The following is a 71,679-nucleotide window of genomic DNA, read 5'->3' on the forward strand; positions in this document are numbered from 1 at the left end:
TATAAGCAGAATCCATTGTGAGAAGGCAAGGGCTTTGCTGTCATCTGCTCTGGATTCAAATCCCACCACTGCCCATGTGTGCTGAGGGACCTCAGTCTGTTTCCTGTGGTTTGTATGCACTGAGGTACCGTGCAATCATGGTAGCTCCTGCTAAATGGAGCTAGCCTGGGCTGCAGTTTTTACCTGGGAGAGATAGCCTCAAGAATCATCTGGGTCCAGATTGCTGAGTCTGGTCCCAGAGCACTAGGCATTTTAACAAGATCCCCTGCTGGCCCACATACTAGTGATCTCAGAGTCTCTTTTTCAAAACCCCTGGGAGAGACCCTGTAGGGAGGGTTTTAAACAAAGGCATCTTAGAGAGAGAGCTGGCAGAAGAGGGAGTGCTGGGGCCAGGCCTCCAAGACAGCAGGATTTCCTCCTCCTTACCTCCACGATTACATGTTTTGTTCTTGTGTCTGTTCCAAGGATGGGTCCTGGGCCATGGCCCCCACCCCCAGCCCCATGCCACCCTTTATGCTTCTTAAACTCAGTGGAACAGTCATGAATTCTTGAAGCCTTTCAGTTTCAAAAAAAAGAAAGAAAGAAAGAAAGAAAGAGAGAAAGAAAGAGAGAAAAGAAAGAAAGAAAGAAAGAAAGAAAGAAAGAAAGAAAGAAAGAAAGAAAGAAAGAAAGGAAAAAGAAAAGAAATCCAGGCCTCCACCGGAGCGGGCTCTGCATCCCCCTGCAGTATCAGTGGCCAGGTCAGGCCCCTGCTGTGGTCTTCTGGCTGGCGCCTTTGAAAGGACACACTGTTCCTAGCCTCTGCATCCAGAGTTCTGGGCACACATGAATTATGCATGCAGGGCTTGGCTGGGCATGAGCACATCCTGACTGTCCCTGGAACCGAGGCATATCCCAGACCAAGTGGCCAGGACCCAGAGCTGGTGGTGGCCTTTGGCTTCTTGCCTTCATCAGCTCTGAGTGGCTAGGTGAGCCACTGATCTGTCGTTGGCCTTAGACTGGAGTGATCAACCCTCACCTGATCCCCAGGAACAAGCTAGAGGAAAAGCCACCACCAGGCTGCCAGCAGCTCCCAAGACACCAGCCAGTGCCATCTTCTCTGTGACTCTCATTAACCCCATGTCTGCAAGTCCCAGAGGCAGGAGTGATACCAGGCCTGAGACACAGGGTAGTAGACACAGTGGGCTGTGTTACAGAAGGACAATGTAGAGACGCAAGGATTCACTTGCTGTTTAGGAGTAAAAAGGGCCATCTCGTGTGAGGGAAAGATGGCCTCACTCCTTCTTGATTATACACTGAAGCACAATGATAAACAGACCAGGAAAGAGCTCACCAGGGCCTTGCGTTCTTGCCAGCCCCTGGGAGAATCCAGGAGCCCTCACGACCCATGGCATGTCACTTCTTCCAACAGGTAAGTCTGTCTCAGAGACAGAGAAATGCTATGGGACAAATAAAATATATTGATAAGACAGACACAAGCCAGTATGGTCCTGGAGGGCCTCCAATTAGAAGTAGGTGGGGGGGGGTTTCAATATTTAATTTTTTACTTTTAAATCTTTAATTATGTATATATGTATGTCAGAGTGTGTGAGTAGGGGAAATGCACGTGAGTGCAGGTGTCTAAGGAAGTTAAAAGAGAGCACTGGATTCCCTAGAGCTGGGGTCACAAGTGGTTGTGAGCCACCCAAATGTCGGTGTTGGGAATGGAACATGGGTCCTCTGCAAGAGCAGTAGGCATTCTTATCTACTGGGCTGTCTCTTTTGCCATAAGAGGTGGTTTTTGAAATAAAATCGGAACCACTCAGAGAAAGGTCCAGAGCAGAAGGATCCACAAAGACTGTCCCTGAAAGAGGCCCACCAGCTGGTAGCCTCCTGGGAGAGAAACAAGGTCCTTGGGTGGCCCTCAACAAGATGTGGACTGAGAATCGGGTGAGGGAGAGAGGAGACTGATGTCGGTTCCTGCACAATTCTCCCCCCAAACTATTTCTGGAGACTCAGCAAATGCACTGTAGGAGGCACGGAGGTCCTTGTGCTCACAGATAAGAACTAGGGCAATCTGGACTGTTAGAGAGGGTGCTGTCCTTCAAAGAAAGGGATGTATAACCTATTATCCACCCAGAAGGCTGGGAGTAGACATGGTTAATTGCGCTATCTTTGTGGTGGGAGACTGTACTAGATCCCCCCTGCTGTTTCCTAGCCCCGGTTCTTTTTCTCGGTCAATCTACAGAACCCATCTTTATGGAGGGCATCACATGTACTTTACAAAGCGTTTCAGTGCAGTCACATCTGATCTTTATTTAGCTCACTTTGTTCCTCAAGGAGATTTATGTATGTGTTAATGTGCACACGGGACTGAGTTCATTATCACCAGGAAAGTTTTCATCAAACTGTACTATATTTAAATAGGCCTAAAATCAACTACCGGGGGTCAGACTTCCAAAGTTTGAGCCCACACCAGCTACTGAGTCATGTTGAGCCGAACTACCTTCTTGCCTCCTGCGGATTATTTCTCTGCTGTCTGTGGTAGTCTCAGAGACCCCTGCAAGACACCTCTTCCTCTGAGCAGGCACAACCCCTTACCCAGCCACAGAAGAGGGGTGTGGCTGGCCCCTAAACCCCTCTGCCCTTGTGAAATATAAATACACAGAGGACCTCGATAGTGCCATCTTCTGATTCAGACAGAACCAGAGAGAAGGCAGAAACCAGAGCCCTGTGCTGGCCATATTGGCAACCTGGGAGACATTACTGAGGAAACAGTTGACAGAGCTAGAAGTGACCTCCAAGGTTCATTTGACATGCCTGTGAGCATTCCTGACAGAGCATTTAGAGAGGACAGTGACCTTAGGGAAGAGAGTGATCCTCTAACGTGTCACTCTGCCCAGGAAGGGGTTAAGGTAGAGGCCAGAAGCCAACGTTTAAGGAGAAATGCAGAAAGAACTTCGGAGTGGGTGCCACCTTAAACGCTGAGTCTCTTTAGTAGTGGCAGGACGGTCTTCATCACAAATGGCTCCAGCACAGTTGGATATTGTTTTAGAAAAGAGAACAAAAAACCCAACCTTTAATTCAAAGCTCATATAAAAATAAAAATAGGTGACAGTTCGAAGCATAAAGAGGAGGAAAGGTGAAATGTGTATCCTTTTAGATAGAATTCTAAAGATTCACTAGATTTTATTAAAGCTAAAAAAAAAAAAGTCACAGACTGAGAAAATATTTGTGTGTGTCTGATATGAAACTTGTTTCCTGAATATGTAAAGAACACTAGCAACTCAATAACAAAGTGGGAAGTGATCCAAGCTTTCAAAAGTGAGTGAAAGATTTACACAGACCATTTGCAGAGGAAAAGAGACCCATGGCCCCTGAGCCCATGAACTCACACTCAGTATCATCTGTTGTCAGGGAAATACATACCTGAGACCTTAAGGAAATGCCACTTCACACCCAGTCGGGTGGCTAAGTAAAGAGCAATGAAAGTATCAAGTGTTGGCAAAAAGTGTGTGAACTAAGACTCTCGTCTTCTCCTGAGGATATAGAATGTGCAGGACAAACACAATGACACCAGTGTTCATAGGAACTTGATTCACAACAGCCAAAGGCTTGCCAGAACTCCAGTGCTCATCAACAGGACAGTGGCTGGGTAGGCTGTGGCTACCCATCATCCGTCAGAAGTCACTCTGCAGTAAAATGGGACTGTTGGTACACACAGCGTGAAAAGAAGAAAAAATTCTATCTGTGTTGATAGCTTGCCAACTGGAATAGGTAACAGCGGTCCATTTGAGTGACCCGAACTACACCTGCAGACCGACCTTCTGTGGACAACTGTGGAGTACTCGAGTGTCCTTTTCCTTCTTTATGGTGTGAGGAACTAGTGCTTACCACTGAGACTTGATGAGCACTGGAAATGAACTCCGAATTGACCGGCCACCCCTGCCTCTTCTTCCAGAGGTGAACGGCCCACAGCCCAGGGACAAGGAGGGCAGATGAGCCTTGTCCAAGGACATGGGGCTGGACTTAAGTACGGACCACGCGGTGCTCAGGGAGCCACGGGTTTGCAAAGCAGAAATGAAAACCACTGGCTTGACTCCACCCAGTCCCTCTCATCCTCCTGGGCACAGTCAGGAGAAGTCTGGGTTTCTAGTGGGCAAGGTCAGGCCTGCAGGCTGAGGAGCCACCAAAGGCCCTGATCTATGGGACGCACTGTAGAGGTAACGTTGCTCCGGGGCCACAGCCGTGGGAATGGGTGAAGGACATGTTCATACGACACCTCAGGTGTGCATGAGTCTAGCAGCTGGTTTCATAAGCATCAAAGAACAGAAACACCACAGATGTCCTCCAACAGATGTGTGGTTAAACTAACTGTGGTACATCAAGCAAATAAAACACTACCTAGCAATAAAAAGGAACAAACTGTTGCCAGCACAACATCCTGGATGAGTCTCCTGGTAACCAGAGGGTTATTCGTCATGCTTCCATTTGTAGAACTTTCCTGAAATGATATAATTACAGACATGGAGAACAGATTACTGGGGAGGTCAAAAGCAATCACTGAAGCCTTGTTCATTTTAGGAAAAAAATCTGGGTAGCCTGTAAATACCAGAAGATCGATGGTGGCATCAATCACCATCAATACAGATGCAGTGCTGAGTGAAATGGGGAGGTCTGGAAGAATACATTTCAGATGGATTCTATGTCCCCATAAAGGTTAAAGCAGGTAAACAATGTGTGGGGGGGGGCAAGAAGAAAACAATGATTGTGACCATTTAGATGGCAAGAGGCTAGGGCAGTGGGACAGATAAGAAAGAGCTTTGGAGAGATGCCCTCAAGGTTAAAGGACATTATTTACTCTCTTTAATTATGAGCCTGAGTCTTTAATGGACAGGCCATCTCCCCAGCTCCATTTATCTTTCTTGTTAGACCGCAGAGGGTTATCATTGCTTAAATTGTACCCCACACATTCACACATATGTGCACATGCACAAACAAACTCATACATACACACACACATGCACATGCACGCATGAATTCATATACACACACACACACACACACACACACACACACACACACACCTCTGCAGGTATAAGACTTCATGGTGAAAGTGCACTTTCAGATGCAGTGCTGAGTGAAATGGGGAGGTCAGGAAGAATACATTTCAGATGGATTCTATGTCCCCATAAAGGCTAAAGCAGGTGAAATTGCAGAGAAGCAATGTGAAGGTTCTGGGTAGGCTGAGGAACTACCAGGCCACAGACCAGTGGTTCTCAACCTCTGGGTCAAGACCCCTTGGAGATCAAGTGACCCTTTCACAAAGGTCACATATCAGATATCCTGAATATAAAATATAAAATACTTACCTTACAATTCATAACAGTAGCAAAATTACCGCTATGAAGTAGCAACAAAAATAATTTCATAATTGGGTTGGAGGTCACCATAACATGAGGAAGTGTATTAAAGGACCACAGCATTAGCAAGGTTGGGAACCACTGCCATAGAGGGATGAGACCCAGTAGGGTAGCTCTGGCACTAAGACTGGAGGCAGGTACTTGGATTGTGTCTTAGTTAGGGTTTCTGTTGTGATGAAACACCACGATCAAAAAGCAAGTTGGGGAGGAAAGGGTTTGTTTGGCTTACACTTCAACATTGCTGTTCATCACTGAAGGAAGTCAGGACAGGAACTCAAACAGGGCAGGATTCCAGAGGCAGGAGCTGATGCAGAGGCCATGGAGGGATGCTGCTTCCTGGCTTTCTTCCCCATGGCTTGCTCAGCCTGCTTCCTTATAGAACTCAGGACCACCAGCCCAGGAATAGCACCACCCACAGTGAGCTGGGCCCTCCCCCTCCCACATTGATCACTAGTTGAGAAAATGCCCTGTAACTGGATCTCATGGAGGCATTTCCACAAGAAGCTCCTTCCTCTCTGGAGGCTCCAGTCTGTGTCAAGTTGACACACAAACCCAGCCAGTACAGATTGGAAGGGTGCAGAAGTGACAGGCGCCAGAGGTGGGGAATGAAGAGGAGCTGAGCCTAAGAAGCAAAAGAGGACACAAAGCAGAAGAGGAGGGTGGGAGGTGAGAAGGGAGAAAAAGAAAGGAGAGAGGAGAGAGAGATGTTGGCGGGGTGGACACACTCCCACAGAACCCACTGGGCATCTCTGTGGCTCCCTGCTTTGCAGCTACGACACCTGTGTGGCTTGGGCTACCTTTCTGAGGTAAGACATTTTAGGAGAGCCACAGGCTCTGTCTGCAGGTTGTGTATGTCATCCTGGAAGGACATTCACTCCACGGTCTCCGCTAAGGGACAATGGTCGTGCTACAGCTCACCCTGTGGTGACACATGCCACGGTCTTATTTAATTCCTAGGTTCTGTTTACTCCCGTTATACAAATGAGAATACCCAGGCTCAAACAAACACTGATTTACCCAAGCCACACAATACAGAAAAGCCATACTTCCCGCTTTGTTCTGCCCAATTCAAGAGCCAAGCACTCCGGGAGTCTGGGCACAGGGTTGCCACTGAAAGCCCGGGTCTATCTACTCCTGGTCACCCCATCACTCGGCCAAGCCCAGGAAGACTGGAGTCAAGTGCCCTAGGAAGGGCGCCAACGACGCTGGATTTGGGCTGGAGGCTGGCTCACCAACCCCGCTGGCCCACCGCAGGCCTCAGTTTCCCCATTTGGCCAAGGCAGAGAGCGGATGGCGAGAAATCAGGGGTCCTGCTCGGCCCGCCCCCGGGGGTGGGGCTGGGAGTGGTCACGTGGAGGGGCGCCGCGCCCGGGGTCTCCCGCCCACTCGGCGTCGGGAGCCGGAGCCCGGAGCCGCCAGCTAGGACGCCGCGAGGGCTGGAAAGGCGCCGCCACGCCGGGGCTGCTGAGGTCACGGTCACCGGGGCCTGAGGGCACCTGCTCGCTCCTCCGCCCGCTCCCTGAAAGCTGTGCGGGTGGCTGGACCCGCAGCGGCGACGCCGACGACAGCAGCAGCAGCAGCAGCAGCAGCAGCAGCAGCGAGGACTGGAGCGCGGGCAGCCACAGCAGCAGCCACGCCAGCAGCGACACCATGGATCTGTCTTTTATGGCCGCTCAGGTAACCCGGAATCTTCCCCATGCTCCCAGGGTCTCCAAGTTTGCAGGACCCCAGCCTCGCTGTCCTCCTCGGTGCGGCTCTAGCGTCCCTGGCCAGGTTCTTTGTCCCGAGCCCGGCAGTCCCACCTGGTGCACGTACCCGGGGCCCGTAGCTTGACTGTCCCGGGTGAAGTGGCCCGTGTCCCTCGCACACCGAAGATGGAGTGGAGTTGTCTCCACTGAGCACCCCACTTCTGAGCAAGACAGCTCTGAGGAGCCTGGACAGCAGGAGTCGCCCCTCCCTGCCCAACCCCCACTCGCTGTTGGCGGTGGTGCCCCCCGGGCTGGCAGAGGACAAGCTGGAAAGGAGCTGCCCTCCCCACTCTGGTTTTGCTTGGTGCTGGCACTTTGTCACTTGTTGGTGTCCTCGGGGCATCCCCCTTTCTCTCCACTGTGGGTGGGACTTTAGCCCCTACCGCTCAGGGAGGCAGCGGTAGGGCTTTGTGACAGAGATGGATGGTTTAATCCGTTTTTGCTTTGTGCCGGATTGGAGCAGGAGACCACTACCCTTCTCTCCACACAAAACAGGCTCCTCCTGGCAGACATACGGATGACCTCTTGGCGCTCTGCCTGGTCTCCGCGGCAGGAGAATGCCTCGGAGTTGTGATCTTAGGTGTGGATTCTCTTGAGCCAGAACAAAGACACACGCCCTTTTCTGGGGGTTGTGCGTAGCCCTTGAGAAGACCCGGAGCTGACCATAGTGAGGCTACGTCTGGCTGGACACAAGTCCCAGCCTACAAGTCAGACATTCCACCTTCTATGGTTGTGTTGGGAGCGCAGGGGCAGGGAAGCCAACCCTGTTGTCTCCTGGGTGTGTGCCCAGGGCCCCAATCCCTGCTGCTTGTCTTCGGGAGTGACGTTTGAAGGGACACTTTGCTTTCTCCAAACTTCACCCGTGTGGTGGAAGTCTGTTTAAAATGTAACTTCAAAAGCCAGACTGGATGTAGAGGGTTGTTCCCAAATGGGAGCATCAAATGGCACAAAGTCCCCAGGCTGGCTCTGGGTGATCAGGACCCAGAGTGGAGAATGGTTCAGTTAAGCAAATGAACCCTAACTCTAACAATTCCTACAACCTGCCCTTCTTTGCTGATGACCCACCTCGTATTTTACCCGTATGTAAATAAGGTCATGTGGAAAACAGTCACTTCCACTGAAGATGGAGGTGTGTTTAGCTGAGCTGTAACTGAAGTGAGGAGAGAAACTCACATCCTCTCGGCATCCCACAGAAGCTGGTGTTTCCATGGTTACAAGATAAATTGATCGTTACTAACTAACCTTTGGGGCTGGCTAGAGCATCCACGGTTGCTATGGTGACTCGACAGTACCAACAGGGCTTTTCTGCACCTGTGGGCAGAGCCTGAGGGAGTCAGTTTGTTGTGGTGGTGGTGTGTCAGTGGGGTTTTGTTGGTTTTGTTTTATAATTCACATTTCTCTTGGTCAGTTTGTTTGTGCCAACAGATGGCATTGATTACATGCTCAGCACCCTGCTAGCTGAAGGGAACAGAAATGTGAATAGGCACACCAATGGAAGACACGCTAAGGTTTGTTGAGGACCTACTGTGTGTGAACGCTTGCAAGTCCTATTAGCCTGGAGTTCTATAGGTCAGCATGCCAGATGTCAGGAATAATTTACCTAAGGGCATGCAGTTCATGTGGGAGGGAGCTGGTTTTTTTGAACCTAGACTCCTAGACCCCTAGGCTCTGCAGAGATTCTGGGTTTTCCCCCCCATGTGACTTCACCCTAGGGACACATTCCAAGATGGCTTATCTGTCCCCTCCCTCTGGAGGTGCTGGCACTATGGTGTCTCCTGCACAGCATGGCCTTGGTTGTGCTCAGTATTGCTTCCTACCATAGATCTGTCTCACTGTCTCCATAGGATGAGAATCGCTACTTTAAAAAAAAAAAAATCTGAAGGACCTAGCAGTGTGTGGGGAGTGAGCACTCAGCCTCTGTACACCTCTGTATGTATCTATCTGTGCGTGTGTGTGTGTGTGTGTGTGTGTGTGTGTGTGTGTGTGTGTGTGCATGCGCATGTGTGCGTGCAGTCCCTGCTTCCTGTCTCCAGTTTTGTCTGGCAGTGAGCACCTGCAGAGATATGATGGCACTCCATTTACTTCTTCAGCACCCTTGTCATGGACCCTGTTAAGCACTAGGACAGGAGAGCTGAGAGACAGAGTTGGATGGGACCTAGATCCTTTCTCTGGGTGCTTACAGGTCAGACCAGGACCCAGCAAGAGATCAAGTACTAGTCCCAGCATGGAACTAGCACACAGTAGTTCTTCAACAAGATTGGATGAGGGTGAGATGAGATGTGTACTCATGAAAAGACACTCAGATGAACAGAGAGCGAATGCAAGATGTACACCATCACCAGGACTTGGAGAAGGAGGCAGTGGACATGTTAGGATGACGGGCAGATGGTCCCGAACAAGCCTGGGAATGAGCCTTCTCGAGAAAGCAGTGTGGAGGTAGTGGGGCCTGTGACATATTCAGAGCCCTTCAGAGAGCTAGAGGTCAGGAGACACAGTGGGTTTGAGAGCAAGAGGTCAGAACCAGGGTACAGAAGGTGTTGACTGGCAGATGAGAAGTCGGAGCTGAATCAGAGCACTGGGAGCCATTGTGTTCTTCAGCACAGAAATGGCATATATGCCTGGGGAAAGAAACCCTCTTCCCCCTGGGGAATGGAAGCTGGAGGAATGGGCGGAGTCAGGAGTGTATTCACTGATGAAGGGAATGAGACCAGATCCTACTCCAGATCTGGGCTTCCTGCCTTCAAGTGTAGCCAATACTCAACAGGATTCCTTTCAGTATCTTAACATGATTCAGAGCATGTAAGCCTTTGGAAGAGTTTGGGACTGCAAAAAATAAGTGTGGAGATGACACTCCATCAGCTGTGCAGCGTGGACATGTTACCCTGATGTAGGGGTGTGCCCTTCATGCTCCATAGGAGGCCGAGAGAGAATATAGGAGAGGCTCAGCCTCAAAGGTTTAAGATAGAGCCCCTGGACCGCAGCCTGGGTCACCTGACCACCTTGGGAATATCCCACACAGTCCCTTACAATCCCTGGATCCTGGAAGCTTTGGAGATTGTGAACGTGTGGGACATCCATTTCTCTGTAGCCAATGATGACCAGATGGGCAGGGCCACCAGGACTCCAGGACTGGGTGAGAGGGAGGGTCACAGGTCTCTAGGATTGAGCCCAGATTCTTGCACTCAAAGATGGCTACCACCCATTCTTTCTCCTCGGGAGCCCCATTCTGCGTTCCTTACTGTCAAACCTGGGCCGCCATAGTGACTTTCAAGACCCAGAACATGTTGGTGACACTTAGGAACTTCTGAGACTGAGTCCTGAGAAACAACCTGGGACCAGTGTACATCTGCTGTAGGGGAAGCCAGTGTCATGCAGAAGGCCTGATATTGCTGGGACCTTTGCATTAGAGGAAGGGTTCTGCTGAGTGCAGAGCTGGCGCTCATTCCCGTAGGGTTTGTGACCACGAACACACCTTCCCGTACACTTTGGATCAAGCATGTAGAAGGTGTCAGCCATGCTTCTATCTTGGACTGTCTCTAAAGTGACTAGTGTCTGTCCGGTATTAGTCAATTTTTCCTGACCTTAGGGTCCTCCTGGGGGCTTTAGAAGTTCCATTACCCTTGCCTCCAGTTCCACCCCAGTACCCCGATCACAGTAGTACTTCCAGTGTCCTTCAAGGCAGAGGCCTGGAATACACACTCAGCCAGCAGCGTCCCCTCCCTGCCCTTGCTTGAAGCATGTCCTCGGCTCTGTGGCCAGTCTTAGGTCATAAAAAGGCATGGGGCCATGGAAATTACCAAACACAATACTGATGTCACAGCTTAAAATGTTTAAGCCAAGAACTTGCTCCAAATCTGAGAGCCCCCTTCCTGTAGATTCTGCCTGTCGCAGGGGCTGATGGGTAATTCGGTTCTTCCCATTGTTCAGACTGGGAGGAAACAGATAGCCTGGGGGCACAGCTACCTCGTCCACGAACAGGGGAGTGGAGCCCCCAGAAGTGGAAGTGCAATGAGCCCTTCTAGAATCAGCCTCAGGGAATCCCCCATTTTCTCAGATATACAAGACCTTAGGTTTTTATGCCCGTGGTTTAAGCAAGTCCTTAAATGAGCAGAAAGCCAGTTCAAACTGGAATTTCTTCTCCTACACCTCTGAAGCCAGAGGTCCACACACAGGTGTCCCGATCACGGAAGGCCTGGAAAGAGGTGACTACATGGCACCTCCCCATTTGTGCTGGGTCCTCCTATGGGCCCCAGCCTGGTGGGCTGAGGGCCACCCTAGAACCTTGCCGTAATCCCGTCTGCACAGAGACAGGGGTTCTCTTTGCAACTGAGAAAGCTGCTGGGGTTAGGACTTCAGTATCCTTGAGGGGACACAGCCCAACTGACAGCCAGATCTGGAGACCCCCACCTTAGCGAGTCCGGTGGGCAGACTCCTCTCCTAATCTCAGGTTCTTCAGCTTTGAAATGTTGACACAACACTGCTCATTTTGCTCACTTGGCGGGGGTTTTCCGTGTGTCAAGCCCACAGGGGACTGGAGGGTAAGACAAGGGGTGGCCCCAGACCCCCGGGAGCCCACCAGGAGCACCTTTGATAGGGCTCGACTGGAAGGCTGTGTAGCCGTCGTACACACACAGGGGTGAGGGATGGAGGAACCAGCACGCCATGGTCAGCGTCGTCTTCAACACGGTGGGTCCTGTCCAGTGGGGACTGCTATGCGCCCCGGCAGCGGGGTAGAGGGACGGGTGACGGAGGATTAAAAGATAGCGCTGGGGAGCCTGGGGCCAGTTGGGTGGCCTCGTGGGGTGGAACAGAGTGGTTGAGGGGTTGTGGTATCCTGAAGAGTAGGGGCCTCGTCTGCGGGTGTGACAGACACTGGTCCCCAGGCATACACATAGTCTCAGTCTCTCTCTCTCTCTCTCTCTCTTCTCTCTCTCTCTCTCTCTCTCTCTCTCTCTCTCTCGTGTGTGTGTGTGTGTGTGTGTGTGTGTGTGTGTGTGTGTGTGTGTGTGTAAATGTGGAGGGGCCAGCTGTCGTCAATGGTGGCTGCTTTCCCCAATTGCTTTCTACTTTAGCTTTTAATACAAGGTCTTTCACTGAACCTAGGGTTCACCAGTTCACTAAGGGGACTGGTGTCTAGTGAGCCTCGGGGATCCTTTTGTCTCTAACCCTCCCCAGCACTGGACTGCTAGTGTCTGCCACTGTGCCTGGCTTTTTATGTGGGTTCTGAGTCTCAAACTCAGGTCCTTGTGCTTGCTGTGTGAGCCCTTCACCTCCTGCACCAACTCCCCAGCCTCCAGATTAGATTTTTAAATGCTAATGAATTAGAAATCTGTACCATACTGACCAGCCGCAGCACGGGCTGCTTAGTTACTGTTGATTCTTCGGGTTGCTAAGAAATCAGGAGTTGTCTAAACGGCTCAGTTTTGTGGGACAAATTCAAGGACTCTGCTCGGTAGTTTGTATCTGCTGCAGTGGCCTCCGTGCAACATCTAGGCTCCAGCTCATGGCTTCTTCACAGGTATTTCTGTCGCCTCCCCACATGGCCACTCTCTATATGATGCTCCCTTTACAGGATTTGCTTTTAGCAGCTTGGGCCTCCCAGCACAGAGTCCTCAGTCTGCCCACTCCCTGTGGAGCACTGGTTCCCCTAACATGAGAGTTCAGGGGTCCCAGGTGGAGGCTTCAGGCTCCTAGGACCTAGCCTCAGATGTCCTACCGTGTCTGCAACACTGCATCCTCCTGGTTGAGAAAGCTCTGAGGCAGTCTAGATGCAGAGGAGTGGACCAGACCACCATTAGCCATGTGGGTTGATCTGCATATCCAGGAGGGTGGGAAGGCATGGACCATGGCATCCTTGGAGATTGGTGACTGCATTGAGTCACATAGGACAGGAGTGTGGGCTGGGTTTGTCCCGGAGCTCCAGTGGGTTTTCAAAGCCTTGTATCTCACCAATCGTAGGCGAGAGGATAATTACTCTGATCTAGGTGGTGATTATGTTAGGTGAGACATGTGCATAATTGACCATTTCAGACCTGACAACTTGTATGACTTGACCTCATGGCAGAGGAGACTGAGAAGGCCTTCTGTGTCTGGGGAGATGAGATTACCCCTCATCTTCCTTCAGCCCACCCCTCAGAACTTGGCAGGTGGGAAGGCACCTGGAACAGAGTACTAACCCTGGCCTGTTTCTGGGAGACACGACAAGGTCTAACCACTGCTGGCATATTTCCTGCCTGCCCATTTTGCCTTCTTTCACCTCCAGGGCCTTGGAAGACTCGCAGTAAATTTGCTTTTTATTTTATTTTTTTTCACAAAGAGGGAGAACCACAGAAGACTTTAGTCATATGAGTCACATGACTCTATTTTCTCTTTAAAACAGAGGTCTTTTTTTGTATTGTACAAAGGAGCCTATGGGATCATTCCAACGGATCTGTAAGAAATTAGCAGACATTTCTTGTCCAGAGAAACACCACTGCTCAAAAAAATAGGCCCCTGGAGAGCCAGGCAATCTTCTATTTAGTCCATTGACGGCCGGGTGGAGGGGTGTCTCTGCAGGTGTCAGAAACGAACTGAGAATAAAAACTCGGTTTGGATTGACTTCATCAACCTGGATCGTACCCGAGGGAGTCCGATGCCAGGCGGTTCGTTGTCAGCATATCTTTTTAAAGAGTTATTTATTTATTATGTATACAGTGTTCTGCCTGCACACCAGAAGAGGACAACAGATCTCATTACAGATGGTTGCGAGCCATCGTGTGGTTCCTGGGAATTGAACTCAGGACCTCTGGAAGAACAGCCTGTGCTCTTAACCTCTGTGCCATCTCTCCAGCCCAGCACATTTTTCTTTATAAATTGTTTATTTACTCTACCTTTTTGACAGTGCTGGGGATGAACCCTAGGACCACATGTGTGCTTAGCAAGCGCTCTACTGTTGAGCTGGGCTCTGGTCCCCGTTGTCAGCATATTTAAAACACCATTGGGGGAACAGTTTCCGGGCAACAATCATTCCACTTCCAAGTGCCCAATAAATCTTAAGGTGCAGCTACACAGAAACTCCTTGGCAGAGTACATGTGAACCTGAGGGTGGGCCCTATAGCTACTCTAGTGTGGTCTCTGACTAGGATAGCATAGAAGTCAGCAGGCCATAAAAATACATGTGATGTTACCCTGCAGATGGATTCTAGTAACTGCGAGCTAAAGCTGAAGGTCTAGGGAAGGAGAATCTGGGTTATACATTCTGGGGGATTTGGAAGGAGAGTCTGGGTTACACATTCTGGGGGATTTGGGTGTGGTCTGCCTCCACAGATAGCAAAAAGGTCACCACCAGGTCATTAACTATATCCACTTCCAGCCTTCTGGGTGGAACCAGTCAACTCCTCCTTTGAGGAGAGGCCCTGAGTCTTCAACATACCTGATACCCTAGTGCTCTGTTGGCACAAGGACTTCTGTGCCAACCACAGCCCACATTTTCTTAAAGCAAGAATTATCATGAAAGTACGAATTATCTATTATCTCAGATGGTTCTAGCCAGAGGGCCTGTCTTCTTCAAATTCTCACTGGAAAGACCTAGTAAGTACGTGGACGTTCTCCTCAGGCCTCAGAGGAGGCTGTGGTGCCGTTTCTTCGGGAATGTAATGAACAGTTAACAAAGGCATCAACATCGCAGACACTTTCCTAGATCAAATTTCTAGGTAGAATTTTAAAACCTAGGACTTCCCGGAGCCCAGAGAACAGGTACGGGGGTGCGTATCTCCAGGTAAATGCTGCTCATGTAACAGTTTCCATGTGCTCTGCCTTGCTTCGGGGCCAAACTCCAACTCCTGTCACAAGAGTGGGAGACCCATAGATGCACCTTCCCTGCCCATTCTGTCTCCCTGGGGTGTGTGTGTATGTCATAAACCATACTGCATTATTGTGTGTATGTTATACACCATACTACATTATTGTGTGTATGTCATAAACCATACTACATTATTGTGTGTATGTCATACACCATACTACATTATTGTGTGTACGTTATACACCATACTACATTATTGTGTGTATGTTATACACCATACTACATTATTGTGTGTATGTCATACACCATACTACATTAGTGTGTGTATGTCATAAACCATACTACATTAGTGTGTGTATGTCATAAACCATACTGCATTATTGTGTGTATGTTATACACCATGCTACATTGTTGTGTGTATGTCATACACCATACTACATTGTTGTGTGTATGTCATAAACCATACTACATTATTGTGTGTATGTTATACACCATACTACATTAGTGTGTGTATGTTGGTTCTCTTCCATTTATTAAGTACTAAGGGGGAATCTCGTGTGTCTCCCCCATGCATTAGTGACCACTGCTGTCTCTCTCTCATTTGTGTAGTCTCCTTTCTTTGGGGCATCATTTCCTTTCTGCCTGGAAGGGCTTTGACATGTCTAGTGCTGCTGAATTGCTGGATGGATCCTTTCAGCTTTTGTAGGTCTGGACAGTCTAAGTTGGTGGTTCGGTTAAAAATACGGCTTCCGCTTCTCGCTTCTGTTGTTTCCAGAGAAAATCCTATGCTATCTCTGTTTTGTTCCTCTAAGTATAGTGTCTCCTTTCCCCTCTGGCTGCTTTTAAGATTTTATCCTTCTCTCTGATTTTGAGCAGTGTGGTGAAGCTTGACCTTTGTGCAGTTCTATTCATGTTTCTAGTGTTTGGCATTTCCAGATGTGTGTGCGGGAAGCTGGAGAGGTGGTTCAGCAGTTAAGAGTGTGTGTTGCTCTTCCAGGGGACCCCAGTTTGGTGCCTAGCACCCACATCTGGCCACTCATAACTCCCCATAACTCCAGATCTGATGCTTCCTTCTGGCCTCTGTGGGTATTGCAATCATATGTGCATATACCACATGTGTGTGCATATACCAGCCCACATACATGTACACATCATCAAAAATAAAATAAGTCTGAAAAAAAATGCACATGTGGGTTAATAGTTTCATCACATTTGGAAACTTTTCTGGCATTAATTCTTTGTGGATTTTTTTTTTCTGTACCTTCTTCTTGCCTTTCAGACTCTTTCTGCCTGCATTAGGTGGCCTCAAACTGTCTCACAGCCCGTTGTTCTTGTTCTCTGTTCTTTTTCTCGATGTTTCATTTGAGTAGCTGTCATGGACGCCTCTTCAGGATCACCGCCATTTTCTTCCGCCATTTTTACATGAGTGGCAAGCCCATCCAGAGTATTACTATTCTGGAGGTTGTGGGTGTTGTCTCTAAACACTTGTGTCTTTTGAAAATTAACTTGTATTTTCTTAACATGTTTGGTGCTTGCTTAAGCCTCTTAAAAACCAAGTGAAGCACAGGCGTAAGACCTGTTTTAAATGTCCTCTCACACTGATTCTTAGTCTTTGGGATGTGTCTGGGTGATGCCCTCACCTCCTAGCTTGGCTTGTACCTCCTTGTCTGTGTGGTCATTCTTGGTCAGATGTCAAACACTATGAACTTTCTCTCCCTCCCCTCCCCTCTCCTCCTCCTCGTCCTCGTCCTCGTCCTCCTCCTCCTCCTCCTCCTCCTCCTCCTCCTCCTCCTCCTCTTCTTCTTCTTCTTCTTCTTCTCTCTCTCTCTCTCTCTCTCTCTCTCTCTTTCTTTCTTTTTTAAGGCAGGGTTTTTCTTTGTAGTCCTGGATGTCCTGGAACTCATTCTAAAGACCACACTGGCCTTGGCCTCTGACATCCACCTGCCTCTGCCTCCCCTAGTGCTGGGATTAAAGGTGAACACCACCACACCTGGCTAAGCACTGTGCCTTTCACTTCATTGCATGATAGGTATTTCTGTATTCTCTAAATATTCTTCATCGTTATTCTGGATGAAGACCACTCATTTGGGAGCAGCTTGGACTCTTCAGGGATTTATGATTGGCTAGGCATTGCAAATGCCATATTTATCTGACGGTGACGATTGTGGCTGTAGCGGGGTGGACCCATTCTCCTTGCTGCCCTGTGAATTATGAGATCCCCAAAGTGGCCGATGGGAAGAAACAGGAGTGGTGGTTTTGTGTGGGCACGAGGCACTGCTCACTGCCATCCCTTTGGTTGACTCTGTCTCAGCAGCACATGCATCTCCATGACTCACCAGCCACAGTCTGTGGGGACTGTGAGCGCCCTCTGCAGGCCTCCAGGGTTCACCATGCTCTCTCCGTACTCAAGCTTGACATTCAAGTCCTGAAAACTGTTTTCATATACTGATCTTGTTTTTTTCCAGTTGAGTGAGTGAATTCCAGTCCCAATAACTCCATCTGGGCTCAAAGCAGAATTTCTTAAGCCTGTGTTTTTAGCATCCGTATTTCTGCCCATCTTTTCTCCCATTGTGGTAAAGAAATGTACACTGGATCCATTCTAGAACCTTGGACATGAACTTCTCTTTCCAAGGGCAATACAACTCAAGAGCTCAGATCACTACACTGGACACAAGGGTCTGATGCTCGAGCTAAATCCTTGTGCAGATTGCCTGCCCTGGCCGCTTGGGTTCTTCTGTGTATGTGTCCCATGACAAGACATTCCAGAAGAGGCTGAGGGAGCTGTTGTCTGGTCCCAATGTTGAGGCTATACCAGGAAACCAGGAGGGGTGCTTCCCAGTGACAGAGCTGGGTGTGGATCTGCTTTGGGAGGGGTGGTTTCCATGTTAGTGGGGCCAAACTTTCCTAGAACTGGCAATCCTCCTGCCTCCACATTCCAAAAGAAACCCGGCTAAACCTGGGTTTCTTTAGGCTTCGGTCTCAACATCAGGACCACAGGAAGCCCCTTGGAAAGAAGAGGGCAAAGGAGGGGAGCAGATGCTGCAGACTGAGCGTGGCTGCCTCCCACTCAGCCTGTCCCCTGCAGGTCCCACGAGGAAACCCCATCTGTAGCCTCAACCCGCAGCTCTGGAAGCTGATTAGAAATGCATTAAGACCAGGCTTCTGTGCCAAGGGAGGCCTGAGAGGTGACTAATGTGTTCTCTCATCCTCCACCCTCCGCTGTTCGCCCTGCCACAGCGGCACCACTTTAGCGGCTGCCTGACTTCCTGCCCTTCCTTCTCCCTCCTGTGGAAATTCATCAGGCCCTGCTGTGCCAATCAGTCAACATGGCAAGCCATGAGCCATGCAGATGGCAGTCGGGAGAGTGATGAGGAGCCAGGACCAGCTTCGCTAGCCCTCATCCCTTTTGCTGTCGCTCACCCCATCTCAGAGCACAAGTGACATAAAAAAACATCATCAGGGAGGCAGGAACCCCGCTGAGGTGGAAGAAGCAGGGACAGATAACAGAGATGGCACCCCCAAAGGACAAGTCACTCCCAAGGGGCAAGCTAGTGAGCACCCCCATATGAGAGAGAGAGAGAGAAAAACACACGCATGCACGCACGCACGCACGCACGCACACTCAAAGGCTTTAAGATGGTACCCAGAGTCATGCAGGCAGGGAAAGAGCTAAGCTATGGCTTTTTAAAAAACAAGAGTAACAGCTGGTCGATTGCAGAGTGCTGGAAGGACTTCTGAGACTCAGACACATGTGTTATTCTGTCACGATCCTCTTCAGGTCCGGACTCTATGTGCGCAGAATGGACCGTGGCCGAGGGAGTTGTCAAGGCTCGGGTGAACTGGGGTCAAAACTGGAAGGAAGGGACACCATGTCCTTCCACACAGCCCTCCTCCCTCCTGCACCCCACAGTTCTGTCCAGTCCTCAGTCTGAGCCACCCTGCTTGATGCTCCCTGACAGCAAAGACCTTCATTTCATATGTACCACACTGGCTGTGCCCCAGCCCAGGGCCAGACCCAGTAAATATTTAATGATGAAGTAAGGTCCGCACAGAGGTCAATAAAAGCAGAGTGCTAAGAAGCAGGCCACATCCCTGTGAACCTAGAAGGCCAGCACTCCCTACCAGCACAAAGTGTCCCACTCTGTCCCTCAAACTCCACCCTCCTAGTACCCCTGGTCCCCTGCAGGGTACCCATCTTGTGCTAGGTCCTGGCACATTCGGCTTTCCGTTTAACCTTTCGTTAGAACCTCTGATGCACCAGGTGGTGTACACCTGGGGTGCTTCTCAGCTTATTGAGGAGAAAAGAGCCGGAAGGGTGGAGACGCCTGCCCTGGGGCCATGCAGCACACAGGCTCTGGGGATGCATTTGAAGAAAGGGCTGACCCTCAGAACCTCCATACTTGTCTGTCAGGATGGTCACTAGAGTGCACCGTGACCAACAATCACAGCTCACTCAGGACTGGAGAATTTCAGTTCTGAACCCAGGATGGTACCAGCTAAAGTGGGATGCTCCGTCGCCTGCAGAGGCCGTCTGGGGCTTTGGGAGGCCTCAGGGAAGACAGCCCTGCTGCCCCAGAGTTCCATACCCCTGAGCATGTTCCCCTGTGTTCCCTTCACCAGTGAGAGGGAAAGGCTGGAGCTGTTTGCTGAGCTGGTACATCCCCACCTACCTCATTAATCACGCAAGTGCCTGGCAGTTGACCAGTATGGGCTGGGTGCTGTTCTAGGCACTCCTTAATGGCTTCATGCCCTGAGACTTGGTTACCTTCTGTGAGACGTGGCCAAGGATGAGTGCTATCCACTCAGCCCTGTAATCCAGCAACATGTAGAAAGAGATCCAGTCAGTGTTGACTTTGGCCAATTCTGTCAAGAAAGCAACAGAGGGTAAGCGTGACCCTGGCACATCACGGTCCCAGGAGGCCGATGCCGCCAGTCAGGCTGCACACAGCATGAAGCAGGCTCCTCTTCCCCTGCACCTCTTAACATGCCACCTCCCTTCACAGCCCTAGGACACCCCAATCCCAGACAAACCCCAACAGCCATAGGTGGCTTCACAGAGAGAGGAAAATGTCGCTGACTCCCCTCTCTTCAGCCTGTCACCCAGTGTAAGGGAGCACAGCTGTAGGAACACCCCCAGCCGGGTCACACAGCTCACCCCATTGGTCCCCAACAGCCATGGCGAGGAAGTGTGAAAGAAGTGAGGTGTCTAATGAGAGTCAGACAGGGGACGTGTCAGGTGACTTGAGCCGCACCCCCACAGAGCAAATGCAGCGTTTTCCCTTTCCACATGTATCTGCCTCCCTCTGTGAGACCCTCCGGTCAGTGAGCAAACATCAGTACCTCTCTAACCCCAGGGGCCTGGCACCTTGAACATGGAGTCAGAAACCTGGGTGTGAATTCTAACAAGCCATTTCATCATCATAGAGTGCTGGTCAGATCTCCCGTCCAGAATCAGTTCTTACGTCATCAAGGACAAGTAGCCCACCGTGTCCGCATCTCCAGTGATGGGGGACTCACTACCTCTCAAAACAGCGACTTCAGCCATGCTGGTCCTTCCGCTGGGCTGACGGGAAGTCCCTGAGTCGATCGCTGTGTGCTTGTCCACGCGGCGCAGTGAGGGGATTTGTGGTCAGTTACGAGAGGCCTCGGGATGCTGCAGCCTAAATATAGTCGCGTGACACCCACACGTGCCTGGCGAGTTGGCTGATTTACTGTGACCTTCTCGTCTGGAGCCAGCAGTTTCCTCCCCTTCCCACTGCCTGTCATCCTAGGTGGCAAATCTTTTCATCTCACGCATGGCAGCCTGTCCCCCAGAGCCTTGGAGAGTGCCGACCATGGGAAACAAGTCCAAGTCCCAGGCTCTGCCGCGTGTCACTTGGGTCCAGGTGCTGAGCCTCAGTTTCTTTGTTCAGCAGGAACAATGGTCCCTAGCACACGGGTTGGACGAGAGAAGCAGGTGAGACGGTGGGTGTGAAAGCACAGGCTTGCCCGGCATGCTCAAGGCTCTGCTCTCTAGCACTAGCATAAAAAACCAAAAACTGAAAAACCTAGAAGAGGAAAAATAACCAGCCCCACAGGGCTGTACAGATGCTGGTAGGTGTGACGCTTGAGCAGTGTCCCTGGATCTCCCTCTGTGTCACCTCCTTTCATGGCTTTATGAATGAACACTGGGATTGCACCCCAGCCTCTGAGCATGCGGGCCCTGCATTGACCGCCGAGCTGTATCCCCAGCTTTATAAATATCACCCTGTGTTTGTATAAAGCAGTTTTCTTAGAACATGATTCTCTCAGAAAACCCATCCCTCTTTGAGTCTCGCCCTGATAACCCTCATTCATGTGGGCTGTGGGAGCCAAATTTTGCCCCGTGCGGGGCTGAGCCTCTGGCTTATTCTATGACCCTCTATTCCTTCCTGCGGCCTCTGTTCAGGCAGGTCTTCCTGAGGTATTGGTGCAGTAGGTATTTTTGAACCTTAGCACAAATATGTCAAGGACTGAGATGAGCCTGAGACTTTACCCTGCCTGCATAACTGGAGAGATGCTGAGGAGAGACCCCAGATGCCTGGCTTGAAATGGAAGGCCTTTCTTAGTCACTGGAATCGGTAGCTGGGGCTCATGTTCACGTCTGCAAGTTCTCTGGAGGTGTGCAGAGTGTTGTAAGGGGTCTGCATAGCAAGCTTAGGGACTCCACCCATGGCTGCAAACCCGCCCTTGACTTATTCATTGAGGAGGGGTTCTCAATCAAACTCAGACAGAGCTCGTCAGTGTGGCTAGTCTTACTAGCCAGCTTGACCAGAGGATCCACCTTCTGAGGTGGCATTACAGGTGGGTCCCCATTCCCACTGTATGTGGGTTCTGGGGATTTGAACTCCGGTCCTCACACTTGCAGGGCAAGTGCCTTAACCACAGAGCCATCTCTCCAGCCTGACTGCATTGTCTTTTAAGTGGCACTCATTAGTCACTGTGTGACCACTGGAACAGATGATGCCTTTAAGACCTGGAGATTTAGAAGAAATAACTGCTTGACCAGAAATTTTCTCATATCCCAGGGAATAATCATTCTAACCATCTTCTCCTCTCTTAGTCACACACACCACCCTAAGGAGGCTCTAATCGGGTTCAACCCTCCTATTCTCAAGGCTTGGTCCTCTGCTGGTCTGGCCTTTCAGCACCTTCCAATGTCTAAAGCAAAGCTGCTTAAGCTATAGGTTGTGAGTTCTGTAACTGAGAAAAATTTGGTAGGAGTGAAAGGTTGAAAACACAAAATAATCAAAAATATATTAAAAATTAAAAGAGTAAAAAAGAGCCTTAAAGTGGAATTATCTAGATTAGGTTGGCCTGTGGGCAGATCTGTGGGGGATTTTATTGTTAACTGATGTAAGAAGACCCAGACCTTTGTGGGCGGCACTATTCCCTAGGCAGGGGTCCTGAACACTAGAGGAGAAGAATAGCTGAGAGCAGGCAAGGATCCATACATCTATTCTCTCTCTGCTCTTGACTGTGGACATGATGTTCCTGCCTTGACTTTCCCTCAGTAATCCACTGTAACCTGAATTTGTAAGCCAAATAAACTCTTTACTCCCTGTCTTAGTTAGGGTTTCTGTTCCTGTGATGAGAACCATGACCACAGCAAGAAAGGAAAACATTTAATTGAGTGGCTTACAGTTGAGAGGTTCAGTCCATTATCATCACAGTGGGACATGGTGGTGTGCAGGCAGACATGGTGCTGGAGAAAGAGCTGAGATTTCTATATCTTTGATCCACAGGCACAGAAAGTGAACTGAGACAGTGAGATGAGACCTCAAAGCCCACCTCCATGGTGACCCACTTCCTCCAACAAGGCCACGCATGCCTACTCCAACCAAACCACACCTCCTAATAGTGCCACTCCCTGTGAGCTTATGAGGGCCAATTACATTCAAACTGCCACACTCGCTAAATTGCTTTGGGCCAAGATATTTTGTCACACTAACAGAAATGAAGCTGGGATGTTTAGTTTCTCACTGGCCTGTTGATGGCTAAGTGGACCAGTCTGGCTGACCTGAGAGTCCCAGGCACCTGCCTGCCTCAGCCTCCCAAGCACTAGGATTGCAGGCATATGCCACCACACCCAGCTTTCCACACAGCTTCTGGAATTGAGCTCAGTTTTTCATGTTTGCAAGCCAGGCCCATTGCCGCCTGCACCTTCTCTCCTGTGTGTTCTTTTGTAGGTCAGTATTTCTGCCTACCTGTTTGCAGATGTGTCAGGAAAATCCCCCTAAGCTCTGCAAAAAGACAGAGGTTACAAGGTTACTCCAACCCTCTCCGTCTTAGGGTTTCTATTGCTGTGACAAAACACCCTGACCAAAGAGCAAGTTGGGGAGGAAATAGTTTATTTGGCTTATACTTCCACATTGCTGTTCATTATTGAAGGAAGTCAGGACAGGAACTCAAACCAGACAGGATCCTGGAGGCAGGAGCTGATGCAGAGGCCATGGAGGGGTGCTGTTTACTGGCTTGTTTCTCTTGGCTTGCTCAACTTGATTTCTTATCCTTAGAACCCAGGACCACCAGCCCAGGGGTGGCCCCACCCCAATGGGCTGGCTCCTCCTCCATCAATTACTAATGAAGAAAATGTCTTATAGCCAGATTTTATGGGGGCGTCTTCTCAACTGAGATTCCCTCCTTTCAGATAACTCTAGCTTGTGTCAAGTTGACGTAAGACCCGGTCAGCACACGCTCTAACACTGATGTTATTCCCTGGATGGAACATTGATGTAATTGTGGTTTTTGTCTTTAAAAAAAAAAAATGCTGTACCCCTGAGCTTCAGCACCAAGAGGTGTTTTGGAGGCGTTAGCCTACTCTTGGTCTGGCCCTTATCAAAAAGACTCCTGTGCTCTTAATTGGCTTAATTAGTGTGGTTGTTGCTAACCACCTCGCATGGATCATTTCACAAAGGCTCAGACATCACAGCCGCCCACAGGCGTCTCCACCCAGATCACCCTCACCAACTTTTTCAGCAGGGGACGAAGCATGTTCCGTTTAGGTAGGAAAACCTGCCTGACTCCCTGAAGGCTGCTAGGATTATGCACAAACCCACAATTCCAGGGCAGTGGCCACAACAGTCCCTCTGGGCCTCGGCAGCTAGAACTAGACCTGGGGTTTTTAGCTGAAGGTCAGTGTGCCATTTTCACTCCTGGTCTGCCAAGACCACCAATTTTGGGGTGCTCTGTGTCCCAGTAGCCCTAGACGCCCTAAATACTTTCGGGAATAATACAGTTTGGCTTCTAAGATGGTTTTTTTGTCTCCGGCATGGAGAATATTCAGCGCAACATGATACAGGTTTGATGTTGCCGTAATGCAGTGAGCTTTTATCGAGTACCTGCAGCGTGCTGAAAAGTCATGGTCAAAGACAGCCATCTTTCCTGGCAAGATTGCCCTAAGAGTAGCTGTCAGTCTACCAAAAACAGGACCTCAATCCCAAGAGAGGCAAATTATTTAATCTGAGGCTTGCCAAACATCTGGGACCTGGGCAAGAGGGGGCCAACCCATCTATTTGACTGTGGCGAACAGAGAAGTCCTGATGTAGCATCCATTTGCAGCTGTGGGACCAAGTCACAACTCCCTTGTTCCTGGCTGCATACTCTTCCCCAGCCGCGCTCAGTGCCTAGACCCCACCCCCACTCCGCTTCCCCTGACCCCCAGGCAGACAACATGGGCTTAGGAAGTTGCCTCTTACTAAGACCTCTCTGCTTGGGGACAGGTTGGTGGCATCCTCTGAGAGGTAACTCTGTTTGCTTTCCTGGAAGGTCCCTTTGGCGTCCTTCTATTCTGGTGAGGCCCACTGTGTGGAGTAGCCCCTGGACAACAGGATTTGACCCATCCACAACACACCTTCATTTTCATGGCCGCAGGACTTGTTCCCTGTGCTCAGTCAGGGCTTGGATGGCGCTTCCTGAATGCCACCAGAGACAGAGGACTCTCCTCTGGCTTCTGACCCAGTTGGACATACAAAAATAACCACAAGTGAGGCGGGTAGGGTCAGCAAGGCACAGCTGCCTCTGTGTGTCTCTGTCCTGCTGGTCCAGGTGTCTGTGACAGTCCCTCCCCCAGGAGCCATGGTGCTGCATGGGGTGGGGTGGGGACTGGAATGTTGGAGACGTTCTTCTGTGACTCGCCAGCTCCCCAGTGTAGGATCCAAAGCGTGTTCGAGGCTTAAGCACAATAGGACTTTCCCAAGCAGAGGCAGGAAGAATGAACATCCCAAAGGATTGGATCAGGGAGGTGAACTCTGGATACATCCTTGTCCCAGCCCACCACCACCACACACTCCAGGATGTACCCATTCTCTGATGTCAGCTGTCTCTATTCTGTTTCATTTCTTCCCTTCCTACATCACCCACTCCTGTCCTCCTCCAAGACAGGGGTCTGTGTTTCTCTATTTATGTATTTATGTATTTATTTATTTATTTATTTGGTTTTTCAAGACAGGGTTTCTCTGTGTAGCTTTGTGCCTTTCCTGGAACTTACTTGGTAGCCCAGGCTGGCCTCGAACTCACAGAGATCCGCCTGGCTCTGCCTCCCGAGTGCTGGGATTAAAGGTGTGCGCCACCACCGCCCGGCCAGTGTTTCTCTATTTATACATCGGGCTTCCAGCCTGTTCTTGGCATATAGTAGATGCTCAACCACATGTCTGTGTAGTTGATGAATGAGTGAACAGTTGATCAGATTTCCCACCTTCGCCTTGCAGCCCTAAGACTGTTCTGTTCAAGGAAAGAGAATATACATCTGGCTCCACTGATGCTACTGAATCACTCCAGAGGCGCTCTGGAGCTCTCGGAGGTGGAATCTGTTTGGTTTGCAGCAGCCTCTGCAGGCCGATTCCCTAAGAGAAAGCCTTCAAGCCCTCGTTGTCTTGTGTCTGCTCAGCGGTGGACACTTTGACAGACCGTCCGGAATCTCGCTGGCCTTCAGAAAGACCGACCATAGACACTTACAGGAGGCCAGGCTTGGCCAGGAGGTGGAGCCATCTGGCTGGTCTTGGCCATTTTTCTTCTTGATGTTCTCAACCAGTATCTTCTAAGACAAACTGCAGCCCGGGCTCCTCCACAGCCCCTGAGTTCTCAACGGTGGCTGTGGGCTGCACCACGGAGGACAGATCCCAGGTGGTGGTCCAGCCACATCCAACATGTCTGTCCCCAGGAGCTAGTGTCCCTTCACTATTAGTAATCAAAGATGATGGCTCCGTGGAGACGGCACTTTTCTGCTGTGTGCTGAGTTACTATGGCAACAGCCTCAAAAAGGAATCTATTTGCTTTTTTTTTTTTTTCTCTTAATTCTGCAATGTTCTCAGGTTTTCCAAAAATACCCTTGTTTTCCTGGGCCCCTCTGCGGGTTTGAGCTGGTAGCACAGGCAGCTGTCTGTACGCTGTGCTGAAGCTCTCTCTGCTCCTGGCTGTCACTTGAGCAAACAGTTCTTGCTGTAGTTTGCTCTTAGCATGTACTTCATCCAAGTAGCGGTGCCGCGCCCTGGGACTCAAGGAGAAAGTCAACTCCAGGCTGTCTGTCTGTAAGAGCTCAGAGTCCGGGGAAAGACAGACACACCCGTAATGTAAGTGCATGGCTAATTATGGTAGCAGATAAGATGATATAATAAGTGCAGGCATGTGTAATGTAATCAGTACGCTGGCCTCTGTGGAGATTTGTTAGTGTCGGGCTCCAGCAGAGAAAGCTGTGAACTTGGGGCGCGTGTGACAAAGGTTAGATGTTTGCCGTTCCGTTTCTGATCGATTCCTCATAAGCTGTGCATTCTCAGGAAAGTGACTGTGCCTCTCTGAGGCCCAGGATCTGCGTCACGCTGGGCTGCTGTGAACAGATGGAACGGCACCCAGGTGCAGGGTAGCTCTTCCATGGGAGACCCTGGCTCATCCATGGCCAAGCTCCTGGGACAGTCAGGAGAGGCTCGGTAGGGTGACGTAGGGTGACAGGGGTCTGCAGAGGGCCACCGGCCGTGGTGGGGCAAATGAGCTAGCAGCTGGAGGGTCCTGGCATGTTGGGGAAGCTAAGAGAGCAGGGGGTTCTGTGCCCACCGATCCCCAGGCTCTGATGGGACCCCATGAATGTCACTGCTGAACAACGATAGCTTGCGGGCTAGGGGCTGCTGAGGGAGCATAAAAAAAACAAACACAGACGAGGCCAGCATGTCCTCAGTACAGAAGCTCAGGTCCCCATGTTGCCACGCCTGGCCACATTTGGGTACTGCAGCCTGACTTCTAAGTACCCCACAGAAGTGACAGTGACTGCCAGGCGACTGAATGCTTAGAGTAGGCCCTGGGGATGATGGCCGGGTTTGTGTGTTGCGACGCCTAGAGTTTAGTTCCTGGTTAATTACTCTGAGCTATGCAAGCTCAGGGAAGTCATTGTATTTCCCTGAGTCTCAACCCAGTCGCTTTCCATTTGTGCCTCAGTTTCCCCACCTGGAAAACAAGGATGTCAGCCCTTTCTCATAAGGGGGGGGGTGGTGTCTGTGATAATATATACCCTCAAGTTATGAAGGTCCCGTGCCCACACCTGGCCTGGAACAAACTCTAAGTAAATGTTACTTGCGTTTTTTATTGCACCCGCTCTGTTTTACATGGAAAACTCTGCAGTGTGGGTGCTAGGCAACAAGGATGGCGGGTTCTGCTGGTAGGCGGCAAATATTTCCATTAGCTGCATCTCTGTGGAAGAACCACGCGGGAGGAGTCAGCCACCGTCTCTGGGGGAGTCTTCGGATCTGCAGCCTTTAGCGTTTCTCCGGTCTCTTCCAGAGTTTGGCGGGGAGGGAGTTGATGCAGCAGAATGCCACCCTGCTGCCAGGGTAGTCCAGATGGATGGAGCCCTGCTCCGGGAACAGGAGCTGCCTCTGGTGCTGAGCCAGCCACATCCCACCCCCATCCCATAGCTCCAGCCGCCTCCCAGGATGCCACCTGCAGATTTATTTCTCACCACACATACTTCCTGTTGCCCTCTCTGGGAGACTCCATTCCTCCACCATCAGCCCTGGATGGGTTGGTCCTACAGTCTGTACCCAGCTATTTACTTTATAAGCAGGAAATGCCCACCCACCTGGGCACTCCCGAAGCCCAGCCTGGTCTTATCCTGGACCCTATTCTTGTAACTACCTAGTTCTCCTCTGAGCCATTGGACACCAGGAGAAACCTGTAGCACACGAAACACAGACCATCCTTATGTGGACTGCAAGACCCAGGGGTGGGGTGAGGGGGAGGCAGGGAGGAAGGACAGGGGACAAGGAGACACATAGATCAGCGGTAGACCCCACAAGAACTGTGTGTATATTGCAAAGCTTTGTATGCTTATATTTGAACCAGATGAATCAGTTCTGACCATAGGAAAATCCCCAGTCATTGCATAAGGCTCAGGGGAAGAATGGGGGCTTTTAAGGCATTTCTAACCTATGACCCCATGCAGGACATGTGTATGCAGACATGCTCATGCCTGTGCATGTATGCGCACTGAATTGAGAGCAGTACACTGGGGTGTTAGGAAGCCGGCTAATGCTCTGTCACATGACCCTGTGTCAGTGCTAGTGTGCGAGGAGCCATTCTGTGACTGTATTTAAGGCTGCCATTCTTTTTTTTTTTTTTTAAGCTGAGGATCGAGCCCAGGGCCTTGCACTTCCTAGGCAAGCGCTCTACCACTGAGCTAAATCCCAAGTCTGCCATTCTTATCCAATAGTGACAAGCTGAAGACCAAGCTTTTAATGCATAGGTCTTTGACAGATGCTCAAGATCCAGTCCACAGTGGCATCCCTGACACTGTCCCTGCCCTCTTGGTACAGAGTTGGCCTTCAGTGTGTGCTGAGTGATATGGACGGATGAGGTCACTGAGTCACGCAACCCTCTGTGTTTAGACCATAGATTCTGTGGGAATTTAGCAATGAGAGAAATTATCTGTATATTTACTCTGCCTGGAGGCTTGTCAGAAATGCTCTGGTGAACTAGGTCACTCAAGAGGCCACAGATGGAATGCTCTGAAGAGACATGGCTAAGGATGTGGGCCTTGGTACCGGCTCTCAGTGTCGGCAGGCTTAGGCCACTCAGAGGAGCAGAGAGAAACACAGGGCTGACTTCCTGTTGAAGGTGAATGTCAGATAAACAGTAACTTTGAGATATGTCCAGTCAGTTACAAGATGTCTTAGTTAGGGTTTTTATTGCTGTGAAGAGACACCATGACCACAGCAACTCTTATAAAGGGAAGACATTTCATTGAGGTGGCTTACAGTTCAGAGCTTCAGTCCATTATCGTGGTGAGACATGAGAGTGTGCAGGCAGACATGGTGCTGGAGCAGGAGCTGGGAGTTCTTACATCGTGACTCAGAGGCAACAGGAAGTGGTCTGTCTCACTGGGAGTAGCTTGAGCATAGGAGACCTCCAAGCCCACCCCCACAGTGACATACTTCCTCCAACAAGGCCAAACCCACTCCAGCAAAGCCACACCTCCTAATAGTGCCACTCCTTTTGGGGGCCATTTTATTTCAAACCATCGCACAAGATATAATTATTCTTTAGATGTTTATTATTACATTTATGAGGCTAGGAGGGCATGTGTAGGCTTGCCATGCATGTGGAGGTCAGAGGATAATGTGTAGGAATTGCCCTTTCTGGGAGACTCCATTCCTCCACCATCAATCCTGGATGGGTTGGTCCTACAGTCTGTACCCAGCCATTTACTTTATAAGCAGGAAATGCCCACCCACCTGGACACTCCTTTTTCCCCAGGATTCAGTTAAAGCCGTCATCACGCTGGCCCTATTTACCGTTTTTGTCCTTTGACGTATTTATATTGTTCATCTGACTGTCATGATTAGTTGAGTCCCACGTGTCTCATCTGGAGGTGTTGGTGGCTCACAGCCCAGCAGCAGCTTACTCTGGTCTTCTCAGGATCCCCCTGGGCTTCTTAGACATTAGCTGTGCAAACTGCTCAGAGGTCTCGTCGTCGTTGTCCAGATTCTGGTGGCGCCACCAGAACCTACCGTAGGCACAGGGCAGTCAGAATATTTCTGTCTCTGTGTGGGTTTAAAGTCCACATCCCCCAAACATCACATTCTATTTGCCGCTAGACCCCAAGGCTGTGGGGAGGTGGAAAGAGACAGGCCACGCTGGACTCTGAGAATGACCACCTGCCATAGGAGTCTGACAGAGCCAGGGTGACAAAGCAGACCCCTCATCCAGAGCCCCACAGACAGATGAGTTCTCCCTGAGCGACCTCCTCAGAGGGGCGCTTCCTGTCCAGGACAGTGTCTGCCATTGTCCCCTCAGAGGCCACCCCTTTCCTTCTGGAAGAATCTGCTGTTCCTTTCCACAGAGAGGCCCCAGAGGGATGTGTGTAACCTCCACCTCTGGAAGGCACCCCGCTCCTTAGGGAATCTTCCAGCAGAGAGTGGAGATCAGGGATGTAGACGGGACCCTCTGAGGCTCCCGTAGACATTGCCCAGAGTGCACAGGCCCCTGCATGCCAGTTCACCCACCACGGGTTACATGGTGACCCTCACACTGAGTGTGTCTTGGTCCAGAAAAACAGCCAAGATTGTGACCATGACAGTGTGGCACATACTTCCGTTCAGAGTGTTGCCTTTCATGACATTCACAGAGAACAAAGTAGCAGATGCCATGTAGCCACTGACCAGAATCAGCCACTTTGGAGGGGGGAGGATGGGGGGATTCAATTAGAACACTCTGTTGTTAAAATAAATTGTATATAGTGTCATGCTGGCCCCATCTTCTCTTTAATGCTGTCGATCTCCCTCATCACATCCCCATCTTACTCAGAGGCAGCCTGGGCATGCATCCAGCTTGGGGTCACAATCCGTATTGACACTTTCATTTCCCTGCATGTGGATCCACACACTGTACATGGCACTATAATGCATGCGTGGCTTTCCCTGGAGAAGGGCATCTGAGTTCCTTTGGGATTTGCCTCCCACCACATGGCAGACTGCTGGGCTTACCGAATATAAGAGACTGCCCCCGCCCCCCTAACCCCTGTCTGGAAATAGTCTTTAGTATTTTTCTGTTCTTGAAGGAAAAACTTGGACTGGTGTCTTAGGATTTCTATTGCTGTGAAGCGACACCATGACCATGGCAACCCTTATAATGGAGAAACATTTGATTAGGATGGCTTACAGTTCAGAGGTTCAGCCCATTATCATCACAGCGGGACCTGGTGGTGTGCAGACAGACATGGTGCTGGAGAAGTAGCTGAGAGTCCTACATCTTGCAAGCAACAGGAAGTGTTCTGAGACACTGGAGGGCAGGTATCTTGAGCATAGGAGACCTCAAAGCCCGCCTCCACAGTAACGTGCTTCCTCCAACAAGACCACGCCCACTCCAACAAGGCCACACCTCCTAATAGTGCCACTCCCTTTGGGGGCCCTTTTCTTTCAGACCACCACAGCTGGGGATGTAGCTGTCAGCAAGATGCTTACTATGTACTCATGAAGACCTGAGTTTGCCCCCCCCAGAACCTACATAAAAGCTGAGCATAGTTACCAGCACGTGTAATCCCAGGCCTGGAGGGAGCGGAGACAGGGGGATCCACATACTCACATATCCCCGTAGTAAGATAGAGAGTCCTCTGGGTGTATAGCTGGATCTTAAGGTACATCAATTCCCAGCTTCCGGAGGAACCTCCAACACTGGTTTCTTTAACGACTGCACAAGTTTGCACACCCATCAGCAACAAATAGGTGTTGCCTTTTTCCCATGTCCTCACCAGCATGCACCGTTTTGTTGTTGTTGGTGTTGTTGCTGCTGTTGTTGTCTGTTTTTTGGCTTATTGGTCTTGGCCATTCTGATTGGAGTGAGATGAAATCTCAATGTAGTTTTAATTTTAACTTCCCTGATGGCTAAGGATGTTGGACATTTCTTTAAGTGTTTCTCGGCCATTTGTGTATCATCTTTTAAGAACTCCACTTAGTTCTGTACCCATCTTTATTTGGGGAGTTTGAGTTTTTTTGATGTCCAGTTTTTTTTAGTTATATATGTGTGTCTGTCTGTCTGTGTGTATTCTAGATGCCAACCTTCTCTCCGATATGTAATTGGTAAAAAGTTGCAGCTTTCATTGCTACTGTCTGTATAGTAGACCCCCAATACATAATGGTTCATCTTAAGTTTTTTCACTCTCCTGGGGCTAATGAAATGGGTCTTGCCAAACTCTGAAGGTCGGGGGCAGCAGCAGCAGGCTGCTCACAGTTCCATCCTCCCCGCCATGTTACAGGAGTAGGGGTGGGTGGTGGTGCACAGGACGTATGACACACTACACTGGAATCACCTGTGTTGAGAAGGTCTGATACTTGGTAGGACAGGCATAGCAAGACATTTCCTACTCAGGACATAAGTTTTGACTTATGGCGGGTCAGGTAACGAGGAGATGTTGAGGAACACCTGCAGGCTGTTGTGATGACCTTGTATCAATATGATGGTGGTGCTGATTTAATTGAGTATATCAATATGGTGTGACAGACATATCAGAAGCACACATGTATTGCTAAGAAATTTTCTCCAAGCCAATCTAATCTCTCCCATGGAACTGCAACCTTCTCATCAGGAAACACAGCCTGCCCTGAGCTCCCCCTGGTGGCCACTTTCAGTTATTACACTCCAGGGTCAGTTGCCGTGTTGTTACAAAGGATGATGGCCCAGCTCTGCTCCCCCCCCCCCCCCCCCCCCCCCCCCCCCGCACTCGGGTGGTGGAGGCAGGAGGACCATGAATTCAAGACCTAGTTGGGGCAACACAGTAGAATCACATAAAAATAAAAATAAAAATAAAAACTTCCCGTAGCTAGAGTACTTGTTTAGTATGTGCCAGGCCCTGGGGCCCATCTCCAATACAACAAAAGATAAAAGCACACAGGACCCCCCAGAGCTATCCTATGAGAAGGTGCTCTTAGCTGAAGCAGGTGATTGGGGACCACTTATGGACCCTATGATGATTTTTCTTTACAAAGTGGCCCTGAGATCCAGTGTAGACGTGCAACATGAAGCAACCAAGTGTCTTTTATGGATCAAGTTCAAGCTGCAACCATGTCACGGAGTAACCCTGCCTCCGCCTCTGACCATGGCAGGGCTGCATGTTGACTGTCCTAGTGGGAAGTAAAAGAAACATTGCTTCCTAGTTGTTCCTTTGGATTCCACTCAAAAGAACCCTGAACCATAGGCCATCCAGGCACGGGAGTCATCCCTGAGACTTGATGCATGCACTGGGGAGGATCTTCAGAGACCTGGGACAGCCTAGAGCAAGGAGAGGCCTTTGTACTGATGTGTCTAGGCTTACCACTCTCTCTGAGTGAACAACCTGCCTCCTCCACCTCCAGCTTGGGAGTTCTGACATCCAGGAACAAACACACTAGCCTTCTTAAGAAGTGTGATCTACACTCAGGTGGAAGGAATTCAAATCAGTCTCCTGAAGAGGGAGGCAAGGGCAAGTTGGTCTCTAAGCACCAGAAACTCTAACATTTCATAGTTGTTAAAGCAGAAAATTGTTTATATGGGGCTGGAGAGATTATCTGGTTGTTAAAAGCATTGGCTGCTCTTGCAGAGACCCAAGGTTCAATTCCCAGATCCCACATGGAAGCTCACAATTATCTGTAACTCCAGTTCCAGCGGATCCAGTGCCCTCTTGTGGCCTCCATGAGCACTGCATGCACTATTGCATAAACATACAGAACCCACATCAGAGTGTGCAAAACTATGATTATCATCATGGGAAGAAAGGAGGGAGGGAGGGAGGGAGGGAGGGAGGGAGGGAGGGAGGGAGGAAGGAAGGAAGGAAGGAAGGAAGGAAGGAAGGAAGGAAGGAAGGAAGGAAGGAAGGAAGGAAGGAAGGAAGGAAGGAATCAGGCAAAAGGGGAAATTCCTAACTCTAGGGAAAGAGTGATACCATGGCTTGTGTTTACAGTAGAGTATTACACAAAGCAGGTGCTGTGATCCCAGCTACTCAGGAGGCCAAAGCAGCAAGGGCACAAATTTAAAGGCCTGCCTAGGCGACTTAATGAGTCCCTGTGAGTGTGTGTGTGTGTGTGTGTGTGTGTGTGTGTGTGTGTGTATGTGTGTGTGTTCTCTGACCTCCACATGGCATGACATATGTGCACTCACCCACCTCACACACTATGTAAATGTAATAAAATAAATAAACAGTGAAATTAAAATAAAGGGCTGGGTTTTGGTACCGTACTTTTTAAAAGAAAGAAAAGAAAATTGGTGCTGGAGAGATTGCTCAGTGGTTAGGTGCTGCAGGCCACAGGAATATGAAGCAGGAATTCAGCAGGTTTCAGTAAAAGCTAATACCTGGAAAAAGCAGGGCTAGCCTCAGGGAGTCTTGGTGTTATTCAGCTTTGTAAATATATTAGCTGTTTTCTGCTATGAATGTCGTGTGAGCTTTCATAGTTTACCCAATTGATTCTTTTTCCTAAGAACTACTAAACAGTGTGGATTAAGATCGTTCTTTGAGTTTATACTGTTAAGGTATTTGGATACTGTCTTGTAGGCAAGGTTTCCTGCCTCCAAGCCTTCTGCTTTTCTTTTTTAGCTAACATCCAAGGACACAGCATTTCAGACCAACTGCTGATCTCCTGAATTAAATATCCATTCAGAGACACGCCTAGGTGTATAGCTTTGTTTCTTGTGCAAATTAAGCTCAGAGCCTCCTTTACAGCCTTAGTAGTATCTCTAGAACTTCCCTTTTGACATTTAGCTTAGAACAAAAAGGCTTTTTGCGCACCAGGTACATCAAGCTGTGACACAGCTGTCTAGAGATCCCCACCCTGCCAGTAAACGGCACAACCGAGTTATACTGAGACAGTTTAAGCCCCAATGAAACATAAGCAGTTTTATTTTACTCATGATTTATACTAACATTGTAGACACCTAACATTTTACCTAACCACTTCTAGGAATGTAATTTGAGCATGTAAATACCCTTTTTCTGATGTATCAACTGATTTTAGCTCTTAGTTGACCTCTTCCTTTAACTACTCCCTTTTTGGGTTGTAAAAGAAAGCCTGACAGTCACTGCCTGAGGAAAACTCTCATCTGCCTTTATGACCCTGTAAGAATTCAAGCCCGGTGACCTCACCTTAGCCAGAGCATTGCTATTGCATGGGTATACAACTGTAAACCTCAGAGACTTGAAGAAAACTAGATTGGAGGAGAACTAGAAGGATGAAATGGAAGATGAGGAAGAGCCAGATAGGGAAGAACTAGGTGGGTAAGAATAAAATGAGAAAGACCAAGGTGGGGCAGAACTAAGACAAAGGAGGACCACAGAAAGATGTAAGAGGGAATCAAGCAAGAGAGGAGCTAAGTGTGAGTACAGAATTGAAGCTGTGTAGACAGAATTTTGTCTCAGAGGAATAAAGTGAATGGACCGTAGAGCTCAATGTACTTAGATTTATCCCCTCGGATTACCCCCACCGTTTGTCATGTCTTCCCCTGGACTCTGAGAGAAATCTCCTCAGTTAGGAACACTTGATCTTCCAGAGGGCCTGGGTTCAGTTCCCAGCACCCACATGGCAGCTCAACCATCTGTAATTCCAACTCCAGGGGATCTAACTCTCTCCTCTGACCTCTATGGTCATAGACATAAATGTGACATACATGTGAACAAAATATACATCATACATACATAGACATACATGTGAACAAAATACACATCATACATACATAGACATACATGTGAACAAAATACACATCATATATACATAGACATACATGTGAACAAAATACACATGCACAGAAAATTTAAACTAAAAAGGGAAATTATACAATAAAGTAGGATTTTTGTCAAAGCCTTAATGTTTTATTTTTACAGAGGAGCTGTATAATAAGAAGACCCGAACTTCAAAGCCATGAAAACATATTCTCAAGTCTGATCAAACTGAAATTACATAAGTATAAGCCGCTCGGCATTTGTGCAAGGTCTGATTTCAACTGAATCTCAGCAAACTTGAGAATCATCTCTCTGTAAAGATGCTCATGTTTGGGTCCATTTCTGACACTTTCTTCCCTTCCACGTAGATGGAGCTTGTTTTTTTCTGTCTAGAAAGGCAAGTGTGTCACTATTCTTTTTTTTTTTTTTTTTGGTAGCTTCACAACTCTGTCCTTTATTCTGTCCCTACTTCTAACCTTATCTGTGGCAGACATAGAGAGACAACTGAGGGTCATTATCTTAGTTACTTCTCTATTGCTATGACAAAACACCAAGACCAAGGCAACTTATAAAAGAAAACCTTTAATTTGGGGCTCACCATTCCAGAGGGTCCATGACCGTCATGGTGGAGAATACGGGAGCAGGCAGCATGGTGCTGGAGCAGTAGCTGAGAACTCACATCCTTATCTGCAAGTAGGAGGCAGAAAGAGCTAACTGAGGATGGCATACGTCTTTTGAAACCTCAGAGTCCACCCTTAGTGACACACCTCCTCCAACAAGACCACACCTCCTGGTCCTCCCCAAACAGTTCCACCAACTAAGGAAACAAGCATTCAAACATGTGAGCCTCTGGTGGCCATTCTTATTCAAACCACAACAGCCACCAATTTCTCCTCCTCCAAAGTCAAAGCCGAATGATCACGTGGGAAATCCTTACTCCTAGTTGTAGGTGTTTGAAGGAATGATGTATAGGGAGAGCCCTGGTGACAGCAAGCAGGAACTGTGGCAAGACTGTTTAAATCCTAAAGTGGATGGTTAAAATGCCATCCCATGCTGCTGTGTGTTTCCACAAGAGTGTCCTGTAAAAACTTGGTGGCACTTTACAAAAGTGCACATCTGGAAATTCTTGGGTGACCTCACAGGTCCAGTGTTGTAAGAGCCATGCCTTCACTGAATCCAGGGAGCAGCCGGTATGTGACCTCAACATTAGACTTGGGGCATGCTGCAGGTCAGGCACAGAGGCCTTCCTCACATTCTGTAGGCTTCTCCTTCTGGAAACGTCGGGAGGTTTTTCCCACTGGGAAGCCCTTCTGGACTGAAGGAAAGTCTGCTACACGTACAGTCGCTCTCAGGCCAGTGAGCCTTTCCCTTTCCCCTTGTGTGACAGTGCAATGCAGCCCAGGTTCTGGAATGCTAAAGGCAATGCCAGAGACATCACACCCGTCCTCACCTGTGCGCACTCCTTCTTAGATGGATGCTTACCCAGAGCTCACCTCTTCCTTGTTGGCAGGGGTCAACTTGATCCTTTTTGCCTTTGATCCTAGTTCATGTGGCATCAAGGGTGATGCTGGGCAAGAATCTAAACTCAGTCACCCTACTTTGACACTTAATAATAGGGACGCTGGAGCTATGGGGGTTGACCCACTAGCAGTGATAACGTCACATCTTTGGAGGATCCAAAGAAGATTGTGGCCTTCACTCCCACAACTAAGCAATCATCTGCCATGGGGTCCATCTTCTCTGCTCACTGTTCTGAACCCTGAAGATTGTCTAGTACCTTTCCCTCAAAAGTCTGGACAGTTTTCTTCTTCACTACAGAAAGGAACCAGGTATCACACATGCACATGCACACGTGAATACACACATGTGCACGCACACACACACACATACACACTCACGCACTCACAGGCACACACCTCACCTGCCACTCTGTCTTCCTTCCCTTAAACCAAGTTTGCAAAAGCTTTGCAAGATCTGGAAATACTTTTTTTTTTCATTAAGCAAAAGATGCTGCTGTAATTCCCAAACTGAAGGCAAACCACATTGCAATCTTCCTGCCGGAAGTGAACTGCCAAGAGACAGTCATCCTGTCAGTCTGTAGAGGAGGCAGCTTCCTGCCAGTGGGACACTTGTCTCCCAGAGCTTATCTTGCCAAAAGTCTATTACTTTGCATGAATTCAGACGATCGGAGTCAAAGGCGTCTTTTAAAAGGCTTTCCCTGTCTCAATTCAACCAAGTAATCTATCGAGATGAGTTTTCTCAACTTAGCCGCGACCTGGAAGTTCATTTGACAGGCAGCTCAAGCATTGTGAAAGCCACACTCTCTGCGCCTGAATCCAGAACTGGCAGTGCCAGAGGGTCTTCAAGTGGAAGCTGACACGCTCTTGCAGGAGCCCCACTGGGGAGTGTGAAATGAGCTGTTACTTCAGAGCCTGGGCCGGCAGGGATGTGCTTAGCTGCTTGTCAGTCATCACGGCTATGGGGACTTGCCTGCAAGTCACCACAATGTTAGGTACACTGGGGAAAGATAATGTAGCTGTCACTCACTCCTTTGTGATTTTCGAGAGCGTATTAATGAAATCCAGGAGGTATTCTGAACCACATAATGTGACCCTGAAAGCTTTGGGGTACAGCTTTACATGGGTGAATCATGTTCCATCAGCCCTCAATACAACCATACGGAGACTGTCAGCCTCTCCTGCCCACCCACTGGAGAAGAGTGACAGGCTGGCAGCGACGCCCGTTCGGGCCACGCAGAAGGTGGTTTGGTCATGCTGCCATCAGAGTGGGGGACTGTTAAGGGCTGTGGGGCCATCTTGCAGCTCAAGGCTTTTCAAAGGCATTGGATCTGTGAAAAGACAGTAGGTCTGTTTGAACACATTGTCATCCTTCCATCTGTATCGAGATGCCTGGGAGGTTAATTCCGGTTCTGGAGTCTGATGCGTGGATTTTAAGTGGCACCTTTCCTAGTCTGTGCTGAAGAATGGGAAGACTTGGGGGGGAGGCATTCAGGTTCCAGCATCTTCACATGCAGCTCAGATCTCGAATCCACAGCATCCTCCTCACACACCCGGAACACAAGGACCTCTCTGTTGGAACTCTGGAGCTTTCCTGTGCCTACCCTGAAAGACACTGAGGGTTGAGCCCATTTTTTAATCCAACAGATCCCTCTGTATGCTTACAAACCTCCCTCAAGCATCCACCAGAACCTTCTGGAAGCCCCCAGGGTGCTTGCAGCACATTGGGTAGCCCCAGCCCAGAAGCTGTAATGTATCAGAGGGGGGGGGGGTTGGGAGAGAGGGATCTTCTAACATCAGCGTTTGGTGGACTTTTTAATTCAGAACTAGAAACTGGCATGTTTAAACTGCTTCCCCCTTGTCTCTCTCATACACACAGAAAAAAGAAAATGAAAAAATTAACAAAATGTTAGCTAGATAAATTAAGGCATGATTTTCAGTTTTGCCTGGCATTATGTTATCACTACTTTTTATTTCTTATCTATTCTTGGTATTGTGAGACAGTCATGTTGCTCATGGCTCTTTTCCTTCAACTGCCTAAAAGCTGGCACTGAAGGCGTGAGCCACCACCGCTAGCCTAACATGTATTCACTTTTAAATTAGGATAGGGATAAAGGTGTGCTTGCAGCCCCTGTGGGTTTGGAAGGGCCCGGCACAGGGGAGATGGGGTGTGGGAGCTTGTGGGGTAAGATCCATCAAGCCCTGTGTGTGAAACGGGCTCAGGAGTGTCTGCCATAAAGCTTGATGTGTATGCTCAGGGGTTGTGGTTGATTGGGTTTGGTTTGGGTTTGGGCTGGCTTAGAATTCATTCTGTAGCCCAAGCTGGCCTCAAACTGTGCTCTTCCTGCTTGGGCTCCCAAGTGTCAGGATTACAGGCATGTACACAGCCAGCTGGAAGCATCTGTTTTTAGGCATTAAAATGTGCGTTAGTGCCTTGTGAATTGCCCTTCCTTGCAGGCCTGTTGAGCTGGTCCGCTCTAGGAGTGTGGTCTCCGCTGGGCAGGACTGACTCATTCTGTCTCTTCTCCTTACAGTTGCCCATGATGGGAGGAGCATTCATGGACTCACCCAACGAGGACTTCAGTACGGAATACTCCCTGTTCAGCTCCCCAGCCAACATCCACGCAACCTCCAATGGCCACGGCCAGCCAGAGGAGTCTCCTCGCTCCTCCAACGACGCTGTTCTGCTATGGATTGCCATCATAGCAACACTGGGGAACATAGTGGTGGTAGGGGTGGTGTATGCCTTCACCTTCTGAAGGCACAGGGATGCTGAAGCTGTGGGGAAGCCCTCTCCCACTGGACTCACATGGCAAGGCTATCCATGTGGCTCCATCTTGTTCCTGGCCACTGGAGACGCGCCTATGTTCTAGATCTAGGCTTGAATGGCCTCTGGAGGGGCAGCCACTTTGCATCTGTGACTTCCTCCAGGCAGTTCTGATGTAGAATATCCCAGTGCTGTGGTTGAGCTGATGGAAGCATTGCCTTGAAGTTGGTGCTTCCAGCCCCTGAAAGCTTGATGGGCCAAGTCCTTCCAGCGACAGACTGAACAATTCTTGAAGCTTCGGTCAGTCCTAGAACACAAGAACAGGTTGAGCATCCTATTAGGTTAAAAAAAAAAATGTAGACCTGGTTTGTTGACACTTGCCCAGCAGGCAGTTGTCACTTGAATGTCTTATTTTCTGCAGACTTATTGAACCCAGTGTGTGGGTACTGGGACAAGAAGAACTCTCACAAGTTAGGACTCCCACCTTTTAATTTGATGTCCCACCGCTTGGAATATTGATGGTGATGTTGTAGGGTCATAGTATGTTGTGAAATTGACTTATAGACAGTACTTTGCCACCAGACACTTGGACCCTTGCAGGACCCAAGTGCATCAGAAGACCCAGGGACTGGGATGAAGGCTCTGATCTTTTTAAAACAAGCAGAGGATGCCTTCAAAATTTAGATTCCCCCCAGGCAGTTAACCCTTCACTACCCAAGCAAAGTCACCCTCTCTTCTCCGAGGATGTGTGGGAGTTAAAAAATGAATTAGTTGTGTCCCTTCATCATTGGACAGATGTCATGGCAAAGGGACATGATGATCCTGTGGTTAGATAATGATGGAGTCGGAGCAGCAAGGCATTCCCTAATCTGGCTGAGTCTGGTCTCCACCCTAGCCAAGCTCTCTAGTGAGCACATCCCTACCTCAGCAACTGAGGCAGAGATGGAATCCCCAGGAGGTGTTCTACGTGGGGACTTCCCAGGTCATCCAGTGTCTATGCTGTAAAATGGTGTATAGATGCTGTGGTCTCCCTCACAGATCTCACTCCCCACATCCATTGCTGTATCCAGCATACTTGCAAATGCTTTGGCCCCAGGGGAAGCTGTTAGTACTGAGAACCGGTCCAACCTCTGTAGCCAAGAAGTAGGGGCATAGAGTGTCTGCTAAGATGCCTAGGATCATCAGCAGGGCAGGATGCTGGGCTGGCAGGTAGCTGTTGTGTGCTGGTGTTGGAAGTTGCCAGATGTTTGCTCTGGCTTCCTGCCTCACCAGCAGGACCCTCCTCATCACACCCTCAAGTCTTTCCCTAGAGCAAGGGGAGGGACATCCTCATGAGAGAACCCAGGCAAGGGATGGGGGCAGGAGTGTGCTGTGATGTCTTCTGATTTACCCCAGGGGAGTAGCAGCCAGTGGTCCATCCTCTACCTTGTCTCCATGGAGACAGCAAGTTGAGGAGGGATCTGTGCCTGCTGTGATGAGAGAGGAAGGGACAGAAATGATGAGGACAGCTCCTAGTCTTGTAAAGTATTGGCATGTCAGCACTTAGTATACACACACACACACACACACACACACACACCAGTCAGTTAAACCGTGTTGATGTCTCTCCTGCTCTCCTCTCTCCTGGGTCAGAGCCGCCGATGGTCATGAGCATTGGAAGCCCCTTTTGTCCATATGGCCTCAACTGGTCCCATTCTGTCCTTCTGTCCCTGCAGTTTCCTATCTGAACTTCCTCACCACAGATAACAGTGAGGAGTAAGTGACAGGTCCCAGCCAGGGTGAACCACACTCTCCCTCCTGTCTCTGCTTCATTCTGCCTTGGTCGTCAGGAAAGGGACAAGCAGGCCTGAGCTTGGTGCTTGAGTCCTGCGAGCAGGCATGATGCTAGGTTTCTGTGCACAGCCTTCGTCCCTCTGTCCCCTCACAGCACAGAAAGGAAGTCAGAGGCTCAGAGCAGTGGCGTAACTTTCCTGAGGCCACACAGCATGGGAGTGAGGATCTGGGATTGTGAGAAGTGAGAAGCTAGGTTCTTCAGCTGGCTCTCCCTGTGGCACTGTCCCACCTTCTGAGGCTGATGGCACCACTGAGGTACATTTGAACTGGACTTGCATCTTCAGAAGGCATTTCCCAAGGTGTCACAGTTTGGAATGGCCTGGGCCATCCTTGGGTCTCAGATCATCAGAATGGGGCAGCCTCGGCATTGCCTAGACTCAAGAGGTGTGGTCCTTCCCCACCCATTCAGGATTGACCTAGAGTCTCCATGTAAGTCTCCAAGAAGGGTCCCCGAGGTGAGTTTCTTGGGTGCATGTAGAAAGGGCCTCAAAGCCCTAAAAAAGCTGCACATTAGAAGGTCAGAGTGTGGGCCTCACCTGTGTGGCCTGTATACCCTAAGCTGGGGTACAGTCTTTCTGTGAGCCCCCAAAGCTCTCCAGAGCAGGGAATGTGTAACTTCTTTGGGATCCCAGCCAGAACCCCATTGGCTTCGCCCTGGATAAGGTGGACCCCAGAACCTCCTTAATTTGACAGGAAGGACCTGGCCTTTTGTGTACCTGGCCCTTGGAGAAGTTCTGCATTTGCTGGAATGTCCTGTGGCCCATGAAACGCAATTAAAGAGACTAATGAGTCCCTACCCTGCCCAGAGGGAGCACTGTCCCTCTTTGCATGAGTTTCTAGGGTTCCAGGGAGCGGGAAAGGGGGCAGGCCAGTGCCACACAGCCAGAGAGGCATCAGGCTGGCATCTTGGGTGGATATCTGCCAGCCCACCTTAGCATTTATCAGGATCTGTCTGGGAGCCAGAGCCATTCGGCTGCATGTGTGTCCTTCGCACTCTGGTCCTCCCATGCAGGAGCATGGCTCCCCTTGGGACCAATGGGTAATGAAATCTCTCCTGCTGCCTGTCCCACTGACAGCTCATAGACTTCCCAAGTCGGGGCCAGGGAGGAGCAGCCGGAGACTGAATGGCACGTGTGTACCTGTACCAAGCCCTCCTGCCCTCTATCCCCAATGAGCACTCAGCGCAAGGTATGGAGGAGAGCATGCTGAGCTGCAGGGTCCAGAGATGCAGGCAGAGGTGAGGCCACTCTAAGAAGCTCAGGGGAGTGAATTATGAGCCCAGGACACTCCCTGCGTCACCTCCTGGTATCAGAGCTTGAGCAAGAAGTGTCATGGGGGAGAGGATGAGCCACACAAACCACGGGGCTAAGGGTGATGCACATTACTACCAGGGTGACAAAACCCTGTCATCAGTCAGGACAGATGGGGGTACACGTGTTGTAAGTCTGAATCATTTCTCCTGGCTCGCTGTGGATGTCACCGGTGGGTTTTGATAGGAAATAAAACCAGAGAGCTAGGAGATTGCTCAGGGGGTAAATCATGAGGACTCGAGTTCAGATCCCCAGAATCCACACAAAATAAAGGGTCTGGGCATAGCGGTGCATGTCTGTAATCCCAGCACTGGATCGTAGAGATAGGCAGACCCACCGGGCTCGCTGGCCAGCTACTCTAACCAAAAGCGTGAGCTCAGGTTCCGTGAGAGACCCTGGTTTTTTTTTTTGGGAGGGGTTGGTTTTGTTTTTAAAGCAGGGGTGGATAAGTGATTGAGGTCAACCTCTGACCTCTACACGCAACCACATGAACATGTGTGCACACAAACACACATAGACAAGGTAGAGAGAGGAGAGCTGCAGAGACGGAGGGGACTGAGAGGCCTCAGACCTTGGATAGACGACCGCATAGGTGCACCCTGCCCAGGACAACCTGGCACAGTGGTGCCCTTGTGCCTGCCTAGGCCACAGCTTTGAGAAGGCCTGGCCTCAGCTTCTGGTTCATCTTTCAGCCAACTTCTGCCTCAAAAGGTTTCAGACCTTCCTTTCTGCGGGTTAAGTCCCCATGTGCTCAGTGTGTAGGGAATGTGCATGCTTTGACCACAGGGCACTTCGGGGGGCCCCGGTTCTACCAGGAGCCCTGTCTGGTGGAGTAGCCCGAGTCGCTGTGTCTGCCTCTTGATTCTTTCTGTGTTTTCTAGACTCGCAGGCTGGGGACATTGCGGGGTGGGACTGGTCAACAGAAGAACAGAGTCTTGTCCCCTGATCACCCAGCCACAAGATTCCTGTGGTTCTTCCTCTCGGACACCTTGGTTGCCCAGGGGACATTTGGCAATACCTAGAGCCTATTCTTATCACAACTTAGAGAGGAGCGAGGACCTAGTGATATCTAGTGAGTGGGGGCCAGAGGTGCTGCGCATCCACACACAAGACAGACCCCGTGGCCAACTGCTGTCCACCCCCCAAGTGCCAACAGTGCCGAAGACAGGAGACCGCATTTAGACCAGAGAGTCCAAAGCAATGGGGGGGTTGCAAAAGCTCCAGCTGCCGTGCATGCGTCTCCATGGTCGTCATGCGTCTCCGTGTGGACTGGAGCAAATGTGAGCACAGTGGCCGCCCCAAGTCGAGAAAACTTCAAGAGCGGGACTGGACCTTGGAAGCCCACGTGACTTTTCTTTTGGGAAGACCCCTACCCGTGTGGAGACAACCCGACAATATAGTCAGAATGCTGAGGTTGAACCTGTCCCCCACCAATGACTGTGTGTCCAGGATCTCCAGCGTCTGGCCCTCATCAGTGTGCCTGAGGGGCACAATTGGGGGAGAAATTCTGATGAGGACAGGGAGCCTGGGGAACAGGAACAGCCGTCAGAAAATCCAAGTCTCCTTTCTGACCTGCCTCCCGCCTCCGTACCCTCCAGCCCTGCTCCCCAAAGCTGCAGGCATACTAACTCTTTCTACTGTCTAAATTCTTCTGGAATTCTTCTTCATCACCTGCCGCCCACCGATTCCAGGTCTGTGTGTGAGGAGCATCAGCCAAGCTTCTGTGTTTTGTGATGTGTTCCTGGGCAGCTTGTAAACACGTGTAGGTGACATGAAGTTATTTTAACTGTTGCTCCAGGTTCTCCCCACCCAGGTACCCAGTTCCCCCGTGTATCGCTGACCTCTGCTGCAGTGGGGAGGCCCTTTGCTGATAGGGGACTTCAGTGTGCTCTTTTGAAGTGTGGTGGGTGACACCTCCTGTGTTAGCTTTCTTGCTGTGGTTGTCATTTTCTATTACAATAATTAAACAGAAGGGAAGTTTAACTCTGTCTGGCTCCTGTCTGCTCGTCTTTGAAAGCCACAGCTCCTGGGTCCACTGAGGCAGGATAGGTCCTCACCCAGCAGTTCTCCTGACCCCTGCACCCACCATCGGAGAGCAAAGTTTATCTCCCTCAACTTCACGCCTTCGGGACCTGCGCTGTCTCCAATGAGCAGGAAGAACCAGCAGACATTCAGAGAGTGAATGAGTGAATAAATGAATGAATGAATGAATGAATGACCAGCTTGCCAAGGAACACCAAGTATGCAACCATAGTGGTGTTCATGTATTCGCTAGTAATAGAAGCACCATCCGGTGTGGTGACTTATCCCTGTAGTCAGCAGCAGGAAGGAGTCTGAGGCAGGAGGATCACCATCAGTTTGAGACCAACCTGAGCTACTGAGTGAGACTCTGTCTCAGAACAATAAGTAATGAAGCCAGAAAGAAAAACATTGGTATAGCAATTGGGTGCCCAGTGGTATGCTGAAGTCTTGGCCTGTACGGTAGCTGTTGGGGCGGGGGGGGGGGTATCTCCACTGCACAAATGAGGAAATGGAGAGAGAGGGCTTCCTACCCAAGGCCTGTAACTGATGGCCAGGAAATCTGACTCTGGGATCCTGTCTCAAGAAGGCTTGCAGCTTCTCAGGTTGACTCTGAAGTCCTAAGGAGCTGAGGCCATCCTGCAAGATGACAGACCAGAGCTTGGCCACCACACCCTACTTGCTGCCATAGGCAAATGTACCCAGTTCCTCTGAGGTGGTACGCACCCACCTTGGCAGCAAGGAAAGTCGATGGGCTTACTGAGGACTTGGGGAGGACTCCGCCTTGCACACCCGGAGGGATGAGGGTTCAGCAGGGCATGCGTCCAGTAACAGAGCTGCTGGAGCCCAAAGTTGAAGGCAGTCGTGGGAAGAGGTGGGTAGAGGGACAGAACTTGCTGGAAGGGACCTGGAATACCAGAATGAGGAGCCCGAGAGGTCAGTGGCCACCGTCAGTGTGTCCCTGAGGAGGCTGGTGCTCAGGAGAGGCAGGTGGTCTCTGGAGGCGAAGTGACAGGCGTGTCTTGGCAACAAGGGAACCAAGAAGTGACTCCAGGCCCTGCCACCTTCCCCGCTCTGTAAAAAAAAGCACCTCTCTCCTAGCACCGACTCTACCAGTGCCTCGGGGATCGCCCCTCATCTTGTTTCTGGTGAAGATGGCTAAGGCCTTCACGCTGCAGTGTGTTCTCTGTTTGCAGGACCCAGCTCCACTCTTGACTGTCTCCTTCACAGGCACTGTCCACGGCCCAGCGCTGCTAACTTCGTATTTTAAGCAGCTACAGTTCATTCCCATTGACCATTGTCCACGTCCCAGCTCTGCCCTGCCTGCCAGCATTTGGTACTGCATTTGGGGACTTAGCAACTTGGCATGTAAACGCATGCACTCACGTACTGTGTCCTGTCCCCTGGCCATCTTGGTCTGCATGGAACAAGGCAGGTGTATTGTGGTAGAAGTCCACGTGGCTGTGAGCTCTGCTGAGATGTGTGTGTAAACAGCCAAAGCTGCCCCTGTCCAGGATCCTGCTGTACTGTGCCTAGGTAGGCAGATATCTCTCCTGGGGACAGGCCTGCCCTCCCTTTGGGGTGCACCCCTGAGGGCAAATGTCCCCTCTTCCTCCCTCATGGGCCCTCAGAATGCCCAGTCCAAGAATGGCATACTAATGACTTCTGCATACAGATAAATAGACAAGTAGCAGGAATCAGTTAAGGAACAAGGTGAGGGGTAGGATGAGGCATGACCCATCCTGGCACTTGTTGGGTCAATGGCTTCTTTTATCACCTTACCAAAGCTGGCTGAACCTCTGAGGGGCAGGGAGAAAAGGGACAGGGCCCTGGGACCGTGAAGGGTTCCCCAGTGATTCCTGACTGGTTGGTCTGTTTACTTAGCTGCCTTCTATGGTCTCCCAGACCCGCCTTCTCTGGGATTTTCCATTTGGCTTCTAATTGCTCTGTCTCCTACAGCCCCCACAGTTAACATTTATATAAAGCCAGGATGCCGGTGCCATCCGTGCAGATGGCACAAATAAGGTTACCCACCATGGCAACCAGCCCTTGCATGGACGCTGCCCAAGGGTCTGCAAGAACATTCCAGTCCAGCCCTCCAACTTCCGGACCAGAGCTCCAGGCATCTGCCTCCGCACAGCAGGCAGGAAAGCTGTCCTTTTCCTTCTGGGGGAAAACAAATGACCAGATGAGAATCGTGACGTGAAATGTGCAATACTGAGAAGCCCGGGGGTGGGTAAGAGGAAGCCAGACAAGGCATTGCACCAGGAGGGTACCCCAGGACAGACAATCAAGACCCCAGAGTTCAAGAAGAGAAAAAGAAGTCCGTTACCTGCTCAACAGCAGCAGCCGTTGTTCTGCTCTGGGCGGTGGACAAAACAAAGCCCCATCCTTCTGGTGGGGAAGGCAGAGGAGAAGCAAAGAAGGAGATGGTTTGAGAATAAGGGGAGCAGGGTGGGTGGCTCAGTTGGTAAAGTCCATGCCTCGCAAGCACAAGGCCCTGAGTTCAATCCCCAGGACCCTGGTTGAAGAAAAAGAAAAAGCCATGTGTGGCAGTACACACTTGTAATCCCAGAGTTTGAGAGGTATGGAAAGGGGATCTTAGGGGCCCCCTGGCCATTCATCAGCCTACTTGGTGAGCTCCAGGCCAGTGTGACCCAGTCTCAAAATAATAAGTAGACGGTGGTTATGGTGCTTATCTTAGTTAGGGTTATTACTGCTGTGATGAGACACCATGACGAAAGCACATTGGGGAGGAAAGAGTTTATTTGGCTTATGCTTCCAGATCACTGTTCATTATCAAAGGAAGTCAGGACCAGAATTTAAGCGGAGCAGGAACCTCAAGGGAGGAGCTGATGCAGAGGCCATGGTGGGGTGCTGCTTACTCATAGCTTGCTCAGCCTGCTTTCTTATAGACCCCAGGACCACCTGCCCAGTGGTGGCACCACCCACAATGGGCTAGGCCCTCCTCCATCAATCACTAATTAAGAAAATGCCCGACACAGCCTTGTGTACACCCTGATCTTATGGAGATATCTTCTTAATTGAGGCTCCCTCCTCTCAGATGACTTTAGCTTGTGTCAAGTTGACATAAAACCCTCCAGCACAGTACTTTAGAAACAAAACCCAAAGTTAGTGTCCAGACTCTACCTGTGCATGCACGTGCACACACACACACACACACACACACACACAGAACACAAAAAAAAACACACACACAGAATAGAGTGGCACATAGAAGCTGTGGAGAATTAAAGTGAGCGCAGGGCTTCAGGGCCAGCACCTGTGGCTTTGGGGGTCTATGGTCAGGGCATTTGTCACCAGGGAAGAGGTGGAGCAGAGGCTCAGGCCTGAGACAGTTTTGAAAAGTGGCCTGAGTTGCTCCCATGTGCTGACATCATGATCTCAGTCTCCCAGACTCCAGAACTGCAAGAAATAAAAGTTTGTTTATAAACCATCCGTCCCCTGGCGCTTTGTGGCAAGAGCCAGGGCTAAGGCACTGCACAGGGACAGGGACTGCACGGGCACAGACAGACATGTCATGGTCGGCACAGGCACGGGACGCCATGGTTGGCACAGGCACAGGGACATGCCATGGTCGGCACAGGGATGTGCCACAGTCAGCACAGGCACAGGGACATGTGCCACGGTCGGCACAGGCACAGGGACGCACCATGATCGGCACAGGCACAGGGATGCACCATGGTCGGCACAGGCACAGGGACAGGGACACGCCACGGTCGGCACAGGCACAGGGATCACCATGGTCGGCACAATGCTCTGCCCAGGTCCCCCAGGGGGATACACTGGTCAGTTCCCATTTCTTCTGTGAAATGCCTGAAGCTGTGAATGTATAAAGACACTAGGGTGGGGCTGGTGAGCTGGCTCGGAAGGCCAAGTCACTCAGTGCAACCCCTTGAGGCTACATTCAAGCCCCGCGACCCACATGCCACAGTTAGGGTTTCTAACTCTGACCACCACAACTCTTACAAAGAAAACATTTAACTGGGGTGGCTTACAGTTCAGAGGTTTAGTCCATTACCATCATGGCAGGACATGGTGGTGTGCAGGCAGATGTGGAGAGGGGGAAGGAGCTGAGAGTTCTACAACTTGCAGGCAACAGGAAGTGAACTGTCTCACTGGGTGTGGCTTGAGCATATATGAGCCCTCAAGGCCCACCTCCACAGTGACACACTTCCTCCAACAAGGCCACACCTCCTGATAGAGCCACTCCCTTTGGGGGCCATTTTCTTTCAAACCACCACACCACCTAAGAGTGGAAGGAGAGAACTCCACAGGGTTGTCCTCTGACCTCCCCATGTGTGCTGTGCTATGCACACTCCACACACACACACACACACACACACCATGCATTTCTATACAATAAATGAAGAGGAAAAGGTTGCTCCCTTACGGTTGTGGAGGGCCCAGCTCAAGATCAGGTATCACTCCTGCTTTGGCTTGTGGAAGAAGTGCCACTCCAAGGCACATGCTCAGTGAAGAACCCAAGCCTCTGCCCAGACCCCTGGCATGACTATTCTGCAGCCATGACAGGCTGTGGAAAATACCCAACAGAATGTAGGCCCCTGGCACAGTATGATATGCCCTTGAGCCCCCAACCTTGGGCCTAGCTCTAGTTACAGGAAACCCCTGCCAGATGTCCTCAGACGGTAAAAGATGCCAATTAAAAGTTACAGCCAGCAAGGTCAGCATGAAGAAAATGTGTAGTCGCCCAAACAACTGCTAACAGAGTTAATAGTTTTCTCGCAACTGCAAACTGACCAAGGACAGCACCTCCGGATGGGAGAAAAACATCAAACCCGAGTCTGCTCCTCTGTAGCCAATAGACCCCCAAACTCCCCTTGCTTCACACACACCCTGCCCCTGGCTACTTGGGGTCTCTCCTGCTCTGCTGCTGCGTCAGACAGACGGAGAGTCCCGAGTTAACTCGCAGTAAAAAGACTCTTTGCTTTCGCATCGGATTCAGTCTCTTGGCAGTCATTGGGAAACGCTGGGTTCAACAGTTAGAAACCAGAAGCCTCAGTCACAGTCGTCACTAGCCTGCAGGCAGCCCCGGGCGAGTGCTCTCTGGCTGCGTTAGCCAGGGCTCTTCTCTAAAGGAACAGAGCAGAAAGGACAAATAAAGCAGGGTTGTTAGATGACAGGCTCTGGCCCATGCCGCCCAACAGTGGCTGCCTCACACTGGAGAGACAGAGAATTCAGTAGTTCAGTCCATGAGCCCGGGTGTCTCAGCAGTCCCAATCCAGTGTGGAGGGCCTTGAGCAGCAGCTCTCAACATGTGGGTTGCGACTCTCAAAGACCATTAGAAAACCTAGATATTTACCTAACAGCTCCTAACAGTAGCAAAGTTACAGCTATGAAGTGGCAACCAGAAGTTATTTTAAGGTTGAGAGGATCACCACAACATGAGGAACTGTATAAAAGGGTCTCGGCATCAGGAAGGTTGGGAACCACTGGCTTAGAAGATTCCTAGAGAGCTACTGGTCTGTGGTGCAAGCTGGAATCCTGAAGAAACTTGTTCTGACGTGGGTGGATGAATGCCCCTGCTTCAGGACAGGTGGATGTGCTGGGGAGAGGGGGGCAGGCAGAGGCCACGTGACCCCCCACCGCCTCCATCCCTCTTTCCCTTTGGCTAGAAGGAGTGTGTTTGTTAGATCTGTGTTCATGTTCCATCTTCTCCTCTTAGGGAGTCCATAAGAGACCTGCATTAGTCAGGAAAATCCAGAAAACTAGTTCATTCCCCTAAGTGCCCCCCCCCAGCACAAGGTTAAGGGGAGCACCCCCAAAGAGTTAGGAGGTGAGAGAACACACCCAGAAAGGACAGAGTGTGAGTCGTCCCAGCAGGGGGCAGTGTGGCACTAGAAACAGTGGAGAGAGCCCCCCCACCCCGAAACCTCACCCCACCCTCCCACCACAGGGACTTTGTGAGACCAGGACCCTCGCCCAGCCTGTTCCAATGTGGACAGCAGAAAACATGGAGTGGCCTTTATACTTTGCTGTCGTTTGCATGGCCTCACAAGGAGAAGTTGCTAAACCAAAAGGTCCCCACATATCAACCTAACTGGTGTCCCATGAGCACCCTCCAGCCCATCTAGATAGGAGCTAAGCAGACCAACAGAGCTGGAGTCTGAACTGGAGATCACAGGCTCAACCCAGTCCCTGGGCCTTTTCGGATCAGGGCATAGGGACAGAATAAGTGCCCAAGTCCCTGAATACTGTTGAATGATCCCTCAAAGCTGTTATACCCATAGACCAGGAATCACGACAACAAGCCAAGCCCTCTTCCTCTCGGGATGCCCCAAACCCCTTAAGCCTACATTGTCATGAAATTCGTTTGAACCAGCTGCCCACAAGGACATTGACAGGGAATTTTGGTTTCTGCTTTGGCTTGACCAAATGGAAAGATCTGCTCAGCGGCTGCTGGTCATTAGCGTGGGAAGGGAGGGGCTCCGGGCCAGGCGCAGCTGTCTGTCCGCTGTGGAGGGCGCCCATGCTCAGCAGATCACACCAGACCCCCCCCCCCGGCCCAGTCAAAGGGCTCTGCTGAGACCCCTTCCCTGTGCTCCTGCCCACCTCATGTGATCCTCTCCCATAAAGCCAGGGCCTCAGAAGACCGAGACAATATGTCCAGCCACTTTTTAGGTTTAGGGCGAGGGACTAATCGGGCCATGTCCACCTACAGCAGCCTCCTTCTCTCAACTGCCGCAGATCGAATGGCAAGCCCCTCCCAGGAGCCTCTTTGTACATCTGCAGCTCCCTAACAGACTCTCCAGATGCTGGGATTAGATGCCATGGTTCTCATGCCTCCAGGAACGTCTATAGGCCCTGGCTACCAGACACACAGACATCAACAGGCTGCTATGGCAACGTATTTCCCACCTGTATAATGGTATACCTTAACTAAAAAGTGCCCCTCCTCCCTGACATTTTCAGGATCATACATTCTCCCCAACTCTCACTCCCACCCCAATGTAAGATGGCCTCTTTTCCCCCTGACCCCTGGGAATCAGGGACAACATGTCCTCAGGGCTGTGCTGTGAAGAGCTCATCCATTACATGGGATGAAATCTCCCTTTTCCTCTGAAAAAGAAGGCAACTCCCCCCAACTCTGCCATGTGGGTATGAATCCTCCTCAGAGTTCCTGTCATACTGTTGTCTCCGTGTTAGTAATGACTCTCTTACTCCAAAAGATGATCCATCTCAGCATCCCTCTAGGGACCTTAGGAGGAGGCATGAGGAGGCAGCCCCACATCAGTCTGCCTATCATCCCACCCTTTCCTCCAAACAGCCCACTGCCTGTCCTGTGGTTAGGAGGACCACAGATAGAAGAGGCCTCTGTAGCCACTTAGGTTGTACAGGGTTCGCTGCATAGACGCATCCAGCCCAGGTCAGCCAGGGCTGATGGCCTGCTGTGCCCATCTCCAACCACATGCCTGCCACAGACTGCTTCCGTCCACAGTCAGGGGCAGCATCCTTCCCTTGTCCTCCAGCGCCTGGGCTTTGCTTCCTATCCTAGCCCTGACCTTGGGCTGTAGACATAGGCTGTCTCCCAGCCTTGGTCTTAATCTACAACACGAAGACAGGAATCGTGGCCTGACAGAGTGGGGAAGGCTCTCCAAAAGGCCCAGATCCTAATCCATTGGGCCTGGCAATACATCTCCATCTAGATTGATTCAGTTAAGAACCTAGGGATGAGAGGTGACCCTGGACTCTCCAGGTGGCCAGTGACCTCATGAGGTCCAATGAACAACAAAAGATATGATCCAAAGCAGAGGACAGAGGCTTCAAGGAGGGGGTAGAGGCAGAGGAGCGGGGGGGGGGGGGTTGCTAGGGGCTATAGAAGGCCAGGAGTCTCCCCCAGAGCTGCAGGAGAGCCCAGGTCGGCCTTGCCTGGAGCCTGGGACATTGACTTTAGGCTCCTGCTTCCAGAACTGCAAGATAATAGACGTTGATCTAAGATGTTCAGCTGGGGCCGATGGGTCACAGCATCAGGGTGGACCCACCCTGGCTGTGAGGGGTCACAGGCTGCTTCCTTGCAAGTACCAGGCCGAGCTCAGTCACTCTCCCACAAAGTCCCTAAGGAGGATTCTCCCTCCCCCGCCTCCCTGCCTCTCCCTCTGGCCCCAGGAAGACTGCGCTGCAGGAAGAGTCAGGGTGACCTATGACTGTTCGGAAGGGACAGCGGCTAGTGGAAGCCATGTGGTATAGATCAGAATAATTGCATCCTGGCCCCTTTCCGGACTTGCCCCACCTTGGAGGAGCCAGTGGGGCAGTGAATACATTAACTCCAGCTCTGGCTCCCAGCCCTGGTCTCCAGGGCAGAAGCTGGTGAAAGCAGAGGTTAATCTCAGACAGCCTGTCAGCAGCCCACAAACCAGGATAAACTCTACACCGCAGAGGCACACGGGGACGGTCACCATCCACATGCTGCCCTCCGGCTCAGCCCCCGTGCCTCCCCCACCCCTGCCCCATTTCTCTGGGACCCTCAGCTCGTCTTTCCTCCAGGAGGCTTGACTTCAGGTCACACCACCAGTCATTAAGGAGAGCCATTGTGCCTTTCTGGGCCTCTTTTCTTAGCTGTAGAATGGATTGTGTACACCGACTGGCACATGCAACCTGCCTGGTCGTGGATGACACATGGGTGGCGTCCAGGGTAAACACTGTCTTTCTTCCTTTGGCTGAACCAGCATGTGAGGTTTTGGGAAAGTGGTTCATTTCCTACCTGTCAATGATACTTGTAAAGCAGCAAAGCTTGCAACTGCAACCACCACAGAGATGTCCCAAGACACACAAGAGAAAGCTGGGAGGTGGTGGCACACTCCTTTAATCCCAGCATCTGGGAGGCAGAGGCAGTAGATCTCTGAGTTCAAGGCCACCTTGCTCTACAGAGCGAGTTCCAGAACAGCCAGAGCTACACAAAAAAACAAACAAAAAAAAGGGGGGGGAGGGAGGGAGGGGGAGAGAGAGGGGGAAGAAAGGAAAGAAAGAAAAAAGAAAGGAAGGAAGGAAGGAAAGAAAGAAAAAGAAAGAAAGAAAGAAAGAAAGAAAGAAAGAAAGAAAGAAAGAAAGAAAGAAAGAAAGAAACAAAGAAACAAAGAAAGAAACAAAGAAAGAAACAAAGAAAGAAACAAAGAAAGAAACAAAGAAAGAAACAAAGAAACAAAGAAAATGTAGGAGGGAAGTAGATCTGCTGACTGAGCCTCAGACTAGGCTTGTGATCCCCGAGATCCAGTGCACCCATCCAATCAACAAAAACATCTTGAGTGCCTACTTTGTGCTAAGCAGAGAATCAACTTCATGTCCATGCCTTCCTTTTCATTCTTCATTTTCAATGGAGCAAGACCACAGCACCGGGAATCTGCAGGGACAGCCTGCAGGCTCCAGGCGTCATTGGCTCCTTGAGTGTGTGAGCAGAAGGCAGGTGAAGCTTTACTGGAAGCAGCAGCTTCCCTTGGGAGCCACTGCCATTATTAATTCAAGAGCACGCCTCTGGGAACACGACACCCATCAGGAAGGTCGGGGCTTAGGGAAGGTATTCCCGTCTCCGTCTTCTGCGTGCTGCGAGTCTCTTTCCAGCTTGTGGATAAGTAAGTGTCAGACTAGTGTGGTCCCTATTTCTGTGCCAATCTAGGTGGCTTCTGGCCGGAAGGACACCAACGGGGGTTTCTCTGGGCCACAAGCCCAGCTGCAAACACTGAGTGTGGGGATGAGAAGCAGGTGGTCTCCATGAGCGCTGTGGACAAGTGCGCTGATTGACTAGGCTCGGGACTTTAAAGAAAGAAAAGGCAGCCAGGAGTGGGGCACACGGCACAGCAAGGAGAGTCTATCGATCAGATTATGGGGTGCTCCCCTAAGAACCTGTCATGAAGCCCCAATCAGGCAAACTGCAACGGGAGCTGAGAATACAAACTGGGGGTGACCCCAGTGACTTCAGAGTGCCATCACCACCTGCTCTTCCCAGAGAAACTGCTAGCCAGAAGCTGACGTCCTGGTGTCTTGACACAGGAAGGGGAGGGGGAGAGAGTTCCTGAGATGGGGGAGGAAGAAAGGCCCAAGGGAATAGCCCATAAGAATGTGGGGTTCACTGAGAACAAACAGTGGCAGACGAAAGGGCCGTTACTGAAGTGGCTCACTCAAGGTGGCTTCTAGACACAACTTGTGAGCCACCTGCTTTCCTGGCTACCTGGTCACCGATTTGTAAGTGAAGTCAAGGCAGAGAGGACAGGGACACCTGTGGATCTCAAGCGCCACTCAGGGGAGCAACGGGTATCCACGTGGTGCCCTAGCTTCATCTCGGTTGCTGTGATTAAACACTCTGACAAAAAAGCAGCTTGGCGGGGTTGATTGGCCCACTGTAACCATCCGAGGTTACAGTCTACCGTGTCGGGGAAGTCAAGGCAGAAACTGGGGACAGCTAGTCACGTCACACCCTAGAGCAGAGAGGAACAGCTGTATTATGTATGCCTCCTGTTCAGCTCAGGATTTCCATTCCCATACAGTTGGGGGGGGGGCCAAGCCCAGGGGATGGCGCCGCCCACCTTCAGGGAGGTGTTTCCCACCTCCACTCAATGAAGAAAACCTCTCACAGACAGGCCCACTGGCCAAGCCAATCTAGACAGTCCCTCGCTGAGACTTTCTATTCAGATGGTTCTAGAGTTCATCAATTTGACAATGAAAGCATGGCACATGGTTAGCAAGTGTTGAGATCAACATGTGGGGTTAGGGACCAGGCAGGCTAAAAACTGACCTCCTCAAAGACTTAACGGGTACCCTTTGCTAATAGTCAGGTCATGGACACCTAGACAAACATGATTTGGGGACTGGAGATGTGGCTCATTAGGTAGACTGCTTGACTAGCAAGCATGAGGCCCCAGGTTCAGGCTTCAGCACTGGATAAACCTGGTGTGGTGGTGCCAGCCTGTCATCCCAGCACTCGGATCTGGGGGCAGGAGGATCAGGAGTTCAAGGTCATCCTCAACTACATAGCATGTTCAAGGCCAGCCTGAGATACACGAAACACAGTCTTATAATAATAATAATAATAATAATAATAGTGCTAGAGAGAAGGCTTAGTGGTTAGGAGCACATACTGTCCTTGCAGAGGATCAGAACTGAGTTCCCAGCATCCACAACAAGCAGTTCACAACCACCTGTAACTCCAGCACCAGCAGATCTAATGCCCTCTTCTGGCCTCTGCAAATACCCACACAGAGACACATACACATAATTAAAAATAAAAATAGGCTGGAGAGAGATGGCTCAGAGGTTAAGAGCACTGGCTGCTCTTCCAGAGGTCCTGAGTTCATTTCCCAGCAACCACGTGTTGGCTCACAACCATCTGTAATGAGATCTGGTGCCTCTTCTGGTCTGCAGGCATACATGCAGGCAGAACACTGTATATATAATAAATAAATCTTTTTTAAAAATAAATAAAATAAAAAAATCGACCTTTTTTTAAATTAAAAAAGATAAATATGAGTCTTATGAATTCTTTTTAAAGTCAAAGTTGTTACCAAAAAGCCCATGATGGATAAAATATTAAAATTTTAAACAATCCAAAAAACGTTTGGCGGCAGACCTGGGGCCTAGCGGGCTCTCACTGAGCACCAAGGCTCTTCTGAAACAGTGGTGCCTGCCCCCCACCGGCCCCCCCACCAGCCAGGAGAACCCAGCACATGGGACTTCTGCCTCCTAGGATTCAGGAAAGTTTCTTTCAAGAAAACTAGAAAAGAACATTTCTTGGTAAGATGGATATCTTTAAAAAAAAAAAAAAATGGGGTCTGGGGCCAGCTGGAGAGCTGGCTCAGTGGTTAAGAGTGCTGGGCGCTCTTCCACAGGACCTGAGTTCAGTTCCCAGCACCCCACATTGGGTGGTTCACAACTGCCTTTAACTCCAGCTCCTTCTCCTGGCATGTGTGGGCGCTGCACACATGTGTGGCATATATATATATATATAATTATGTTGGAAGACTTAAATTCATATGAGAATGAATTAACTATGAAAGGTATCAAAATAAAAGCTCAGTAGAAATAGTTAAATGTGTAAAAATATGCAAAGAGAGAACCCCACAGCATTTTCAATAGTGTTAGTGATCAGAGAGGAAATAAATCTGGAAATGAGTTTGAACAGCAATTCTCTTCTTTCTTTCTCTCTTTCTTTCTTTCTTTCTTTCTTTCTTTCTTTCTTTCTTTCTTCTTCCTTCCTTCCTTCCTTCCTTCCTTCCTTCCTTCCTTTCTTTCTTTTTAATTTTTTAAGACAGGGTTTCTTTGTGTGGCCCTAGCTGTAGACCAGGCTGACCTTGAACTCACAGAAATCCACCTGCTTCTGGCTCCAAGTGTTGAGGTCAAAGGCGTGCGCCACCACTGCTCAGCTCTGAATAGCAATTGTTAACATAAAACAAGCAGGAATTTAAAGTCTTTCATAAACGGTCGGACAGTAACACAGCCCAGTTTTTAGGTTTTAAAAATAACATAGATAGCATTTACTGAGGTTGAATCATAACATAATTATCTGCTGAAAGTAATTCTTTTCTCTCTCATGGGCCCCGTTTTCATTTCCTGGCATCTTCTCTCTCCCTCACTCCCAGGAAGAAATGCACATATAAAATTGAGAAGCTCAGATCTGAATAAGAGAGAGACAATGTGATATGTGTCTTCCTGAGTGGGGTTATTTAAGTTACTATATTTTCCTGTTTCATCCATTTTCCCTCTGCAAATTTTATAATTTAATTTTTCTTAATGACTGAATAAAATTTCATTGTAAGTTGTTTGTTTGCTTTTTATAACTCAGACCCTCATTTGGTCCTACTGTGTGCCAGATGCTCAAGCAGGGTCTACTGAAATGAGAAGCTAGAATAAAGCAGGTCATAGTTGATGTCAACACATAGTGCGGTATACACAGAAGTGAGCAGAATGGACATGCAGGCTGGACCCACTGTCTGGGCTACTCCACCTCTCTGTAGAACCCCCTGCTCTGTTTGGGTTTATGCTGGATTTGTTGTTCTTATTTGTTTTGTTTTTCTTTTTTCTTGTGGTTTGTTGTGATGTTCAAAAGTACAGGCTAAATATCCCTTACTGAAAGGCTTAAGACCAGAAATGTTCCGGAAATATCTGCCTTTATCTTGGAGATGCTTCCAGGAGTCTAAACAGGCAATCCATGCATGGCTCATCTGCCATGTATGCACAGTGGGGAATTCTAGACAGTACTGGCAGCACGCCTGTGTTTTGACTGCAATCCATCCTAGGAGGTCAAGTGTGGAATTTTCTGCTCATAGTAATGTCAATGCTCAAAAAGCTTCAGGTTGGGGCTGGAGAGATAACTCATCCATTAAGAGCTAGTTTGGATCGTCAACAGATTATGACTTCCAAAAACACAAAAATGTCAAGATGGCTGTCACGTGCAATAAAGAGAAAATTGGTCTATGCTCGCATAGATCCAAAGCCTCTGAACTTGTTCAAAATTGTGCTGGGATGATGGCTCAGTGAGTAAGCACAAGACCCTGAGTCCAGTCCCCAAACCCATGTCCAGAAGCCCCGCATGGTGGCAGGTGCTCACACTCCGAGAAACGGCGAGGTGAGAGAAGCAGACCTTTGGCATTTTCTGACCAGCCCTTCTAGCCCACTTTATGAGTTCCATGTCAAGTGAGAGATCCTGTCTCAGGATAAAAAAAGAGGGGGGGATGCTCATCAGTTAAGAGCACTGGCTGCTTGCTCTTCCTGAGGACCTGGGTTTGATTCCCAGCACCCACATGGCAGCTCACAACTGTTTGTAACTCCAGGTCCACGGTATCTGATGCCCTCTTCTGGTCTCTTCGGACACTGCATGCACATCCGTACACATAAGAAAAAAAAAATCTTTCCAAAAATAAAGAAAGCTGAGCCATGTGACTGTGAGTCCAAGGCCAGTGTGGGCTACGCCAAGGCCCTGTCTCAAAAACAAACCAACAAACAACCAAACAAACCAACAAACAAAAATCAGTGTAGAAATTAGGACACACAGAGATCCCAGAAATGTGTGCTGCATTAAAGATCTTGGGAAGATGACAATTTGCAACCCAAGAAGAGAGGCCTTGGAAGAAAGGAGCCTTGCCTCCATCCTCCAGGACTAGGTGCAAATGAATATCTGCTTGTTTATACTGCCCAACCCATGGTGCTTCTGTATAGCAGCCCCAGCAAGCCAACACACATCTCTGTGCTAAAAATAAAAATCCCAAATCCAAGCCCCTATCCTCCACCGCTATTCTGAGTGCTTCTGCTAAGATAGTCACTGGCCTGCCCACAGCTCTAAGCAGGCCCTTCTGAAGTGTGAGCAGAGCTGCTGGGTGGAGAATACTGCTGCTTAGGGGGGTCTGTCTGCCTGTTGGAGGAGTAAACTCTCAGCAGGGAGGTTGCACAGGGCTAAGGACCAGCAACCTTCTTAAAGCTGCAGGGACTTGCAGAGTGCAGCCTGGGGAGGGTTAACCATGCAAGTCTTTCCTTGCCTTATTAGGAGCGTCTGCATGCCTTAAGAATGCCCTGTTGCAATATTCCAACCCCAAATCTGGCCAAGCAAACATAGCAGGCTGCAATAAACAATTATGGGTTCAATGGACTTGAATCAACCACATCCTAACAACCACAACAAAACCACCCCCACCACCCTAGCTCCAATAGCGTTGGCCAGGTCATTTCATGTGCCCCCAGGGAGGTGGGGTGGGAAGGCTTATGTTTTGACCCACATCAGGATGGGGATATGGTGTACAATTCACACATGAGGATGAGTAGGGGGAAAGCCTACTATCTTATGTGGTGGCTTTATTAGAGTCTTTACTAGCTTTATTAGAGTCTCTAGGGTAAGCAAGTCTGGTGGTAGCTGGATCAAAGACACTCAGCAGCTGTCCAAGGTCCTCTTACTCCCACTGTCTCTGTAATTAGGCCATGATGTCTTTGATGTCATTAATTGACAAGAGTTGGCCAGCCCTCAGGAAGCCAGGGCAGGTAGATCTCTGTGAGTTTGAAGTCAGCCTGGTCTACAAAACAAGTCCCAGGCCAGCCAGGCCTGTAAGACTTTTGTCTCAAAAAGAAGAAAGGGGGTGGGGGGTGGGGGAGCAGCTCAACCATTGAAGTGTGTGGTGCATTAGATTGAGGGCCTGAATTCAAATCTGGACCCACGTAAGCCGGTCCTGGCTGTCAAAGCCCATGATCCAGCACTGGGGAGGTGGAGGTGAAAGCCTTCCGGGGCTTGCTGGACAGCTAATCGAACAGAATAGGTGCGTTTCAGGTTCAGTGAGAGACCCTGCCTTCAAAAATGAGTTGGAGAGCAATGGAGAAAGACACCAAAGGCTGGCCTCTGGCTTCCACACACACACATATGCATGTACACCGGCCCACACATCATACACACACTCACACGTAACAATTATAAGTGCAAATTCTACCAAGATGTCCATGTGGCCAGGTAGAAGCAGCAGGAAAAAAAAAAAAAAAGATGTTACAGAGACCAAAAGAGTGAAGAAGAAGGAAAAAAAGGTCACAACTAAAACCAAAAGAAACTCAGATTTACTATTGGGACCAGCTGGACAGAAATGAAGCTAAGAGTACACTGTGCCCTCAGTCTCACAATGGTGAGCCCCCAAGAAATGAGACTGTCCCCAAGAATCTCACACTGGGAGAAGGAGAAGGCCCCAGCCAGAGGGGGAGCTTGTCTTCTGGAAGGAGATTGCACACAGTTCTAAGAGCCAGGCAGACCGCCTCACAGGGTGGGACCAGCTCAGAGGCGGGGGAGACCGCACCTTGGCAGGAGCTGCCTGGATGGGCATATGCCTGGACAGACCTCCTCAAACTGCAGCCTCACACCAGGAGCCTGAAGATTCACTTGAGTGATTCACTGGCTCTCTGTCCCTTCTTCCCGATGTGGCCACACTGAATAAATCTCTTTTCTGCTCTCCGCTACTCATTTGAGCCTTTTGCCTGGCCAACTGAGGATGGGTGGGCAGACCCGGATCAGAGCCCAGGTTGTAAGCTCCAAGTTTGATATTATTATTGAGTTTGTGAATAAACTATCAGACTTTCACATCATAGCGCCCCCCCCCCAAGGCTCAGGGAACACTGGAAGAAGGGATGGAAGGAGTGTAAGAGCCAGAGGCCAAAAGGGACTCTTGAAGAAACAGTGTCTTCTGGACACCACAGGACCATTGCCCTCAGGAGTCACAGCAGCTGCGGTTGACTGCACAAGACCTACATGAGATCAGGCCAGTCAACACACTAGCTCGGGTTGGGGAGGGGCACAGGGTCCCCGTGTGTCTCACCACCACCACCACCACCACCCCACCCCTGCCTAGGTCAGGATCTATTGGCTGCTAATGACTCCTGGGAAGGAGGAGCCAGTTTTCTTCAGGGGTGTGGCCCTCTGTTATGTCAACCATGCTCCGAGGATGGCCCCACACCCATTCACATATAGGCAGCCCTGAATGGACTCATTAATTTAAAAAGAGCCGTGAAAGTAGGAGGGAGCCTTTGGGAGGATCCAGGAAGAGCTAAAGTGGAAGGGAGAGTGAATGTGATCAAAATTCTTTATATATATATGATACTCAAATAATTAATAAAAAATTTAATAAGTAAACTCCACCCATAAAACAGCAGAACATGAAAAAAAATTAATACTAAGTAAGAGTCAATAAGTACGTTGAATGTTAAGACTCTAAGAACCTTCACTCAGGGTGAAGAAAAAATTTATGAGGCATGGAATCTCGCAGGATTATAAAATAAACATGTTTCAGATACCCAGAGGGGTCAAAGAAGACATCACACTTGTTCAACATCCAGATCGGATTCAAGGCAACTGGCTCAGACAATACAGCCTCATGGACTATTCCATAATCCTAAAATTTTCTTTGTGTCCCCATAAGATACAGCGCCCCCTCCAGCAGGAAGTAGTAAGAGAAGCTACCCCCAAATTCCCAAATTATATGTAATTTTACTTCGTTAAGGTTAAAAACCTTCCTTTTTGAAAAAAGAAAAAAGAAAAGAAAAGAAAAGAAAAGGAAAGAAAAGAAAAGAAAAGCAAAGAAAAGGGGAAGTGCTGTGGGATGTTCTGTATGGCAAATGTGTTGCTCTGTTTGGTTAGTAAATAAAATACTGATTGGCCAGTAGTCAGGCAGGAAGTATAGGCAGGACAAGGAGGAGAAGAATTCTGGGAAGTGGAAGGCTGAGTCAGAGACACTGCCAGCTGCTGCCAGGACAAGCAGCATGTGAAGATGCCAGTAAGCCACGAGCTACGTGGCAAGGTATAGATTTATGGAAATGGATTCATTTAAGCTATAAGAACAGTTAGCAAGAAGCCTGCCACGGTCATACAGTTTGTAAGCAATATAAGTCTCTGTGTTTACTTGGTTGGGTCTGAGTGGCTATGGAACTGGCGGGTGAGAGAGATTTGTCCTGACTCTGGGCAAGGCAGAAAAACTCTAGCTACATAAGGGGAAAAAACAAAAAACAAAAAACAAAACCCAGCTCACGTATTCCATACTGTCTCTCACACATAGAGGCTGGCATTAAAAGTAACAATATCCTGAAAGCGGTAGAGAAACCACCCCAACAGTGTGAGTGGATCACAGCCAGGAAGGGAGGAAAGAGCCCAGGTAACACAGAGATGAGTGTGTGGAATGTCACAGTGAAGTCCGTCAACAGGTACAATCAATGTGCATGGGACTTATAATTTCCAAGTGTTGAAAAGCTTAGTCTTCATATTATTTTGAAAGAGAGCTAAGTGGGGTATTTGCTGATATGAAGACACACCCCAGAGCTAAAGTTAGTCATGGGAGTATGGTGTCAGCATTTGTGGAGAACGAATAGGTCTCGAGGCTGTAGCTCTATGATGGAGTGCTTGCCTAGCATGTGCAAGACCCTCGGTTCAATTCCCAGCACTGCAAAAACCAATAGGTCCGCGGAACATAACTGCAGAGTGTAGAATGCTATCTGGCCTTTAAAAATATCTGTTCCTGCCTAGAACCTCTGGTTGTGACCTTATGTAAAACAGGATCTTCGTCGGGGTCATTACATTAACAATCACCTTGACAGGATGAGAACAGACTGGAATTAGGGTGGCCCTAAGTCCAAGGGCTGGTTCCTGAAGGTGTCAGTTACACAAGACCCAGGGGAGACAGCCATGGAAAGCCCGAGGCCACCAGGGGCTAAGACAGGGAGGAAGGACTCTCCCCATGAGCCTTTTGGAGGGGGCAAGGCTGGCCACCGCCTCGATTAGGGGCCTCCATGGTTTTCAGCTGCCCAAATCATGTTGACTTGTTGGAGTGAGTCTTCAACTTCTCCACTTGTGACCCCTTCATACCTGGGAATTCTCTACCTGGCCCTGGGTATATAGGTGAATAAAACAGACACACAAATAAAGCACTTATGGTAACAAGTCATAAAGAAGTTTATTTGACAATGATTATTTTGTATACATATAACTGTAACATCTGTTGATGCCCAGAGCAAATCTGCACACCAATAAGATGGATTGCTCATTGATTTTTACTTAAAGAATTCAATCTTGGCTGAAAATTTGGTACTACAGGGTGCAGAGGATCTTCAACACTGTTCAGCAATGATTCATACTTTATTTTCATAGTCATCATTTCTGAGGACATCCCTTCCTATAAATACACAGTACAAAAATGACAGAAAAATAGTTTTAGGACTCACTGGAAAGTCTGCCAATTCCAAGCCAAAGTTCATTTGAAATTTTTTTTTTATTATTTTTGTTTTTTAAATAAAATTTCAAAGCTGGACAATGGCGGTGCCCACCTTTAATCCCAGCACTCAGGAGGCAGAGGCAGGCAGATCTCTGAGTCCAAGCGCAGCCTGGTCTACAGAGAGAGTTCCAGGACAGCCAGGACTACACAGAGAAACCCTGTCTCAAGAACAAAAACAAAATAAAATACAGTTAAAAATTCAAGTTAGCAACTCAAACAGCTATTTTTAAAACCAGACATTCTAGTAGCACAAGGCAATCTAAAGACCAACGTGTTACTTTCGTGCAGAGACATAGTGGCAGGGAAATCTCAGAATGTTTTCTGCAATTAAATCATTAATATTCCATAAGAGCAGAAACCTTTGCTGCACAGTGAAAACAGCATGATTGACATCACATCATACGGTAATCTCAGATATGGTCCAAAGTGTTGCAAATGGGGTTCCCTGGTGTGGCAGAGTGTGATGGAAGTCCTGTGTAAATGTGCATGGTCTGTGCTCAGAGCCAGGCTGCAGTGAAAATCACACTATGTCATACACTGTCGCTGCCAGAAACGCCTTGGATTCATTGCAGGGATGAGTCTGAATCAATTTGGGTCATTGGGTATTCAGAAACCTCTTACTGTTACCGAAATCTCTGAAGGTCCCACATTGAGCTATGTGGCATGGCAGAAAATGTCACTGCCCACAGTTTAAGGAGCTCTGTGACAAAGGATCAGAGCAGAATCACCCTGTACAGCCACCTGGATCCCAACGGAGTTCCTGGTGCGAGTCCACAAGGAATCTTCTCAAACAGTGGTGGAGCGACTTGCTATTTAAGGTGAGAAAATGAACCCTCAGCCATCAGCGGCGTACATACATTGATTTTAAGTGAGTCATAGAGCTAAAAGCTAAGATCATAAAACTTCAGAAGAGATCAGGAGATGTTTTATGAGCCTGCAGTGGGGGAAAAAATGTAAGACAAAATAAAAAGCACTAAACATAAAAGAAAAAAAATGAATTGGATTTCATACAAATCCAGACTTTCAGCTCTTCAAACGATACCATCAAGGTCTGGAGAGATGGCTCAGCAGATGAAGGTGCCTGCTAACAAGACTGATGACCTGAGTTCAGTTGCTGGAATCTGCACAGCAGAAGGGGAGAAACGACTCCAGAGACCTGTCCTCTCACCTCCGTGTGCATACTATGGCCTGAACACACACACACACACACACACACACACACACACACACACACACACACCTTCCATAAAATAAAGGAATATGTAAAAAAAAATTAAAGATACCTTATGTAAAAGGAAGTTGCAGATGAAATATCTATATGTATACCTAACAAAGTATTTGTGTCCAAACTATACTAAGAACGCAAGTGTCCTTAATACTCAACAGGCTGGAGAAATGGCTCAGCAGTTAACAGCATGTGCTGCTCTTGCAAAGGACTCAGGTTTAGTTCCCAGCACCTGCTTTGGGCGGCTCACAACCGCCTGTAACTCCAGCTCCAGGGAGACCTGGTGGCTCTGGCTTCAGCAGACATTTGCACTCTGAAAAGGTCTGCTGTGGGATGGTCTATATGTCAAATTACTCTGATTGGTCAATAAATAAAACACTGATTGGCCATGGCTAGGCAGGAAGTATAGGCGGGACTAACAGAGAGGAGAAAAGAAAGAACAGGAAGGCGGAAGGAGTCACTGCCAGCCGCCGCCATGACAAGCAGCATGTGAAGATGCCGTAAGCCATGAGCCATGTGGCAAGGTATAGATTTATAGAAATGGATTAATTTAAGCTATAAGAACAGTTAGCAAGAAGCCTGCCACAGCCATACAGTTTGTAAGCAATATAAGTCTCTGTGTTTACTTGGTTGGGTCTGAGCGGCTGTGGGACTGGCGGGTGACAGAGATTTGTCCTGACTGTGGCAAGGCAGGAAAACTCTAGCTACAAAGGTCAGCAGTGACATGTGGAGTGGAGGAGGTGTGCTGAATGTATGCAGTGAGTCCTTCCTGCCGCGATCCCTTTCCAGAGCCGTGCATCTACCTTTGCAGACTGCAGGCTGCAGCTGTCCTGTTCCACCCAGGAGGTCTGAAAACCCTGCTAGCTAAGCAGTATAGTGTGCAACTTCTGTCAGTGGGTACATGCTGACCCAGTGTGTGATGGGAGGTAGCTAACCCCGGATTCTGGGAAGGAGGGGAAACGGGAATCAATTTTTGATGGGCAGGACGGTAAAGGCCATAGTAAATGGCGAATGTCTGGACAGAAGTAAAGGACTGTGATCATTTATTCCAGCCACCACCATCCCATTCTGTGTCAAGGACCAGAGAAGTTGAGTAACTCTTCTAAGGCCACACAGCCAGCAAACGGCACAGTTGCTGGACTGCACTTTCAAATGGCTCCAGCAACAGAACCTCGTTTCTAATCTTCAGGCACTTCCAACATTTTTACGATGTGTAATTCACTCTTTCCCCTACAATTTTACAGCCTGGGAAGATGAGAGCTTGATGAAACAGGAAGTCCACAAGCAGTGAATACTTCTGAGGTGATTCCAAGTGTGACCTAATTTCTAAACAGACCAGAAATCTATGTCCTTTAGCAATGTGGGGGGCTGAGAATATCCACATCCACAGTGGCTCATTCTTCAGAAAACAAAGAGCATAAACATGCCCATGCAGGCCATTCCCTAAGAACTGATGGGGATTCAGGTTCTTCTCTGGATCAGCAGGACATGCCATGTGGTGGCCATGGCAGTTTTGAGGGGGGCGGGAGGGGAGAAGTTTTCTCTACATAGGCTCACAGCCAAGCAACCAGTTCCTGTACCATAATCCCAAGACTCAGCAAGCGGATACAACCCCTTCCTCTACCATGTTTAGGAACTTTATCAGGCTGTTGTTGCCAAAACGAGTCAACTTGGAGTTGTGACAGACATGTGTCAGACACATGAGGCTAACCGCCACCAAGGGAGCTTTATTGTTTCTGGGATCTCAACAGGGCGTGGGTGAAACAGTTGGACCATGCTCACTCATGGCAGTGACCACTTGGGTGGTGATTGCCCAGCCAGGCTGGTGCAGGGTGTGGGCAAGGTGTGGACGTGAGAAATGAGGAGCCTGGAAAGTGTGTCACATATACATTGACAAAGGGAGGAAGTGGCCGCAGAGGTCTGGAAGCGGCTGCAGCTAGGAGCTATTGTCTGTAACTAGAGATATAGAATGTTGCATCTGTAAATTTGAATGAGTCTGTCTCTCGGAAGTAAACGGAGTGGGTCTCACACTTACCCAGTCTGAGCTGCAGAGCTTGGGCGCCCTCCATCTGCCTGTGGGGAGAGCCTGATGTTATTGTAGACCTCAGGTGAGGTGTGTGAATAAGAGTACCAGGTAACTGTGGCACTCAGGCATGGACACTGTGGCCATGCTGGTGCTCAGGGCTTCCCAACGTCTCTCAATGGGATAGGCTGGAGAATATTCCGAGACGAGAACATACTCTTCTGGGCAGATGAGGATTATCAAGGGTAATTGGTTTCTTAGTGTGCGGGCGAGATAGGCCGGGCAGTTATAGAACACAGTCTCTGACCCCAGGTACTGGAGATGGCTCCTGTTCTAGTACCTTCCCTGTTTCTGTGATAAAACACTGACCAAAAGCAACCTCAGGGGAAGAGTGTTTATCTTACAGTTCTAAGTGATAGTCCATCGTTGAAGGAAGCGAAGACAGGAATCTGGAGGCAGGAACCAAAGCAGAGACCATGGAGGACCACGTTTACTGGCTTGTTCAGCTAGATTTCTCTTGCAGTCCAGGCCTACCTGCCTAGGGATGGCACCACTCACCGTGGCCTTGACCCTCCTAATCAATTAGCAATTAAGAAATGTCTCACAGACACGGCCATAGGCCAATCTGATCCAGGTAATTCTTCAGTTGAGGTTCACATTTCCCAGGTGACAAGTGGACACAAACTAAGATGAATATTCCCGAGGCCCCTGTTGTGACAGATATCAGTCACTGTGGGTGAGACGGTGGGGCAGCAGACCAAAACTGGAGGTTTAGGCAGGCTTGGGGTCTGAAGTACACACCACCATATAAATGGAAGCATCTCAGACCAGGGCATCACGCTGCTGAGATATGCCCAGAGGACTTCTCTGGGTGCTAAGTACAGACTTCCAGGTTACACAGAAAGCTTGGTATTTGAATGCAGATCCTGGGTTTCCATGCAGGCACCCTAACTGTGGTACCTGACATTCATGATCCTCAGTTTCCTCTTTCAAAGGAGGGTGGTGGTGGGTATCACATAGACACTGATCCAGTGCATCCCTCAGGTCCAGGCCATTGTATGGTTACCGCTTCCCCCTTATAGATTATAACATTTAAGATAACCCAAGTTCACACATCGCCGGGGACTTGCTTTTCTCAAGTCAGTGTGGTGCTGAGAGACACACATCCAGGTCCACAATCGCTTTCTCTGCAACAGCCATGCCCAAAACTGGAATTCCCAGAGAGTACCACATGGAGCAGGACAGATTGCCCTGCCCCAAGCATGGTTCCCCATAAAATCTGACACGGACAAGGGGCCCTGGCAGGTTTTATTTATAATCTGATCTGCCTGTGATCTGCTTCAGGAACATTAATCCCTGTGGAGCAGCTTCCTGGTGTGGGGGTGGGTGGAGGGGTCACACAGTGAGTAGCATTTTCTCCCTGGGAAGTTTTGAGTGCTGGGATAATCTCCTAGGGGATTTTCTGGGAAGGGGCCTCTCTTCTTGTAATGAAATATTTGGAATTATTAGCTGTAAATAGCATGTTTGAGATTATTTATGACCTTGGCCCTCCTAATCAATTAGCAATCAAAAGAGCCCCTTCTACTGTCTCTTTCTCCTGTAGACATCTTCTGATCAGTGCTTGGAACCTTCTAGAACCAAAACCACATTGCTTAAGGTCCTAGACACACATTTAGCCCACTTTGGCTCTTCAAAGGAGGTCTTGTGTCTGCACTAGATCTATCTCCTTTAACCTAGCTTCCCGGCTCCCAGTTAGCCCCGTGGAGCCCAGAGGAAGCTTGGAAGGCCCTCCGCAGCCAGATCCATCCTTGAGCTGCTGTCTGAATTGTGGGGTGAAAATGTGGGGCTCTGATTCAGAACAAAATTCAAAACAACCCGGGGAAAGATGGCATTGAAGGTACTAATATAGAAAAGTTATCGATGTTCTCCTTTCTCCACTGGAGTCTGTACTTAACTATTTAATAAATGGGGGGGAAGGGGGGGCAAAATGTTAAGTCATTGCCCTGAATTTGATTGAATATATCCAAGTTTTGTTTCTAATGTCGGGGCCATGCTGGAAAATGAACAGTGAGTCTCGTGCTTCCTAAGCACATGCTCAGTAAGATGCATCCCACTTCCGGTTTCAAGTGAAAATGGAAGGACGTTGAGTTTGTAAGTGGAATGGGTGAAGCTATGCAGTGTGTCCCTTGAGATTACAACACCCTCGGGGCTCAGTTCTCTTCAGCTGGGTCTTCTGGGGGAGCAGTCAGCAGTGCCTTACACACGCTCATACATAGACACCGGTCGTCTGTGCTCACTCGATGGGACCCCCTGTCCAAACTGGGTACCACTTTCCCATAGTGCAAGAGGTAGAGATGACCCCTAACCTGTCTCCTTGCCTCCAATTTGTCTCCTTGCCAACTTACCAGTTTAATAGTCACCTCAGACTTCAGGTCAGTCCAGATCCATCCCCAGGGCTTGGATGAGCAAAGTGTGTTCTAGTCTCCAAAGCCAGCACAGCAAATCACATACAAACCCAGGTTCAGCATGGGTAATCATTGAAGCCCCACCTTCAGGTTACTTACATTCCTGCTGAGAAGTCCTGACCACCACAACTGTTACACTCCCGGCCTCCGATCCCCTGGAAACAGATCAAGAGGCAGATGGGATTCAGAAGGGATGCTGGGCAATTCTTGGGAGGTGACACTTGAGTAAGGAAGGGAGGTAGGATTGGGGTGGTGGGGGTGGTGTGGAAATCTGCCCCCCAATATAGAACCCCTGAGACTTCTCATAATCCCCCTCTGGGGCTAGGACTCATCTTCAGAGGTGTTCCAAATTGAGAAAAAGGTGTTGAGATTTTACATCCCTAATTAGCTAGTCACCAGCTGTGACTTCCTCTGGAAGGGGGTGGGACAAAGAGTGGCAGAGGAGGGACACTGCCCAGGATGCCTAGGACCATAGTCAACATGCAGTTATGATCAACAGATGTAGTTCTGACGTGAAGCGGGGCTGATGGCCTTTAATTATGTTAATGAGCAAGATAAAAGGGATTGTCTGGGGTTGCAGGGAACCTTGGGGGAGGTACCTTAACATCCACACATGCTGGTCTGGCCACTTAGCTTACACCCACGTCAAGACAGTCCTGGGGGAATAGGGGAATGTTATTAACAATTGTTAGTGTGACAAGTTTCAGTGTCACCTCACAGATGAAGAAACTGAGGCACAGAAAAGGTAACTTGCCTGCTTGTGAAAAGCAGTTGCTTTGTGGCTGGACCAGACTTCACACAGACAGCTTTCAAGACATCAAGATATCACTGAGGCGTCAGCAGCATGGTGATGGGTGGTTATGGGGTGTAGACTATGGGAACAGAAGGCACCCAAGCTTGAGCTGGAACGCTGGGAAGAGCGCTGACTAGGTTAGGTGTCCTAGCAAGGTGAGAAGAGAGGAGGAACTAGGTATCTTGCATTGTTTTCTGCTACTCCAACAGAATACTTGAGACTGGGTACGTTATAAAGAAAAGAGGTTGTTATGATTTGCATATGACCTCTCCCCTCTGAAAACTTCCTGAAATCTCATCTCCATCAGGAGATTTTAAGATCGAGGTTTCTACCTGACTCTGGTGGATGAGAGTGGGCCTGGAGAGGAAGTGAGATTTCTGAGGACACCAGAGGAGAGGACGTCACAAATTGAACCTGATGGCTCTCTAGGAGAGAACCCATGTGACGCTGTGTGAGGCCTTGGGACTCAGCCAACAGGAAGGCCCCTGCCAGATGTGGCCAGTTGACATCAGACCAGGGGTTCTGAGCCAAAATAAACCTCGTTTACAACTTACCCAGCCTGTGGTCTTGTGTTATCAACAACAGAATTTGAGCTAAGGCAGATTTACTTTGGCTCTGGTTCCAAAGTCTGGAAAGTCCAATTATCTACATGGGGTAGGGTTGGGGGGCTTTAAGGCCAGTTCTCTACATGTGGGGGGGTGGGGCTTCCAGGCCAGTTCTCTACATGTGTGTGGGGGTGTTCAAGGCCAGTTATCTACATGGGGGAAAGGGCTTCAAGGCCAGTTATCTACGGGGGGTGGGGGGGACCCGTGGCGAGAGGGCTTAAAGGACTTCACGTGACTTGAACTCATGATGGAGGAAGCAAAGCAAGCAGGTGTGTGCAGAGAACACAAACCGCCCGGGGCCGGCAGCCTTGTGTCCTAACACCCGTTCTAGAGATAACCAATTCTGTTCCCAGACAGCAAAAACTCACCCACTCCTGAGATTATTAGCCCTGGTCCCCAGAGCTAGGCATTAATCTCTCAGGAACCTGATGGCCTCTAAAAGACCCTGCCTTACTTATCTCAGCACTGGTTCACTGGGAATTAAGACTCCAAACGTGAGTTTTGGGGAACATGGTCCTCCAGTCACAGCAGGGGAAGAAGGCACTTACAAGCTTTCCTGGGTGGCACACCTCACCCCACACTGGCTTTGATGTGATAAATGAAGCCAAGAAATGGTTTTCACAGATGATTTGTATTTATCACAGAATAATTCAATATAAAACAATAAGCCACATGGAATCAGTCATCTGGACAAAGCTTCCTACTAATGCGCCACACACGCACATTCCTTCTGGATGGGAGCAGCTAGCTCCAGGACTTT

The 71,679-nt window shown here is 49.5% G+C and overlaps 1 protein-coding gene across 1 annotated transcript; it reads left to right on the forward strand.

The window, feature by feature from the left end:
• The first annotated feature begins 6,337 nt into the window (after positions 1-6,337).
• On the forward strand, positions 6,338-45,023 carry C14H14orf132 (chromosome 14 C14orf132 homolog). The gene is made up of 2 exons (XM_028882071.2): positions 6,338-7,079; positions 39,665-45,023. Exons 1-2 carry the CDS (start codon positions 6,693-6,695, stop codon positions 39,887-39,889), a joined length of 612 nt encoding a protein of 203 aa, XP_028737904.1. The 5' UTR covers positions 6,338-6,692; the 3' UTR covers positions 39,890-45,023.
• The last annotated feature ends 26,656 nt before the right edge of the window (positions 45,024-71,679 follow it).

This window comes from Peromyscus leucopus, chromosome 14 (assembly GCF_004664715.2).
Source record: "Peromyscus leucopus breed LL Stock chromosome 14, UCI_PerLeu_2.1, whole genome shotgun sequence".
NCBI lineage: Eukaryota > Metazoa > Chordata > Mammalia > Rodentia > Cricetidae > Peromyscus > Peromyscus leucopus.

Coding starts and splice junctions, on each gene's coding strand:
- C14H14orf132 (XM_028882071.2), top strand. CDS start 6,693: ATGGCGAGAAATCAGGGGTCCTGCTCGGCCCGCCCCCGGGGGTGGGGC. Junction 7,080..39,664: donor TGTCTTTTATGGCCGCTCAG/GTAACCCGGAAT, acceptor TTCTCCTTACAG/TTGCCCATGATGGGAGGAGC.